The following is a 72,089-nucleotide window of genomic DNA, read 5'->3' on the forward strand; positions in this document are numbered from 1 at the left end:
CTTCTCAGAGATCACTTCCAGTTTTGGTAGTTTCCAATCGCTAGGGAGAACAGTTCACTTAATTAGGAGGGCAGGGATAAAAAGAAAGTGAAGAAATAAATGCATAAAACTAGGTGAGAGCACTTGTCTGCATTTCCAGAAGGAAGTAGCTTGAATTGATATTTTTCTAAAAATGTGTAAGCATTAAAAGTATTCCATAGATCATCAGGCTAATTTTTGGTGGACTATAAAGCCAGACTGAATTGTTATGACCTGTACGGACCAATGATGAGTCTGTGGGAACTAACATAACTTGGCAATTAAAACAGCAACCATGTTGCAAAAGTTCTACCAGCTGCTGAACTGAAAAGCATGAGTATTTTGTATGAAGAAACATGTCCCTATTCCTTGTTTGTGACAAAGGTAGTAGCACAAAGCTTAAACGGTCTTATTTGCTTTATCTTGGTTTCAGTAGAGTTGCATGGCAACCTTCTGCACTAGAGATACTACTGAGCTTCTTATGTTACAAGACAGCTCCACATCCACGCAGAGATGACGACAATTTCTAGTAGCACATGTGGAATATGTTAAATACTTTAATTAACTTCAAATAAAGAAAAGGGTCATATTATTTTTCAGCAACATGAAAATTCTGAGGACCTCCAAGTCCAAGTTTGTATTACCTAATATTTGCTACTTATCAATATTTCGTTTGTTCATGTTAAAGGATGCAAATTTAACCAAATTTAACCAAAATTTCTGATAAATGTCTTTGAAATAGAGTTAACTAAAGCTGGGATAACTAATCCTGTATCACAGAGCAGAACTCCTGATTACTTTTGAAAATGACGGTGATAATCAGGGAATTTTCACTTGAACTTTAAAGAGCTGTAAGCAAAATCTTGCCTTCCTTAGGACTTCAAGTTTTCTGTATTGCTGCTTGTGAAGAATCATTAGAGAAAAAATATTTAACAAAATTACTTAGAAGGCACATAGGCTAAATTCATAGGGATGAATTTGCACTTAAATCCAAATATGTGTTTTTTTCTCCAATTGCCATCATGCTCTGACAGATGGAACTATGTGCTGCATCTACGCAGCCCATGCATGTATGTAATTAGTTTGAATTGTGTGGCCTTATAACAATTATTTGCAGTGTTATGTTGCCAAAGTTTTGTTTGTCAAGAAAGTTGTTCAGCATAATGGAAATAGGACACTTTTTCCTCAGGGGTACATTTTCCATATTTATGGGATTTATGCACTTGTAATGAACTTATACCCCAATGGTCTTCCAAGATTCTAAATATCACATAATTATTTGAATTCCCACATCTATATACAGAGTGGCATTCTCAAAAAAAAAAAAAAATCCCTTTCCCTATTATAGGAACAGGAAAATAGCATCATCTTTTTTTTTTTCCTTTGCAACTAAGAATAATTACTGAGCAGAAATCTAGGAATATTGTCCTGGGTTTACAGCCAAATTCCTTTGTCTATTACTCTGAGCCACATGTTAGCATAGAAAGACTACACAGCCATAAATCTTTAAAGTTGTTCCAAATTGGTATTGTATACATATGACAATTAAGGTTGTGCTTATCTGGCTGCTGCTATGATTGGAAATCTTCTTTTCTTCCATTTCAGAATTAAAAAAGATTAATGCAATAGTCTTGCAGTAAATCCACTGCCTAGAAAGAGTTCATTATTTCAGGAACAAACAAATCAAATGCTTGTAAAATGTCATATTAAAGAAAAACATGGTTGCACATATGAAAAAGACATTCTTCTCCGAAGGTTCCTCCAGTTGAGCATTTGTCAAAAATGTTTACAAAGGCAGTTTTGTGTTACTTCTCAAGGCACCAGTGTCCAATCTCCATGGTGCACACATTTTATTAGTCACTTACAGATACAAATACTACCTTGAATTTGTCAGGCCTTGCAAGTATCTATTTCCTTTATTAAATTAAACATTATGTTCAGAAAAGACACTCTACATTTCAAATCCTAGCATGGTACTTAATTCATTTTTTCTGCTGATTGATAGATTTGTATTAAATTCAAGATTTGATTTATGCTCAACCTCATTGTTCCAAGCAATAGAGTTTATTAGTATGGATATACACAGTACTGCACATAATGAAAATGTAGGAAACAGAAAGCTAAACTCCAAAGCCAACAGTATAGGAAAAAAAAGACTTGCAGTTCTGGGTGACACCATTTTTGAAGGCCACTGTGCTTCCCTGACCTCAATTAAAAAAAAGATCAATGAAATTTCCACAGTGATGAGAAGATTTGTCATCATTTCTTTCTAATCAGACTAAGTCTGAAAAACACACTCTGTACATTTACAGATCTGGTGTTAAGCTCCTTGACTAATTGAAAAAAGAACCCTAAAATCTTTTATTCTCAGAAACGTTGTGGCTTTCTTTTTGTGTTTCTTGAGCTCAGATAAGACAAACCTCCCTACAATTTAAGTTCAGTACCTTTAGGAAACACCTCTCATTAATACAATTCTAATAAAACTTTTAAGACTGTCTTCTAAGTTGTTTGCATGTATTGAGAGATTTTTGCAGTTTGGTATTAAAAATAGGCCTCATCAAGTAGGAAGACAAAGAAAAAATCTTTTAAAATATCCAGAAAGCAGCTCTTTCATTTAGCAGAAAATTAGACTAAAAATGAAATTATTTAATTTTTAAACTAGTCTTTAAAAAGGTGTTGTGTTTTTAAGTACAAATTATGTAACCAGCAGATGCAGATCAGCATTCCTATAAATAAAAGTTAATTTCTCATTTCTAGGTACGTAGCTTAAGATTGACAAGAATTTCTAGCTACCTGTCTTATGCATCAGTAAAATGCACAAGTAAGTAAAACCCACTTAATTATATACATATCTTCATGCATCAGAAAACATTTATTAGCTAGAAGCACAAAATGTGCATAATGGTTGCTTAAAAATATATGTTTACTAGTCATTTCTTAGTCTACTCCCCCAATGCCGCAGTAGTTTTACTAAATCCCAGAATTACAAGTAGTAATAAAATTATTTTCTTGCTCCCCTCTTCTCATCCTCCCCATGATTTAGAGCACTAATTAGACTGAAGTATCTTAAATTAGTTTGCATTAGGAATATTCACTCTTGAAAATCATTCATATGAAATAATTAAACTAAAAAAAAAATCTCTTAAAAAGAACTTTCCTGACTCGTACTCCAAACTCATCTCCACAATTCCTGTTGAAGTTACTTGCCCGTAGATTCAGCCAGGAAGCCATATCGAAATACCCTACGATCACCTGTGCCATTGCATGATGCTATCCCAAGAAACGTGGCCTTCTCAAAGTGAGCTGAGTGTATCTCCGCTCTGGGATTTATACAATGCAATAAAAAATGACAAAAAACACAAATGCAAATCTATTTTAAAATGTAATATTAGCATTGTCAACATGGAAGACTTTATTTACCGCACAGAAAAGAAAATACTCAGAATAGTGTAATTTGTTTCGGGGAATGCACAAAAAAGTTTCAACAACTAACACACAGTGTTTCTTTGCAAAATAGCCCTCTGCATGATGCTGAAGCTGAAATGGCTTTTGCCCACTGGTATCTACATTCTTGTAAAAGAAGGTCATTAGCCTGTTTTGTGGCTGCTCCTTTGGATTACCTGTCTTTGTCTTTACACAAGTCAAACAATAAATAAAGGTAGTCTGTTAATATAGATTAGAGGTTAAACTTATTTATTGTCACATTTTATAGAGACACTCTGTAGAGATTGTTATTGACATTCTCTGCCTACAAAATAAGAGTCATGCATTTATCCCATGCAATCTATTTGCAATGAAAAAGAAACTATGGTCTTCCTGAAGAGGTACAGGCATGCATGCAGAAACTGAGGCACAATTGTAAATCCTGATGAGGAACAGTTGCTAAGTTAAAGTGCATCACAAATTCACATCATGTTATGGCTCTGAACATATTAGATAAGAAATAGTTGAGAAACAACAGATTTTCTCCTGCGATTTTAGAAGTCGTCTTTAAAACATCATCTGGATGATCATCTAGAGTTGAGCATGAGAAAAATATACAGCACATTTTCATTCCTTGTGTTTACATTGTAAAGAAAGCTATAAAAGTAAACAAGAAAAATTAATATTCTCTTTCATGTGTTCCTTTACATAGAAATAGCTGAAGAAAAATGAACATAACAGCCCCCCACTCAGTGTGCCTTGATCATATTAACAGCATATCTTTACATTGCTTTGAGGCAGTACTTCTGCAACATATCCTAAATCAGAACATACGTTAGAAATAGGTCTGTAGGAGTTGCCATAAACTTGAAACCATGAAAGTACTTCCTGCCTATGTATAGTATTAAAGTTTCTTGTTAAATTGAAAAGAAAATCCTTATCTGAATATCCTAAATTTTGAGGATATCAGAAATCCAGACTAAGCCTCCCATAATGGAAAAAATTAAGAGGAAATAAAGTAAGAGAAGATCTCGTTAAAATGTAATTTTCTTTTGTATAAAGCAGCCAAATCTTCTTCCTCATCCAATCTGTCTTTCAGGCCCAGACCTGGCCAAATTATGACCACTAAAAAAAGCTTTAAAAGCCACTTCCTCTCATAGTCCTTCCAGGTTGCCTGGTTGTCACTTCACCTGTGACCACGCCACAGGATCACAGACAGAAGTAAATGAACCATAAAGCCTCTTTGAAGAAGAAATTATATCCATCCAACATGTGGCCTTCTTTTTGAGCCTGACTTGTCAAAGTATATGAAAAAATGCTCAGAAGAGGCAGCAAGGAAGTCTTACAGACACATGGGTAGCTACTGGTAGTATAGCTCTAAATCCTCATAAAAATAGTAGGGAAGGGAGTGCTTGACAGCCAAGTGGGAGATAGGTTAGAAGTGGTGGCAAAGAAGTTAACATTGCTCCTGCTTTATGTCTTTGCAAAGGATTACACAACAGTGTTGTTCCCTTGCTGTCCAGAACTGAATAATCTGCAGGGCACTTCTTGGCTGCTCAGACTAGCCAAGGTAACTGGACAGTCATTTTACTTACCATGTCTTCCTTGCTTCAAAAGCAAAACACTTAGAAAGATTTTAGACACTTGAAGAAGTGAGGTTCATTTCCCAACTGATGTCTGAGCAAGTACCCCAGAAGTCTGTGTTTGACTACTGAAGAAGCACTCTCATTAGTTTATTTATTCTTCAAACTAAACCCCAAATTCTTTAAATAAGACACATAGAGAAGTGAGTCCCTATCCAATGCTTTCTTACAAATATCTTTACAAAAAATATATGAAAAACAGCTAGGCAACATAATAAGGAAAGGAAGAAACTGTCACATAAAAATAAGACATCCACATTTTCTAGAAACTTCTGAAGTTCTCAGGAGGATGTTTATGTGGAAAAAATTATTGCTGTAAAGGCTAAATCTGTAATAGCCCAGAGATAACAGAAGGTAAGGAAAACACTTTCCAATGTCCCCCACAAATTTCTTGGCAGTTCATCCTTTAAATAGTTCATCCTTTATATAGTTCATTCTTTATCCATGCATTTTTGAATAAGTAAATTCCATCTCATTTATCAAAAATATATCTTGATTTAGGCAAACTGCAAGTCCTATACCTGACAAGATATTGATTGAGGAATAAAGTAAGCAGTAAGGCTATAATGGAAGTGGTTACCTTCATTTAAAATTGATAAAAGGTTCAACATTTCTTGTGAGCTGTATGCAGTTCTAGGTTTCATGTCAAAGGGTTGTGTTGCACAACGTTTTTTAAAGGATACGAGCAGAGGTGAGGGATGCTTCAAGAAATAGTGCCCCTTGCTGGGAGTTCTGCGGTATTATTCCTGGTCTGGGGTTTGAAAGCTCACGTGAGCTGTTTTTCATTTTAATGAGTCCATTGCTAGAAGGAATATTAAACACTTTATTGCCAACAGTAAGCACTGCCTTGCTTTTGTCACTGACTTATTTTAGTACTGGCTATAGAAAGAGTTGGGTAAGTTTGGGAAGGAAAGGAAATAATGTTTTCAGTGACAGTTTGATACCCACCCCTTCACAAGCATAAGCATTAGTACTGAGTCTCAAATGGCAGTGTGGGCTTCTGCCCTGCCTGTACCACAGGAATACAGACTGCTTGTCTCACCAGCTCCCAAATGAGCTCATTTTATGCCTGCCAGCTTGAGATTCAGAGCTAACACGATTTCTTATCAGCTTGCAAATCATGAATAATAAAGACACTACAGTACAAATGTTTTCTTGAAATAATCCATCCTAATGGTGATGCACAAGCTGGCACAGAATCCAGCTTACATGTTGGTTTTACAAGGATCAAAAAATAGGAAAAATCTATGTTAATGAACAAAGAGCTGAAGTGATTCTAAATTTAAGCAAGGAGCAATTGTTGGGTGAGGAAGCGTTCTCTTTATGCAGTTCATTTCAGATGGTAGCCCTGCTTTGGAAGAGGTTTCATTTTGTCTTAGGTAGCTTGGATGCATTGATGAAAAGAGATTTAAAAGTATAATTAATTAACTTCTGCTGTCACAAAAGACAATTCCTACCTCTCATTCTTTCGTACTGTCTTTATTCAGGACAGAGGGAATAATCACTATTGTGAGCATGCTTTGTACAGTTCACAATACTGAAATAAATGGATGGCATTTCTTATATAGTAACATAATCCCTGAATAAGTTTAAATCCATAAATCAAATTAACCCCTTTTCTTTCTTGTGTGTGAGCCACAGTGAGCCAGACTGCCATATTTACCGTTTCTCATTGCTTGCATAGCTATCCACATCGCAGTATTAGAGTGAATAGTTTCAGACACAGTCAAGTTAACATCCAAACAATTCAGTTCAAAGTGCTTCCTTTTACTGGTCACACGATTAAGGCTTAGACAAATGAATAGAGTTGCTAATTGTTAATACATCATATATCCTGGCACATGTATTCCTGAGTAATGTGCATTATATTTTATGTGCACCCACATACACAATGAGAACTCCATATTTTTCAAACCCAGCAAATCATTTGAAATATGACCTTAAGACTTGATTGTTCTTGTGTCCATATTGTATTCTTATCATAGTTAAATAGGGGCTTTTTTCCTCAAATACATGTTGTTATTCAGTTATTTCTAATATAGCTCAGCCTTTCTTCGACCTCAGAGTCGCCCCTTACTGGCAGGTTACCTCTACTACTGCAGTTAATCTGATTCCTTCAGAAAACTGTTAAAATGTATTGTTACTAGGCATATTAACCAGTTTACCCTTTACCTCATGAGCTTTTTGCACTGACCAAAATTTTTAGCCTTCTGACAGGTGTGCAGAGCTTACTTTAAAGTGACTGAATGTCACTTGTCCACCTACTGTAGCCTGTAGTCACTATGTCACCAGTGGCACACTTGCTAGGCTCACAAACTCTGCAGAGACGAGGTACAAATGCATTGCTGACTCATGCTTTTACCACAATCAAGTGTCACCTTAGACTGAAGTACGTTGGTAGGTAGAAATTTAAATTTCTTCTGCATCAGCCATAATATTTTATTGCTCATTTTCGGGTTGCTTATTTGCAGCCAAGTAAAATCAAATTTATGGAGCTTTTTAAACCAAGGTTTGAACTTCTGTATTCCAAGAGCTCAGAGCTGCACTACCAGAATGTTAAAGATGCCACATTGCTGCCAATTCTGTTTCCCAGCATCAAGGAAAGAGGGATTTAACTAGATGAGAGTTTCTGGGCATAGTGGTAAATCATGGAACACCTTCCCTGAGTGGACAGTGAAATGATCCTAAAATTTAGTGATCGGTTGCTAGAATAAGCCATGCCAAAAATTCCTGTGCAATTTCCTGAGGGATATGAATCCGACTAATGTAATTATCAAGCAGAGCCCTTTTATGCCCTGATTTCTTTTTTGATTTTGACATGCAGAGATTTAGTAATTGTTCAGTTACTGAAATGACAGAGCACTTTAGCCCTTAATGGTGAATTTTTTCATTGTATTCAAATCTTCACTAACACAAAGCTGAAAAGAAAAACCTTGTACTTCTGTTTGGACACTATTTTTGTGCTCTGGAGGATTTTGTTCCAGTTCTTCCATTCTGTAGCAGAGCCTGGATTCTGAGACAGCTCCTTAGGATCCCTCCAGGTCTCTCATTTTTAGGCAAAGCCCAGAATGGATTCTGGGTCCTGCTGTGGATCCATGGCTCCACATTGAGATAGTAACTAGCTTCCATAGCTTTTCAAGTCAAGAGATTTTGTGGCTTCTTGAACCATTTCTGAATCCAAGCATTGGCTTATTGTATCTCTCACCTGCGCAAAAACACAAGAGGTTTGTTAAAAGTACAGCAACTCTTGGGTCATTTTTAAAAGCATTAGTTATTCTGTGGCAAAAGATGATGTTAATTACCTCACAGCTGCGTCATGTTTACTTGGCTGTTAAATCACCTACTCCTCGTGAAATGGGTGTGTGAATATGCTCTGTGCTCAGAAAATGAGACACAGCAACGGACAAGAGTTAGGAAAGCCAGAGCTCTGTGAAGTCATGCTCAATCACTATCTGTAGTCCTTGGGTAATTCCATTTAGTCAATAAAAACGAACACACACTCCCTGGAATCTGTAGTGTCGCTTTCTGAAGAGGAGAAAGCTGTTGGGCAGGAAATGAATGTCTCAATATCACAGTGAAAGACTGTCATAATGTATGAAGGAACTTAATGTCACAATCTTTATGTCTCGAGTGTGTGGAAAAAAAAAATCTGGTCAATTCAATACTTCAGCCAAAAAACCAAACAAAAAAAAGCCCTTGACATCTCCACCCCAAAAAAGTGGAAAAGTGTTCCTATCAGAATAAAGAAAACATTTGCTTGTCTTACTTTAAAGATGGCACGTTGAGATGGCTTTTGAAATTCAGCTTCACAGGTGTTCATTCAATTTTATGAACAGTTTATACTTTAGTCTAAACTTTTTAACAGAATAAGAAGGAGGAAAGTTTATAAAAATATTCTTGGTTACCTGAGAAGAGAGGTAACTAATTCTTTATTTGTAACTTGCTGTAATTATTTCAACATACTGTGATATCTTGAAACCAAATCTGCTATCAGTAACATGCTTTTGTTTTATCTTCTACTAAACATATGTCCCATTATACACAGTCTGCCCACTAGTAATTGCTTGTGGGGAAGGGTAGCACAGGGTTCCTCAGAAGTGTATCCCAGGAAAGCATTGCAGCTGCAGGGTGTAGAGCAGGCAGAACAGAATACATCGCAGAATATGCTCATGGAAGAATTGCTTGGGAAACCTAAAAGGAGACTAGACATAAAACTGGTAAAATGTGTAAAAAGGCCTGATGGCACTGTCAGGGAGCCCACAAATCTAATCTGATGCAGAGTAACCTCTGCAGTTCTGTAACAAAAATGTGCAGATTCATTACAAGCACGAACGAGGAACCTGACCAGCAGTGAACAGCTTCTTTTGTAGCTGCTTATTTTATTTAATATTTTCTATTGCAAGAGTGTAAATTCACAAGAAAGTATCTTTGTGAAAATTACAGGATGTGAATAAAATATTGAGATAAATTTGCTCAGAAAAAGTAAATGTTTACACAGGCAAACAAGTTTTCCATTTCATAGGTTATTTATTTAGAGTTAGCTCTTGTAATTGACAGAAACAAAAACCATGCAATATTATGCATAAATTGGCAATTAATGTCAGAATATAATTACCATTTCTGCTTTACTTACTTTCAGTATATCTCATTTAACTTTAGAAAGAAATAAGTAGTGATTTACATCTCCCAGAGGTGTCAAAGGAGACATTAAGTGATACTACGTATAAAGAAATAATTCCCTTTTATTCCTTCTGTGGACTGTGCAGAGGAACAGTGTGAACAGATTAGGAAACTGTGGTAATACCTGTCAAGTCATGTTAAGTGTGAATGTCTGTGAACTCCCCAAAGTTAAATTAACCATTTAATAATAACTTCCTCAACTGCTTGAGGAAGAAAGGCACAAAAATAACCTGTTCTTAAATTGGCTTGTAAAGATTCTCTTTCCATTGGCCGTTTTTATTTTCTTGGTGCATAAAGAGCCTAATCCAGTGCTTTGTAAACATGTTGTTCCACCATTCTTTGCTGCAAGAATGTTTCTGCATCTTCTTTAAGAGCCGAGCAGAAAAGGGGGTAGCTTTGAGCATGTAATTTCAGTCTTTGCAGCCGTATCAGAGTGCAAGAACCTGCAAATGTTTGGGGGCACACACCTCTAATGGCAGACCCACTGTTCTGTGACATGTTCTCTGCCGGGCTAAATGACTGACTCTATCCAAGCTTGGAGTTGGGAGACATTGCTGCTACTGTTCATTTACTGGTTGTAAATGAGTGAGAGAAATCCAGGAAGCATGTATTGTCTGGATGCAGTATACATATAGCAAACAGGGCACCCTTTTCATTTCAGTATTATGTCACACTTCTAGAAGGTATATCTATGATGTCAAGGGAGAAAGCCTCACAATGTAGCTTTATGGAGGTTCAGGACAGAAACTTGTCTGCTGATGAGGTGTAACTAAAGGATCTGCCTGGTCTGGAATACAATCTTTTGATTGCAAGCATTCAGATAATATGTGATTCTGCAGAGGAACAAGACATTCTGGAGTTTAGAGTATATGTGATGAAGTATGTAGCTATGAATTCATTCTGGATAGGCTGAATCCCAAGAAAAAGCTTTTCCTGATCCTTTAATTGATATGAGCTCTATGGTGACTTCAGTAGACTGAAGCAGATAACATTTTTTGTGAGTCTACTGGGGTTGTCATCCAGAAGCCATATGTACAGAAAGTAAAGAGGCAGCTGGTATGGTTAAGATGCCATAACTTGTACCTGATGATGTCCGGAATCTTTTTCTTTACCCTCCTGGAATGATACACAGGTCCACCATGTGTAGGGAAAGAGTGAGATGGCTTTGTAAGGATACCTGGATTCATAGGACAAGTAAATTGTCAGCTGTTAATAACTCTTGACAGCTTTATTCCATATTCCACTTTGTTAATTTATATATGGTGTTATTTCTTGTTCATACAATTTTCAAATATTAGGACTGACTTCCTTCATCTAGAGGTAAAGCTGGTTCCTGTGTTATTTGTGGGAACTGGAAGCACCTATCATTTCTCTGTGCTATGATGCTCTTTGTGCGTCTGAAGCACGCATCAGTCTGGTTATCAAATTACACAGTTCCTTTTCAGGAGTTATCTGGCTTCCAAACTTCTTAAGAAATGAGCATAATAAAAAAGGATTGTGAAAAATTTCTGTCGTTAATGTCATTGCAAATATATCAGAATGCACGGAAATGGGGATTATGTACAGTGGACGTCTTGCTGCATTTAAATGGGCCTGATTTGTCATCAATTTATCCTTGGTTCCAAAGAAATCTAGAAATGTCATAAGAGATTTCACCCATTTAAAGTTTACAGGATAAATCATCAACTCTCAGACTTGCTTCCAGTCTTACAAGTTCTCTTTTTTGTGTTTTATTTTTTTAAGAGGAAAAAATGAAAGCAATGGCACTTATATAAAATTAATCTGAACAGAAAAGACACTGAAAAGAAGCATCATTTGTATTGAATTTCTTAACTATGAACCAAGTGTACTGTAGCAATATGGGGAAGGACATTGCTTCCTATTTCTTTGAAACATGATCAATAATATTACAAAGAGATATGTAAGTATTCATTTTACATTTTAGCTCTCATGGGAATCTCAAGAGAAACCTTAACTTTGACAGGCAGAAGGATTTGTTTAACAATATCTGCCTATTAATGCTTATCAGTGGAGTCTGAAATACTGGGAGGATGATATTATCATAATTTAATTGGCCTGTGAGCCAGACAGACTTCTGGGATGTTAATGAGTCTGTTTATCCTTTGCAGGGAGTTGAAGCTTGTTTAGACTTCTAAAGATCTCTTTTGTGTCTTATTCAACTGTTTTTCCTGTTGACATCCTTGTAAAACTAAACAGTGTAAAACTGTACCTCCAGCAGAGAAAACTCAGCTTTCCATCTCTGCTCCCTCCTAGACCGGCCAGGCCTTGTATGTTGTGTGGGAAGCTCCTTCAGTTGGCACCTGCAGTTCGTCACATTAATCATGCAGCAGCTGCACAGTCTCTTGCTCAATGATCCCAGGTACCACTGCAGGAGAGAGACTGGGGTCACTGTTTTTATTTTTTTCCACGTTCCCTCCTCTGTGAGGTAATGTCCATGCAGGTACAACCCTGATGGCATCTGACTCAGCTTAGAGAGTTTCAGACATTGGGCCAGAAAAATACTGAGGTTTGTATTTACTGCATTTGTCCAGGTATGTTGCATTTCCTTCTCCACTTGTCACATATCCAGTTTCTCACTGAAAGTATTTTTAACATAAATATTGACTTTTATTTCTGTTATTAAGTTCTATTTTTATGCTCTGCTCTGCATATTTGTTTTCCAGCTAACATTCCCATCTGTACTTGTCCTAACTCATTTAACACAATGTGGCCATTGTCAGACTGTGAGAAATCTGAGCCGGGACATGCAAATGTGGGAGATGAGGTCTTAGTCTTTAGTTGCCACAAAATTGTCACATCTAATAACTTATTAACTTATGTCATAGTTATTTCAAAGCAGTCTTGTTCATATTTGAAACACTGTTCAACTTCAATTGAAATAACTGATTTCATACATTCTCTCTTGTGATAAAAGAATCTGAACAAAATGCTAGTACTTGGTTTACTTCTCTGTTCAGAACATAATGTGACTTCACAGCATGTCTGCATGTACAGTAAGGCAGCTCGTCCAGGTAGACACATGATTTTTGTGCAGAAATAGACACAGCCAGAATATGTAAACATGAGATTTTCCATGAGATAAAGGCAAAAGCTGGAGTCAAAGATGAGCATCTTGGAGCTTGTTAGAGTCAGTAGTTTTCTAAACTTGATGGTATTTCCTGATTTCAGTAAAGAAAACAACCTGGATGACAGGGGTGGTTTTTCCTATGGGGTTTGTTTGGGGATTTCCTTAGCACTGTAAACACAGATGAAACACAGCAAAGCACATTTTTGTGTGACACAACACCTGGAAGAGTTATTCTTCAAAAGCTTACTTGAGTAAGGGGAGAGGTCCTAGTCTTACAGCTACTACTGTAGGCAACAGAAAGGAAAATGCTTCCTTTTGTGTGATTTCAGTAAGTCTGAACTACTTGCTGTGGGTGGCACTTTGAGGGATGTTCAGTAGAGAGCCAGACAAGCGTGAGTGGCTTTTGTCAGTGTCTTTCTTCCTTTTAGAATCACAGAATCATAGAGTGGTTTGGGTTGGAGGGGACCTTAAAGATCATCAAGTTCCAACCCCCTGCCATGGCAGGGATACCTCTTACCAGACCAGTCTGCTCAAGGCCCCATCCAGCCCAGCCTTGAACACCTCCAGGGAGGGGGCAGCCACAACCTCCTTGGGCAACCTGTGCCAGAGCCTCCCCGCCCTCATAGTGAGGAATTTCTTCCTAATACTGAATCTACATCTACCCCCTTCCAATTTAAACCCATTCCCCTTCATCCTGTCACTCCATGCCCTTCTAAAAAGTCCCTCCACAGCTTTCTTGTAGGTCCCTTGAGGTACTGGAAAGTGCTATATCCCCCTGGAACCTTCCCTTCTCCAAGCTGAACCAGCCCAACTCTCTCAGCCTGTCTTCATAGGAGCGGTGCTCCAGCCCTTGGGTTATCTATGTGGCCTCCTCTGGACCCATTCCAACAGTTACATGTCCTTCTTATGTTGTGGACTCCAGAACTGGACACAGTTCTCTTGCTACACCCTTTCCTGCCAGGATTACAATATCACCTAGTGAGATGCTCATGCAATATATTATTAAGGCATTGGCATTAATTATCTGACACCTGCTGCATACTTGTCATTTTCACATTCGGGCTACATCAGCAGCCTTTTCAGCCAAGAATATTGCTGCCTTCAAGTGTGCGTTTGCCTAATGCATTTAGCTGTGGGAAGGAGGGCCTCTAGTGGCTTCGCTTTTGTTGCTCCGTTGCTGTCCGTTCGGGTTTTCAGAGGTGGTAACGCTCCCTGCAGTGCACTGTGTGGGATTTGTGACACGTTTGGAGTTTTACAGCACGAGCATCACTGCAAAAATTAAGTCTATTGTGGTTTGGTTTGTTTTATTCCAGAAAGTTAATTTATGAAAAGCCTTAGGTACAGGGAAATGTCCCAGTCAAGCAGCTGAGACAGGAATTGTTTCAGGATCTTTTGTCTGCCTTCTCCTGGCTATTTCATGAGTTAAAAAAGAAGTCTTCTGATAAAACAATGAAAGTAATTAAGCCTGTCATTCCAAAATAATAATAGAACTTCCCTCCACAGATTGTTGTTCTTTTGTTCTTTTTAATTCTCATTTCTATGCCTCTAATGCTTATAGGGTATTTCATGTAGTAATGTATGCAAATTGGCAAATGAAAAACGATGTGGATAATTCCAAAAGAAACAGCTAATAGAAGCTGTAATATCTACATTGTGTCTGTAGCCATTACAGTTTATTATATTAAATGAAATTAAGCGAAGAAGGGATAATTTGCAGTGTAGCAATGATAAACCTGACCTAGTGAGATGCTTACTGAGATGCTTCCTTATCTCTCTCTGCAGTATTTCAGGCAGTAAGGTGTTATTGCCTTGAAAATCTAAGCTATCTGTAAAAACCGAGCTATTAAGCAATGCCATCTCAATCAAAAGGGCTCAGCATTTTCCAAAAGCCACTCTGGAATCACTAGTTTCATAGGATCCAGAGACAATTTCACAATTTCTGGCTTTATAAACTTACTTTCCCCAGGTGGGTGAGAAAAATCTTAATGATTGGCATTTGGTATGTGAAAGGATATAGAAAAACACGTGTGTGTGTCTGTATATAAGAACTGGAAGTGGATATGATTTTAATGCTCTAGCTAGCTGCATGCTAATGAGTAAAGGTTCACAGATACTATGAAGTTCTGTGGCATTTTAAATGCTTTTATTATGAATGTGATAATACATGATAACATCAGAAGTCTCTTTATTATGAAATCCAGAAAGCATGAGGAGTTCCTGAGTGCTTCTTGAAAATCTGTATCTGAATTTGGCTTTAAAAAGCCTTGCAAGACTAGTTGTGCTTCCAAATTCCACTGGCAGGCAATAGAATTTGGAAGCACAACCAATCTGACCTTGCATGCCAATCAAGACTTCTGCTGTCCTAGGTAGTTTTCCTCTTCCATGATATATAGACCATAAGAAAGCAAAAATATAGGTGTGAATCTCCCAAAGTTCCATTAAGTATAACATTTATGATTAATTGCCCAACTATCCCACCAGAAACTAATTGTTATTTACCATTGACCTCTTCAAAAATTCACCAGCTAACCACCTGACTCGACTAACACACTGAATAGCACAAATGTCATGTGTGAAGGAGCTTGCAGGAAGTTCACCTTTATTTTTATATGAGCGGTATTCATACCAAGGAAGCAATTTCAACAGACAGTCCTGTCTGTATGAGCATTACACATGCACTTGTCTTCAAGCATTGATTATTCACATTTGTAGCATCCCATATAATTATCTTAAGTCCTACGTTTAAGAAGTATGTAAAAGTTTAAAACCTATCAGTACATAAAAACCTTTCCAGAACTCCAAGCAGAGACCTTCCAGAGTATCTACAAAGCCTGAGCTTATGCTGTTTACTGTTGAAAACTACTGTTATTTCAGAGCAACAGAAGCACTTTGTAGATTTAATGCTAGGATTTACACTGTGCATGCAAACAGGAGACAAGCAACAGAAGGGAGTAGGAATCTGTACAGTGATGTCCACCTTCTACTCTGATGCCACTATGTGTTTTCTTAGTTCTGTGCCCACTGTAGGGAAGGTGTTGTACATAGCTGCTTAGGATTTAGAGAGACCTTTGTGTATTGCCTTCTGTAATCTGTGGCTGTTCAATGTCTCCCTAAATGAAAACTGGTATCTAAAATGGAAGGCAATGATATGTGCCGCTGAGTCTGATAATGATTTGCATACAGCAATCACTTAAGTATGCAGACTTACTAAATTGCGTGCAGGATTTTACTTGATCTGAACAGTTGGTTGGTTTGGATTTTTTTTAATGCATGCATTTAATATAATCAGCTTCTTAAAGCAGCACAGACATAATTGCATTGCTACTGCAAAGGACTGTAATGGTTTTCACTTTGTAAGTGAAAGCTTTTAATGTTTTCTTAACCAAATATTATTAAAACAGTCTAAGAATAGTGTATCCCATCTTGTATAATTGCTTTGTTATTTTCTCAAGCGAAGGTGCTTCACAACCCATTATATTATGTCTCAAATATGTATTTTTGCTCCTTGTGAGCACATATTAAAGTGAGTTAGTTCACTTAGCAGCCTTTTCTACCAGTCACTCTTTGTCGTAACCAACTGGATTGTAAACTTTTCCAGACAAAACCTGTCTTCAGCTTTACTGTTTTGTACCATGATCTGACCATGGTCAGGCATTTTTTGCCCTGAGCATTTACCAGTTTTCATCGATGCAAATGCTGCATGTGTTCTACAGCTTGTGAAATATATTATTTCATCAGAAATAACTGACCTGTGTTGAGGGTACATGGCTCTGTGTGTTGGTTTGGTTTCTGTTTGACTTTCCTTGCAATCTGGATTAACACCTTTTATACTCAGGAAATGGTAAAAAAGCAGTCCCTCTTTTGGTAGAGCTTTTCATGCAAAAGTTTAATAACTTCATTGAAATTTCAGACTCTCTTATTAGATCCACTAGGAATTTTTACAAAAGTTGAAGCTTTCAAAGTAACAGTAAATGGTTATATTTTCAGGAAAAGTTTATTTCCTTAGATGTCTTCTTTTAAGTATTGCAGTCTTTGTAAATGTGATCTACTTAAAAGACAGGCTCTGTTAATGTTTGTTAAATACTCAAACATTGGTTGTCTTTGAAGTGAATAGATTTTTTTCTATTTCCCATTAGAAAAATGCCTTTAAAATACTTCTGTAACCATGAGCTCATGGTCGCTCTCTTTTTATTTCATTTCTAACTGTACAGGAAAAGAAATTTGGATATGCTCTATTTTTAAATCCTCTTGTTCTGTGGTTCTGTATTTAATTATATGTTTGCCTGAAATGATATTCAAAGCAATTTTACTGCAGAGGTAAGGAAGGCAGTTCTGTGAAGTGATCGGCATTGTTTTAGGGGCTTGCTGGCTCGTGTCATAATCCTAAATTCATGACCTGAGATACATTTCTAGTCTTCCTGATTTTTTTCCTCCTTCCAGAACTGTTTGGTGGTAATTCTGTCTACATCTCAGATACATAAAGCTGGCTGGCTGGCTTCACCTTCCCTGATCGAAAGTGTTCTCAGAAAGACTCAGGCAGACAGCTGTTCCATGTGTTAAAGTAGCATACGCAGCCAGCTCAGCCCGTGATTAAAAAGCTTCCACTGCATGTTTCTTTGCACATAGATCTGTAGGCTTATTTCAGGCAAAGCTGAAAATGCAGCTCATAAACTGATACTGTTAGCAACATCTATGAGAATACCTCTCTCACAGAGTTATAACTTAGATGAAGTATTAGTATCAGTTTTTCATTTTTAATTATGACTTTGTAAAGAAATACAGAAGGTATTTCATTCAAGTTCCAAGTGAATTTGATTGTAGAAATTAAAAAAAAAAAAAAAAAAAAACCAAAAACCCTCTAACTCTTTTTCCTTCTTAAAAGAAAATAAATTCCTTGTACAATCAATCTCCTGCACTGTTGGTCATCTTACTTGTTAATTATTGAAGATGTTTTTAGAAAGGCCTTGCCTTCAAGAATGACTCTACTTGCTTTGTCCAATTAGTTCTGGCTACTTATTTTATTGTTCATATTTTGAACCTGATGTTTCTGGTGGTTACAATATTCTATTTTTCTTGCTACAGTTAGTTCACAGATGAATGAATGTAAGTATGATGTGAGAGATTATTTATAGCGTGTGGAAAAAAAAGACAGAGAAAGTAAAAAATGTTTGAACACAGGTCAATGAAGAACTGCCTCCCATGTCTCCAAAAACTCCCCATTACTCAATAATTCACTTCTCTTGAGGTCAGTGATATCTTTCCCTTCTAGGAAAGCCATAATAGGATACTACACACCTGGGGTTTTTTTCCTAGCAGTCTCTACAGTAAAGAAGCTGCCTGTTTATCTTCATAGAGCAGCTTCCCCTGCTAGTGCCATTTCTGGTAGCTATTTAAGCATTCACCTTTACAGGTTATTGAAGAAAATAACTTCTGCAACAAATGTTTTCAAGAACTTGCTAGGCTACTGTTTTACTTTTTTGTATGTATTTTTATATACCCTTTTATATTTTATTTTTTGCCTTTTATATTTTATTTTTTGTATAGGGATAGAAAATATACAACATGTTGGGTTTATTTCTACACACCTATACTGTTTCTGCCAGCAATATCATCAGCTTCTGCAAAGCACAGAAGACTTTTTCCTTAGAGGTGTACAAAAAGGGCACAGCTACCTTGTTTGCACTGGGATCCTTGCAAGACCATATAAAGTGAAAGACCATAGTACAGGAATTAGTGCATGTGTAAAGTGTTTCCTGCTCTGCATTTCTCATCTTCAGAAAGCCCCACAATCTGAGCAGCACATCAGGTTTTCTCTTTGAATCAGAGTTTAGTTGTGCCTTAACAGAAAATGTTACTCTGAGTTGTCACCTGCCCTGACAAGCAATGCATTCGGAAGGCTTTATTTTAAAGAAGCTTTGTGAAAGCCCTGAAGAAGATGGTGAATGTAAGATGAAGTAAGTGACAGGCAGTTGAATTCTCTGTCTGACTGTCCTCCAGTGTACACCCATGTAATTCCACTCTCTCTGAGGTACTGGTACCCTGCCTTCACTGGTGCCAAACCGCAAGCTCAAGATACAGATGAACACTGAGCATCAGGAAAAGTGGTTGCAGCAAATTAAAGGATTCCCTTCTTGGTGTCCCTGGCTTTAAGCACGGGGGGCAGACACTCGGGCAGAAACAAGCTGTTCTCAACTCCAGGTCATTATTTAGCAGGTTTTCTTGATTTAAACTCAAGTCAGACGTGGGCATCTCAGGGCAGCAGTCACAGTTGCAGTCTAAATTGATAAATCAATAGAGTAAAGTGCCTTTCTCATCTTCCTTGATTTCAGGTTTATTTGATCTTTATTCAGCATAAATAACCCTTAGTCTGTGTGAATTTAAATCAATGACAAAAGGAACTGACTGTTTATAAATTAGTTGCTCTAATATGCAATAAGGTCTCGACAGGCAGGGCCTCAAAGGACAAGCGGATGCCACCATTCAGCAGTCCCCCATTGACACCTCACTCCTCTCTTTTCCATTTCTTTTTCAGCTCTTGCACCATATATGGTTACTTTTTACCTCCCACTCCTAAAATCACAACTCCTACAGAGCTCCTGTTACCTGCTGACATTACATGTGCTAGAGCAGGGACACATCATGGGGTTTTCCTTGCTGAGCAAAGCAGAAGGCAGCGAAGCACAAAGCCTGTGGGTGCCCAAGGGTACATGCTTCCTCCTGCCTGCATGGGCAGCTGCCCGCCCCAAGCCGGGGAGCTGCTGGCAATGCCCCAGGGTTGGTGCCTCCCAGGTGTGAACTGGGATGACCAGCTAGTCCTGCTGCCTGTTGGAAGGATGCTGTGGTGCAGCCAGGTGCTGGAAGGGCAGGCCTCTTGCCTCTGGTGGAAAGGGCTGTGTTGCTGACTGCCCATAGGCCCCAGCAGCACCTGTGAGGTGCCGGGCCAGCCCGGCTGCAGTGTCCTGCTTGTCTCCATAACGGCACCGGGGAGGAGCAGCAAATTCACCCTGTGGTATCTGGCATTCTGCAAGTCCTTGGGCCTTCCCATGAGGCTCCGCTTCTGCTGGTTCAGAGCAGCCTCTAGAACCAAGAAGTTCTCAAGCCGTGTGGGGCTCCTCATCTCACACTTCCTGGTGGCCTCTGTGGACATCAGAACTGGCACCCTCCTGGGCAGGCTTCATCCTGAGCAGTGCATGATCCGCCAGGCCTGAAGTGAAGCTTTGCTCTCGCTACAGGCTATTTCTGGGGGGAATAAAAGCTCAGCACGTGCTTTTGGCTGCACTTTTAGCCAAGCACAGGGACTTTTTCATTGCATCTATTCAGAGTACACGCAATACCAAAGGAAAATAAGTCTTTTTCTTTTTCCTTTCCAGGGTTAGAACAGCTTTCCAGTGACATCACACATTTAAACTTGCCTGAGGGTGTCCTAATATATAAGGAGAGAAGAGCAGAGAGAATGGGGGAAGAAAGAGCCCAGGGATCTGGTATTTAATCTCAGCTCTGTTCCTGACTAGCAAACATTCTTTTCTATCAAATGTGATTATATATTTGAGATAGATATAGATATAGATTTACACATGCACACATATATTTTATTTATTTCTCCATAATAATTTGGGGTTTGTCCTTTTAGGGTCTTTGGCCCTGGCTGATGAACTCAATGTAAAGCCACAGTCTGAAGGGAAGAGGGACTTGGAAAAAGAATCTGTGTCAAATGTATGTTCAGGTTTTTGTCATGTTTCTCAGGGTGCAGAGGTGTTCTACATAGTGAGAATTATTTATGAAACACTCGGAGTTTTTCCAGGTTTTACTTTCAAAATTTCTCAGTCATCAATAGAAAGCTTCTAAGTAGCCCAGATAACACGGTGTGCAATTTTGTATTTTTCCTAAGAAAACAAAAATCCTAAAAAAAAAAAATGTAGTATAAAGTTGGAAATTCTAATTAATTTCAAACAGTTTCTAGTCACAATTGTTTCCAGATTTTAATTGTTTGGGTTTGGGTTTGGGTTTTTTTTAAATTATATGTTAAAGGAAGGGAATACAATCTCCAAAACAAGGGAAAAGATGATGATTATAGAATAATTGCCTACTCGGACTGGAACGTTCCCGGGCAGCTATTACAGCTTCATTCATATTCAGTGCTAATAGGGACATTAATTTGTTTTACTCGTGTTGATGTCTCAAGAGCTCCATCTTGCGGTTGACTGAATATTACATGGCAATTAAATTCAGATTCTATCGGAAAATAAGGTTGAAAACAAAAAGTTAAAAAAAAAAACTGGTGAGGAGAGGAAACTTTAGATATGATTAATTTCATTGCAGTTATTTGTAAAAGCAAAACAAAAACAAAAGCAGGAAAAAAATGCCAAAGTGTTTAGTTGCCTTCAGTAGCTGCAATTTAACATGTTTAAGTGGATAAATATAGAAGGGGGTGAGTTTTAATTAAAATAGTATTCAATATAAATTTTTAAATAATAAATAAATACATAATAATTATTCCTAATTTGAGTCATATGTACAGTGCCAGGTATGGTTTGTTTCTATTTCATCCAGGAGTTGAAAAATGCTGCTGCTGATCGGCCGTTTAACCTTGACGCTGCAATTAAAAATGTTGAAAAAATGTCCAGTGAGCTAAAGAAACTAAATGGTAATTCTGAGTTCATCAGCCAGCTGAACACAGAGCTGTGTAAGGCCTTGTATTACAAAGTTTGCAGTTGTGAATGGATACCTATGTCATCCAACTGTTTTTTTTATTTCTAATGAAGCAGTAAAGTTGCTCTTTTCATTTGAAGACTGAATGAAACAGTAGCTATATGGAAGTGGATTCATATTAGCTAACCATGGAAGAAATAGGTTAGGGAGTCATTCCTTTGAAGGAACATAAATATTGCCAACACACTAATTCCAAGCTTTATTTAACCACCTTGAAGTAAACAAAACAATGTAACCACCCAATTTTAGAGAGAGTTAATAGATCAACACTTCCAAAAGTGCTGCATATAAATCACCATTCACTTACCATCTACCATCCAATAAACACCATGGCAATTGCTACTCTTTGTCTTTCAGTGGAAAGCCAGCTACTGCTTTGTGACCTTATTTTGAATTTCAACCATCCTGTGAGGGCCAAAAGTTTAAGAGAAGCTGAAGAGAAAACTTGGAGTTTAACAGATTAAGTAATAATAATATTCATTTTAATGCATTGTCTTCTATTAATGCTGCTTCAGTTTGAACTGTAAAATGATAATATGGTGTTCTGCAGTTAGGTTCTTTTTATTTTAAGCTGCAAATGTGGAGTGGAAAAATGCTGTGAGTAGGTTATTGATTTTAAAAGGGATTTTTTAACCTAGATTTCCCAAATTAAGACCAGTAGGCCTGGAAATACTGATACAATTAACTAGAAAGGTCAGGAAACTGGGCATGAAGTTTTTCCAGGAAACTGGGCGTGAATTTTTTTCACATGTGGTTGCCTCATTTTAAACAGTCATATTGAAACAGCAAAAAATATTTTAGATCAAGTCAAGTCATTGTCCTCTTATTTCAGTGGTGCTCCGGAAAATGGGATAAAAACCAGTCAGTAAAGGAGGAACTGCAACTTGCGATTTGATCTGCCTTCCTCATTCTAAAAATGTTGCTGAGGAAGGGAGGCAAAGAGCAGATCACTTGTGGAAAACCAAAGTACTTTCATCCTAGTTTCTGCAATGACTCTCTAATGCACCTAGCTACGAAAGAGTTTGTGGTCTAAATACTGAGTAGCCAGGATTTTGTGGTGTTCATTACAATTAATAGTCAATCATACTTTACTTGTGGGCATGTTTGAATGTTGAGGTGTGGTTTTATTCATATAAAAATACATTTGGCTGAATAATGAAGATTTACTCTGCTGAAAAAAATATGCTGTGTTATAATCTGTTATGCTGGATTACATTTTGTATCTTCTTCACTAATGAGATGATTTAAAACAAATAAAACACGAGTCAATTGGAGGTATTTCTGGGGCGTCATTTCTTCAGGCAGTGCAACACCATAGAATGACAACCTCCAGCTTACAGTCAGTGGCAATATGGGGGATGTTGGTCTTAATTCTAGCACTTTTTGTAAAAAAGGGGAGTATAGGAAGTTCCGCACCAACATGCGGAAGAACCTTTACCCAGTGAGGGTGAGGGAGCCCTGGGACAGGCTGCCCAGGGGGTGTGGGGTCTCCTTCTCTGGAGAGATTCCAGCCCCGTCTGGACGCCGACCTGTGCAATATGAGCTGGGGAGCTGCTTTGGCAAGGGGGTTGGACCCGATGATCTCTTGAGGTCCCTTCCAACCCCTGTGATTCTATGATTATAACTGACTTTTTTTGCGCAAGATTAGTAATGAGCTTTTCAAAAAATACTGGGCTAGAACAACATTTGTCAGCTGAAAAGTTTTCAAAATTTAATTTTTGATCTTTTTTTTTTTTTTTTGGATTCATAGTTGCATAGCAAGGAAATTCACTGCCTTTGAATTCCAGATCCTAGCTAAATATATTAGAAAGAACAATAAAATTTACAAATGAGATGTATTTAAAGTAAAACTTTTTGCAAATCCTCCTTATCTTATCTGAGAAGCCGTACTGATAACGTGGAAGATGTTTTTCTGTGTTTAATTTGGTTCATGTGATACACACACAAGTGGCTTTAAAGGAGCAAAAGCGTGACAAAGTGTAACATAATCATCAAACCAAGGTCTTGTCAGGAAACAAAGGCCACTAGAAAACCAAGGCAAAAAGTTGGATGCATCCCACTTAACAAAGGAGAAGGAAAACCTCCTGATTTAGTACACTTCAGTGGTCCTTGGTTAGAAATTACGTTTTAGAAATAAGAATGTTATTGTTTTTCTTGAAAAAATGCAGTAAAACCAGAAAGCAGTCACATAAGAGGAACTAACTGATTGTGTGTCACTGCTTTCGAAGAGATTTGGGCATGCTCTGCCAATTAAGGATCACATGATGATAATCTTGCTGATGTGTCTCATAAAAAATGTCAGAAAGACATAGCTGAAGAGAAGAGTTGGTTTCTGAGTGTTTAGGGGATCCTAAGAGATCCTTAATTCCAGTTTGGGGGCTAAAACGTGCAGTTGGTGAATGGCAGAGAGAACATGGTATCTGTAGATATTTTATTTTATTTTTCTAGGAAATGGCAAACAAAGTTTCACAGCTGAATGACAGAGACACAGATCTCAACTGGCAGCCGCATCGTCAGGGTTGGGGGTTTTTTTGTGTCGCTGAAATCTAGGAGTCATCAGGACCCAGGAGGGAGTTCCAATCTTTTCATAGAAGTGGCCATAGTTAGATTTCTTGGGAACAGATTTTAGGGAAAAACTTGGTTTTTACTGTTTTTGCCTATTCCTCAACTTTGATAAGGTTTGGCTCTTCCCTGTGTCACTGTAAGTAAAGTAATTGCTGCTGCAATACTGATATGAAAAATAGCTTCCTTTCCTTTTTCCTCTGATGAAAGCAGAGACTTGTGTTCATATTTACTTCTGGGTCCTCTAATTTGGCGTGGAAATAAATTCAAGAAGATACACATATATTGGAAGATAAATAATTCCCATGTACTGTGTGATTAGTGGACAGTAATAAACACATTGTAGGAAAATCAGATTCACAGAGTACCACATTTAAGGCATAATTTAAAAATTACATTGTCCTTTTTCCTTATAATTAAAAGGATTTTTAATTACTTCATAATTTTAGTTTGCTGAAAAAAGAAATACCGTAGAGTTTACAAACTTCAGCAGGCTTTGATACTATATGCAATCTTCATTAAGATCTCATTTAAATATGTCCTGCAGGGTATTTTAACATGCACTGGTTTCTTGAACCTCTGTCTTTTCCATCAATCAGAAGAAGAGGTGTTCTCTGGAAGTAATCAATGATATCTGCTACAGAAGAAAAATCCTGTGGGATGGAAAAAAGGAGAAGGCTGTGGCAAAACTGTCAGAATTTTTGGTAATTAGTAAAACTAGGGGTATTTTTTAAAAGTCTAAATATTTAGCAGTCTTACAAGCTCCAGTCACTACTACCAGATCAGCTGATTTCATTCCTGCCATGATCTGTTGCTCACTAACCATTAATCTTGTGTGTGTACAACCTACTGCAACATTATAGAATTGATTTATGCCATCTCAGCCTGTTCAATATATGATATCATCATTTTGCTTGACATGAGGATTGTACTTAAAAGTTCAAAAAGTTGACAGATAAATTCAGAGAGTTCTGACAACCAGAACTGCAGGACATGTGCTGACCAGTCTGTCTGGTGCCACTAAATCCAACGCAATGCTACTGGGCATAAGTAAAGCAGCAGCCTGGGAGCAAAGCGGCAGGGGTGGCAGGTGAGGATTTGCTTTCAACTGTTTATTTCCCTTGTCTGGTGTCTTCGTGGCAAACAAACATTTCCTAAGCAGGTATTTGGATCTCTAATAGCTGTCTCAAGCTATCCCCTCATTTCCTGAGTGCAAACAGGAGAATCTTGTTTTACTTCCAGCAGTAACATATTCTATAAGGAATAACTCTAAGACAATAAGCAGAATTCCACTTGAGTGAAACAGCTGCCTGGTTAAATAGCCTGACTCCTTGGAATGAGAGAGGAGATGCCATAAGCTGAAGGGAAGTGGTGTGAAGAACACATAGTACCTCTTTTCCTTTTAAGCCGGTTCCTAACAAATATATGTGATCTTGCTCCTGGTACCGAATCTGGATGTTGTATACCTTATCTCTGTACAGCACCATCAGTACATATGGATGAGTAGCAGTTTTTCTTGAGCTGTCTCTTACCAAAAACGTTCCATCCTGAAAGATGAAAAGAGGAAAGGTGACAAATAAATGTAATTTCTGGGCTTGAACAGCATAACAACCTTAGCTAGCCCACTCATGCTTTTTATGGTTTATCTTCCATTTTGCTACTTGAAACTTTTCTGTCTGATAGAAATGCAGATTTTTAAGGGAGGGAGGAATGGTGTCATATGGGGGAGAGATAATGGAGGAAGTAAAATATCAAAAGCCAAACCTCATTTTGCTTGAACCAGAAGTTAATTTCTGATAAGTGCCAATCAAGGTTCCTACATAATCTATTTACAGACCACCAAAAATAATGATAGTTTCTGTGTAATTCTAGTTAACACGGTGATGTGTGTATATCTTTCTCCTTCACTTCTGAGGTGATTTAACAAGCCTTCCATTGAAACACCCTTTCTTAAAGCCACTGAATGTGGTCTCATCAGCTGGTCCTTAATACAAGCCACTGACGTGCTGTACGTGTCAACTTCAGCTCATTGCGTGTGTTGTGAAGCCTCATGGAGGGAACAGATTTCCCACACTGATGGGATACAGTTTGGTCTCTCTCCACACACACAGTTAAGCCTGGGTTTCACCTCTTCAAATCGGTTTTTCATTTTGCTGGTAAATATGGCCTAGAAAAGGGTGGGATTCATCTCACTGACATCTTCATTGACAGGCTGAGAGACCCTGGCTTGTTCAGCCTGGAGAAGAGAAGGATCTGGGAAGAACTTATAGCAGCCTTCCAGTCCCTAAAGGGGCTGCAGGAAAGAGGTAGACAGACTGTTTAAAAGAGCATGGAGTGATTGGACAAGTGGTAATGGGCCTAAAGCAATAGAGGGTAGAGATTAGGCAGAAATCCTTCCCGGGGAAGGTGGGGAGGCCCTGGCACAGTATGCCCAGAGAAACTGTGGTTGCCCTTGGATCCCTGGCAGGATTGAAGGCCAGGTTGGAGGAAGGGGCTTTGGGCATCTCTGGGCTGGTGGGGGCTGTCCCTGCCCATGGCAGGAGGTGGGACTGGAAGGACGTTCAGGGCTCTTCCAACCCGAACCAGTCTGTGATTTTATTCTATGAACATCTAATTCAAGCTACCTGAAATGGTATTTGAGACACATTCTTCACTGGTGACAGAGAACTACTTCCAGAGAACAAGTGACCCCTCCTAAGAGAGGGGAAACCTCTTTTTGGAGACACAGAATTTATTCTTTGGGACTGTGAAAAACAGCAGCCTTCATGACTGCTTTATGTTAGATGTGTAACTTCTAAATCTATGCAAGGTGAATCCCTTGCACAGGTTTACCCACATAGAAGCTACAGATCTAACTTAAGTCTATATGCTCTTTCCATATGACTGCAAGGACACCTCACTAGGAGATGGTGAGAATTACCAATGATTTAAAAATACCTTGTTTATTTTTCGAAGAGCTGCTTCTGCTTCTGGTCGGCTGACATAAGCAACGTACCATTCCTCATTGAGTGAGTCCTGTGGGGTTTGTGACAGAGGAGAAAGGAGAAAGTAAGCTGTCAGTGACTTAGCTTGTGATGTTAAAACCATAAGAATAAGTAGAGAGAAAATTGAATGTGTGGCATATGTGGGTTTATGTGAAGAATCTCTGCAGGCATGTGCTTCAGGGATTGTACCAGTGCATATAACTGGCACTAAAAGATTTTGAAATTACTGTCTCACTTGGATAAATTTGAAAGTATTACAGACCTAGCTATATGTATTAAATAAGCAAGGAAAACAGAGTTCTCCAAATGTTTTCATTAAAAGATAGATTTTAGTGACGTTTTCTCTTTTTGCCTGCCTTGGACACGCAGCCTTTGCCTTTGTTTCTCTGCGTTTTGGGTTGTTTTTTTTTTAATTCTTATATTTTTTTAGCTATCATCTCAGACAAAAATGCAGACTTCCTGTGGGCATACCACATGTGATTGCCCAGCAGTGTTATCACTAGGAGTGCTTTGCTCTAGAACTGGCATATTCAAAGAAATGTAAAATGAAAATGCACGTAATGGGTATGAACAAGGTTTTGTGGTAGGAGAACTGAATACGTAACGCAAGTTGGAGGCAACTGTGCAAAATACATGATCCAGCAAACAAGTATTTTTCTTATTTTGTTCTACTGGGGGGTTGCTATTGTTTTTCTTGGTGAAGCCAAAATAAGACAGTAAAATGTTACACAGAAAAGGAAACTGAAAGTACTTACTGACATCCTGACAGTGAGCACTAACTAGAAAAACAACTTTGAAAAACATTCTTGAAATCAGAAAATTTGCTGTGTTTGGCAATTATAGTTAATACTGGTAATGTTTTGTACCTCTTCTGCCTCCATGTTCATTTGATGAACAGTCTGTCTGCTAGGAATTGGCAATGGGGGTCTTATGTCGGATGCACCTCTTGAAGGAGATCTGCTGGGGTTGCCTTCAAAGATATGAAAGTAGAAAAAATGTTAAAAACAAGAGAATCATTTAATCTGTGATGGAGATATAGATTGTAAAATCTTGATTTTTATGAGTCGTCAATAATTGATGTCACTGTCTCAGTATGAACCATTTTGAATTGATCTGAAATCAGGTTTAAGCTGCTGTGGGAGAACGAGGTTCTTCAGATAAATTCATCCCTGGTGTACAGGGACTTTAACTGAACTCTTGCAGTTCAGGTGCCCTTAAAATCAGATGGCCTTGAAATAGAAGTTACAGCTTTTGAGCTACTGTACCACAATTACTTGGTTGAAAGCATCTTTGGTTTCTTTGAGACAGAAGTAACGTTCTCTCTTTCCATTCCTTACTTTCTTAGCACGTACAAATGAAAATGTCACTGTAAGACACTGGCAGCTGTTGCTATATGCAAAAAATCATTTGCAAAGCAATTGATTTCTAAGTTCCTTCTTTTTTTGCTTGTTATTACAAGACAAATATGCAGCATATTTCATATGGAAAGTATTTTCTCCCCTTTTCAAGGGTGTCATTGTACAACAGTGCCTTTTGCAGGCAGTGTTGCTCAGATTTCAGTAGTGTTAGCTGTGTGAAGTTCTGATGGTGTTTTAACTAGTGGTAAGCCCAGACTTCACGGGGGAGAAACATCTTGGATTAAGACTAAGCAAGTTCCTTTCAGGAACTTGATAATTTTCTGTTCACAGTCCAGCCAGAAACATCTGTAGAAGTAAAACAAGACCAACCAACCAAAAAAAAGATATTAACTGCAGTGAAACCATCCTTCAACCTTCAAACAGGACTGCAGCATACGAACCTGGGTGTAAGCGTGGTGGTAGTGAGCCACTTGAAGACAGGTTTCTAGCACTGTTTAAAAGAAAAAAAATTAGTGTGAGTAAGTATATATACATATATATATATATATATATATAGCATTGCTATACCACACTTCTGTGGTGTGTATGTATAACACTGATATACCACACTTCTGTGGTGTGTATGTGTAACATCGCTGTACAGCATTTCCGTGTTCTCAAGTATTATCTGCACTTTGTGCCTGTTGTACAGAATGTGACATCCCCCTGAGACCTATGAAGGATGAGAAGAGCCTTCTCTTTCTTCCTTTTGTTTTTCTTCTTTTTATGGAAGTAGCCCTACCATTAAGTTTACTTGAAGCTTAGTAACTGGGAATAAGGTAGAGGGAATCAATAATGGCCCACCAAGATGGCTGTATCAGGATCGATCCCAGAGCTGCTTCAGCTTGTTGAGTTTTCACAGGGAATAACTACTTTATTCCCCTGAAGCAGGAAGCATGGGCAGCAGCTTGCTAGATGCTTCTTTTTGTGGGGTTCCACTTAAAGAATAATGTTGCTTGTTGCTTCTTCAACATTGTTGATGGAAATGCAGTTTCTCATCATTAATGTTGCACCTACAGATGTGGAGCTACTGGAAAGAGCCCACTGAAACGCCACTAACAAGATAAGGGGCTGGAGCATGTCACATATGAGGAAAGGTTACAGGAGATGGGAGTTTTCAGCCTGGAAAAGAGAAATCTGAGGAGGGATCTTATTAATGTACTTAAATATTTGCAGGAAGAGCCAGGCTCTTTTCAGTGGTGCCCAGTGACAGGACCGGAGGCAGTGGACACAAACAGAAACACAGGAGGTTCCCTCTGAACACCAGGAAACACGTTTTACTGTGAGGGTGACTGAGCACTGGCTGAGAAAGGTTGTGGAGTTTTTTAATTTCTTGGAGAAATTCAAAAAAGATCTGGACATGGTGCTGAGCAACCTGCTCTGCGTGACCCTGCTTGAACAGAGTGGTTGGACCAGGTGAGGTTCCTGCCAGCCTTAACCATTCTGTGATTCTGTGAGCTGACAGGGCACAGAGCTCGTACCTGCAGCACTGTAACATTTACCTGTGCCTGTGCTTTCCCTCCTGTGTTCATTGCTGTGCTTTTTGTTTTAAAATCTACAATTTCCTTTTATGGCCTGATCCCAGACCCCACATCCAAAACTTCTTAAAAATGAGGAGTCCTGAACTTCAGTTTATTTATTTATGTTTTATAATTTCTTCACCTAATTGAGAACAAACTGCCTGCAGGCTTTTCCTTTACAGTTCATATTTTCTTTTTCTTAAATGAACTGTACAAAAAGTTCTGGGATGAATATGTTAATTATATTTGTAGAGCAAAACCACCCTATCACGATTCGTGATTCATGGGAGAGAATCAGCCAAATGGGGGCCTCTGCTACAGCAAAATTTCACAGTGCTGCTTGAATATAAGCAGAAGTGTTCATTATAGGAATAGTTCATATTTGCATTTGACCTTGCTATTGCTACTGCAACATTTGCTCTACTGGAGTGTCAGCAGTTCCAGAGGATGATGGTACATGGGACGAATTCATCAAAGAGCAATTAAAATAATACAGAAATTAGAAAATGTGCTTGAGACTTAGACTCAAGGAGGCCACTCTAACTCATCAAAGGCTAAGTCTATTGAACACTACATCAGAAATCAAAATTTAATTAAGGGTTCTTTCATCTAGTAAATGAAGACATAACAATCAAATGTTGGGAAATTGAAGCAAGGTTCACAATTTTAGGTAGGAATTATTACCCATTAGAATAAAATTTAGTGAAGGGGTGCTAAAGTTCTTTCACATTCAACTCCAGAAAACTAAGGTTGAAGGTGAGGGGAGAGGTTAGTTTAGAAGCAATTGGTAGTCATAGCTCTAGAACTTAGGCTCCTAGAGCATGCAGGATCCTTTTAAAGAAAGACCTCTTTGACCTACATCCTGCACAGTTTTGCAGGAGATGTGTGGGTGTGTGATTCTTAGGGATCCTGCAGGCACTGGAAGAGGTGTCTCAAGAGTAGAAGCACTGAACCGCAAAGGCCCTGAAATACTTCTTTGACATAAAGCTAAGAAATGTGCATTTTTTTCTTGGTTGCCTGATGCACACCATCTGCTTCTCTGAACATAGAGCTTCAATTATATGAAGGATTCTCCTTGATAGTAGAAATTACATGAATTAGCATGTAGTGGAGGCAAGGGTGTAGCCTGAAAAATAATGGTCTGCTACAAGTAGTTACCTTGTGTTGGCCTGAGAACCCTGTAGCTGCATACAGACCATTATTTGCTCAGTGGCAAAGAGACTGAGATCCAAAAGGAAGGACATAATAATGGGTCAAACAAACCTTTCTGCACCAAGCATACTGTTGGGTCCTGGCTTAGGCGGAGGCTTGACAGATTTGGCTGGGAATGTGTTGGAGCTGTATGGGGGCAAAGATAGCTGTGGCACTGGTCTTTGGGGCATGGCTGGAGAGAGAAAGAAAAGGAAATGAACACCACTTATGAGAGACATTCTTACATGGGGCAGAATGGAGAAACACTCACATTACTGCTGTTTAATGAGAGAAACCTAATGGAGCAAAATGTATATAAAAAGTCCTTGATGTGGTAGTTGCAGATTGTAAACTCATATGGTTAACTGAGTACTTAATATTAAGTATTAAAATTAAAAATACCCTGGAACAGGCTTGAGCAGCACTTACATTTTCTGACTCCTGTTTGGGATAAGGCACAGTTCAGGTACCTTAACTGCAGTAGAGCTGACTGGTATGGAATAATGTGTTCTGTTATGCTGCTTCTAAATGGGGGATTTCAGGTTAACTTCATTCCTTTGTGATATTTCTCATCTTATGATCATAAACACCAGCCTAAAATAAAACTCCTCAACTACTGGTGAAAGTGGAACAGATTAACTGCCCTCTGCACAGAGTAGCCTTAATCTTTAGGGAATCTCAGAGGCAACGATAACCTATAGAGACTTGGCCAAATGTTCTGCTGCTGTTATGACACCACTCGATTTTAGGAACCAGGATTCTGAAATAATTTATAAATACTGTTATTATGTGACAGAAGATCTGGTTTTCTTTATTATCATTAATAGCATTGTGCAGAAGACTAGTGCCAGCAGGGTTTGACTGAACATGTTGGTGAAAACAGGGAGGAGAGCCTGGTTGCAAGGGTTGCATGCCTCCCTGTTTGGTGGTGTGTGCAGACCATAAATCTCTAAAATGTAATGTGTTTCAAAATAAGAAACCCTGCTTCTTGTAACTGGCTGTCTGAAGGAAACTATTAGCTATTGATTTCCTGTGCTTTGCGGCTTTGATACATAAATCTGCATGAGGTACTACATAAGCATTCTACAACTTGTCAAGATGCAACCTGACCTTTTGAAATGGCTGTAAACAAACAGCTCTCTTTTTTTTTTTTTTAGTTTTTTTTTTAAGAACTAAGAAAAAGAAAGACTCTTAAGTTTTAAAAATCACTGCAGAAATACAATACTTACCATCTTCTTCTTCCTGGGGTGCCAAAAGGAAAAAAGCAACAAAAAACAACAAACTATATTAGAAACTTATTATAGCATAATTCTTAGAAATATATTACAGAACAAAAATCTAGAAGTTTTTTACTTTGAGCTTAGAACTCTAATATCTCTACTGTCACTTTCTTCTGAAATGCCAGTTTCTATTTTCATGCAATACCAAATAATTTTTAAAGGTCCTGTGATAAGGTGCAGCTAATTTTTACAAGTAAGCCATGAGGTAGATGTCCCATAAAGGATATGACCCAAAGCAGTTAGAAACTCTCAGCAGATGTAAACTTTTCTCAGTCCCTATGTGTGTGTAGGCTCTCAGAACTATCTGAAAGTGAAATTCTTAGGTCAGCTTAAATTGAAAAAAAAGCAAACAACCCCAAACCTGTCGTATGCAAAATCACTTTTCCCATGTCATAAAAAACATCTGGCTTTATTCTTCCTGTTATCTAAAATAAAGTACTCAGGGAATAAAATGAGTCTGACATAGAGGAACTGGTTAAGAAAAAAACACATGCTATGAAAAATCCCTCAGTATTCATTACGAGTGATAAAAAACCAAGTTCACCTTTTCCAGAATTCTTAGGTTATACAGATATTTCTTGTTACTGTCCCTATACCTTTAAATATTTGCTTTGAGAATACACTTACTTCATTTTTTTTATGTGGTGTCCAGCCCTGCCTGAAATGAAACAAAGAAAACAGAGCATGAGTCCTAGATGGAATGGTACTCATTCCCTTGTTGTGCATTAGGCCATATTTGCAACTAAGACATGATTTAGTATTGTTTTACAGATACAGTAAATGCAGAAACATTTTTTCCTCACAGAAATATCTAAGATTCTAATTTTCAGCCAAAATCTAAGCCATTGTGCTCATCCTTAGCCCATCCTGATTCTATCAACAACAAAATTGTCTAATGAATTGATTATACGATTAGAGCTTAAAAAGAGTTTTTACAATGATGAAACATCAGACTTCAAGGGTTGAGCTCATTTGTAGTACTTAGCAACTCTGCTGCAGCACGTGACAAGCCTTCCAGTCTTTGTTTCTCTGATAAATTATCCTGGCTGATTAGTAGATCTCAATTACTTTCTTATTTTGTTTTAAGATCAGTCAAACTGTTCAGCCCACACGTTACCTAGAAAAGGCTAGAGAATGATCTCGTGCTGCTAGAGAATGCTAGGTGCCATTAAGAAGCAGTTTTGCAGACTAATAAAATCAGTGGTAGGAAATGAAACCTTTCTTTTTCTAACATCCTAAAAACATAGTGATAGGACTCATGAAAGAGTGTTCCCTAGAGCAAGATCTTGATCTGGCAGTGAAAAGATGGAGCATATATCTCTCTGTGCTACCTGGAAGTGAATCATGCCCTGTGTAATGGCTGTTTGAGATAGGACTGGCGAGAGAGCTCTTTGTGCAGTCACACTTCCCCTAGCTCACAGCACCCCCATGCATATGCATATTCATAAAGCAAAACTGTGATACACACTGCAGTAGCAGTAAATTATACTATCCTGTGTTGCTTATCCATAGTTTTCTTATATTTAATTTACCCTTTATTAAATTTCAATTAAATGAGCACTCACTTTACAGGGGCTGGCTTCCTTAGAGGAGAGGGATTGCCTCTTTCGTATCTGTCACTTGGCGGGACAGGAGGTTTCGGCATCATTGCTAGCTGTTCCCCCAGGGATCTAAGGAATGAGCAGGATGATGAAATAAAGGCAAAAACCTGTTTACTGTGAAATAACTGGGTAATACTGGCATTGAGAGTCTCATTTCCAGGGGCAAAACTCTTACCTTAGCTGTGAAGTCAGGTGCTGTAAAACAACAAGGAATAATTAAGAGAATGTGTGGTTGTATCAAAATAGGCAAAAAACATCAATAAGCACCAAACACAAAGCAAGACCTTACCTTTTCAGGGAAGCCTGGCTTCCTCCCTGAAAATAAAATGTAAAAGCTTACATTTAGAAAAAAATCACAGAATGAAATTTAAGATAATCAATTAAGCTTTCTATGAAACATACAAGTTTTGAATATCATTGAAAGTGAATTTTGCAGATTGAAGCACTTAGACTCCTGGGGTGTAAGCCAGAAAAATATTTTGGCTTTGCAAGAGATGGCAGAACTGCAATATCTCTTATTAAAGGAAAATATAAAAACATTCAAAGTGGCATGCTTTCCAATCCTATTTTCTATGGTTTGGTTTTGAATTGCTGGATACTCTTATGCTGTAGTCAGTTAGATAATAAATGAAAATCATAGATTAGTCTTGTCAGAGTCTCTGTAAAATATGGTTTTCAGGCCTGAAACAAATTATTTTTTTTAATGTTGTTTGAGTCCTTGGAATTCTTACAAGCCTGGGTGCCAAAGTACATATAGTATGTGGGTGTTAGTTGGATTTGTATGTTAAAGTTTTCTCCTCTTTTAACCTCCTAACTATTCCCTTGTTGATTCACTTATATATTACATCAAACCTGTAGTGCACAGGGACTTCATAGTGTCTTTCCATTCAACTAGACCTGTGGTAAGGCTGCTACTTTCTAGATACAATTTCTCTCACTTTATATGTATTGATCATATTATTTAGTCAGAAACAGATCACCTAGTATGTGACAGGATTATGGTACGCTTGGTTGAGCCTTGCTCTTTTGCATGGATGATATTCAAACTGACAATTTTGAATAATTAGAAAAACCCCAACCACCTGCTTTTAGCATAACCAAATACTGACCGGGCACTGGGCTTTCTCTTTCAAACGGTGGAGCAAGGCGATCCAGGGGGGGCTTTGTGCTTCTGTCTATAGAAGGTGCTGGGGCTAAACACAAAAGCTGTGTGAGAGATCTTGCTGGTATAGGTCAATATATCTTTATTTTGCATAGCCATGAACTGGCATTACTTCTTAGAATAACAAGTGAGGCATCTGTATAAATAGCAGAAGAGAGTGGAACTGAGGAGATAGAAGCAAAAGTGAAATGCTGTATAGACTGTGGGAAGAGCTTTATAAAGAGCAAAAAGTTTTATAAAGAGAAAACCAGCGGTACTTACGTTTCAAAGGCTTGATATTTCTGTCTCTACTCAAGTCATTGTTGCTTGGTGGAGGAGGAAAAGCTGGCAACTAAAACAAATATTTTTCTAGTGGTTAAAGTGTGTCTTCACCTTTCTGTTTTAATTTCAGTGTACTACCCCCACCACTGCACATCTGCCTATCTTTGTCTCTGGTGCAGCAGAAGGAATAGGTCTCTGGTCAGTGCAAGAAGGATAGGAGCCATTCACACCCTTGAAGAATTCCTACATACATGGGGTTTTGTTAGATGTAGAATTGCCTCCATCTATTTTGTCTCAGAAGGAATAGGCTAGTGGAATGTTATCTTTGGGAAGGGCCTGAGTTTTGTCAAAGGCAGGAAAAAGGAGCTTTAGCAATGCTGTTGTACTTTGCCCTTCAGTGCAGCAGGTGTTAGTTTTGAAAACTGCTACTGAAATTAGTGGATGTAAATTTGAAGTTGAGAAATGTGTATTAAATCTGGCTGGCTGCCTGAGGCAGGAGGAGAAAGGACTGGTTTTTGTTACTGGGAAGTCTGGGGCCAAACAGCATTGTGTTCTCAGCAGCTGCAAATTGTGTTCACATCCAAACCTACATTTCTCCAGGCAAATGCTTTCCAGTGTTTGTTCTTATTAAAAAAAAAAAAACAAACCTGGAGACACAATTTCAGACAGCAGTCTTGAGAACTCATGACACCTAAGAGTCCTGTGTGTTCTGTGTGGTTTTTATATATATGTATATATGAACCATGACAGAGCAAATGTCCCACTATCCTAATACTACTTTTACTTGTGTACGTGGGTGGGTCTAATGTACATCTGTTCTAGCATGGAGTGAACCTATAGTGCTAGTTGTAGACAGCACAGTTGGTTTCAGTTTTGAAGTATCACAGACCCAAAAAAAGGAAAAAAATCAAGGTCATTCAGGGTCTCATTATACAGCCCTTGTACTTCTATGTCATCTTAATTCAACTGCACAGTCACAGTTGCTAAAAGTATAGCTTGGAAAGATGTAGCCTTTTTTCCTTCTACAAATATCACTGAAGAAACAGAGAGGCATCTATCATAAATCCATGGGAAAGGCACTCAGAAATGGCTACAAATTCCAAGTGTTAGAAATAGCCAAGTCATGTGAAATGCTGTAATATATTTGTCCCATGAAATGTAATTGTTCCATGAAAAGATGGACAGCCTGTAACAGAGCTCAAGTCTGCTTCAATGGCTGAAATTCTTCCTCTATGGACACTTTCTGTATAAAAGTGGCATTACACTTGGACTACTAAAGAAGGTACTGGCAGGGGAAACAGGGGAAATATTAAGAAAGTAACATACAGAAGCACCTCGTCCCCCAAATGAGGCTGGTACTGGGGATGGGCCAGGTCGCTGGGGTGGTACTGGAGGCTGTTGTGATGATCTGGTTGTTGATGGTCTGTCTAAAGAAAACAAAAATCCAAAACTAAACAACTTCACAAACAGTTTGACTGTTCTGTTCTCATTAGATCTTTATGAAAAAGAACCCTTGCAATAACTTGCATGCTTGTTATATCAGAAAGATGTCATTTTAGTACTTAATGGACAGTTGCTTCATGATCAGCATTGGCTTGGGACTTAGAGGCTTTTTGTTTTCACGCAGTTCGTTTTCATTCAGTGCCCTACAGTGTGTGTGAACACCAGCCAGTCTAAATGGCAGTGCTGTACTGCTGCATTTGAGTCCACAACAGCAGGCTGCTGAAGAATCAGACAGAGAAAGCTGATCTCTTCCCTTCCCAGTTTTCATTAGTTTTCTGCCACTGTTGTGACAACTTGCTGTGTTCAAGTTTGCGCTATTAAATCTAATACACTATGTACATCTGTTTAACTTCATGGAGATTCAAGCCAAAGGCCAATCAATACATACATGACAGGAAACTAACCTTTAATCCAGCAGACCTCACCTGAGGTAGAAAATTTAGCTTTAAAAGTCACAAAGACACCAACATGCAGTAATTCTGTGTCATTAAATCTTGTTTGTCAACTACACTGTCAACTTCATTATTCCATTTCCAGCCACTTAAAATGCAGCTGATAGTGTGTGAAAACATGATTTAAGAATTATCAATGGTACTTAATTTTTAGTAATTACCTATATAATCTGTGTTGTTTGCAAGTGACTTGGCAGGAAATATGACATTGTGGTGTGCTTCATCATTATTGGATGGAGGTGGCTCATAACCATCACTGTCATGTTCTGCTTCCTCAGGTTCTTCTGTTGGTGATTCATAGTCAGCTTCATCGTCCTTTTCCTGGTCATCATCAGGACTTTCATAGTCATCATCCTCATCCTGGCAAATGCATGTAAAAGACAGATGTTGTAACAGGATGCAGCGCAATTTCCTTGTGGCTTTCCCTGTGGTCTTTTTACTCTGGAGGATATCAGGGTTTTAAAAACAGTTTGAGTGAAAAAGTTCTCTGTTGTAATAAAATGAGGAAAGGCAGCAGGATTTTATTAATGCACACAACACTCAGCAGCCCAAGAAAGGAAACGAGTATCATTTTGTAACAGTAACTGCAGTGCAAAGGCAAGACAAGGTGATAGCTTATTGAGATGCACAGTTTTAGGTGATAGATAAGGCACCAGCAAACAGCTCAGTGCTTCCTAGAAACACATTGGAGCAGGAGATAATGCCTGTTGATATTTATTCTTAGTTAATAGCATGTGCTCTACAGTTGCAACTCAACTATTTAAAAAAATTCTCCAGAAATAATAAGGTCTTTGATATGGGTCTTGGTACCCTGAACTGACCAGACCCAAACCAGCTTCATACAGATTGCAGGGCTGTGTGCAACTCAAGACCACAGTGAAAATATGGTAGTGGTCATGGCACACATCTTCTGTGCAGTCTGCCAGGAAAAGAATATTCAATTTGTCATCGGTATCCTGGCTGAAAGTTCCAGACTAGCTCTGTATTTACAGAGAGCCCAGGTGCCTTTTCCTTTACCTGCACCACTTTTACCTTTTGTGCTCCTAAAATACCAGCAAATCTCCTGCATATATAGTAGCAATTGGTTCTTAAAAATCCCTCTCTGAGTTCTGCAGAAAAATCATTGGCACTGGTCAGTGGAAGACACCTTTATACACCTGGACTGTGCATCAGTCAGCTCATTCCTTTAGCTGCCTAAGTTGTCTATGCTTCTCCTAATGATGTTTACCAGTCCATTTTCTTTGCTGAAATGCAAAAGGAAGTTTTGCAGTCTAGGTGGCTTCAAAAAATTAGATTCATCAACAAATTAACTCTAAAGAATAAAATGGTAAGAATTTACAATTGAATAACGTATCAAGCTTGAGATAGGTATATGAAACTCAGGTAATATTTCATGGAGACCTAGTCATCAGTTGTGAGCTTCTGGCTTGAGCCACTGACCTAGGAATGCCATTCTGAAGCTCTGCCTTCCATTACTAGAAGAGACCCTTTTCTCAGTGAAAAAATTTGTATGTAGCTACTCCAGTCATTCAAGCTTCTGCTTCCTTTTCACCTCATCCTAACAGCATTGTGATTGCTTGCTCCATGCGTGCTGCCCAAAGTAGGGAAAGCCAGAAATGATGGACCTTAGAGAACATCCACCCAGTAGGTATGGTTAATTGTGATACTCACAAATGAAGACCAGTCACCATCTTCTTGATTATATCCTGTGTAAGGAAGCACAACCACAGGCTTTTTAGCATGTACAAATTTAAACTAGCAAAACATCACTTGGCAAGGACACCACAAATCCCAGGTGAGCTCTGAACCACAATGCTGTGTCACAGGAACAAGGAAGGTCTTTCGCAGGCAGGCAAGCGTGAAAGGTGCTGCGACTCGTATGCTGGTTCATAACTAAGAGTGCAGCTATCCTTACATGAGGTGAGAGACATGCTGCGACTTCAAGACTGCCCTACACAGCTTCAAATATAATTTGAAGTAGAACACTTTCAGAATGACCACAGGCTTCTGAACTATTTGTTTAACACTATTGTATCTTGCATACCAAAAGTTTCTGGCTTATTTTTAATTTCAGTAGGTCTGGGGAACATGGCAGCATGCTGAAACTTCAAGTGCTCGTGGCTTGTAAGAAAATGACTGAAATAAAAAATCAGAGAATAGCAGACATCCAGAAGCTTACCTCTCTAAGATAAGATGCTGCTAGGAGTAGGGGCAGGAGCCAGAGGTGTTGGAACAGAAATATGTAAGGGCTGATAATTTTGCATTGGGTTAAGGAAGTCAGTTTGGGAATGCTCATGTAAATGTCTCTGCTTGTGCCTTTCTTCAACATTTTATTCTATTTTTAAAATATCTTTCTTACTTGTTCTCCTGTAAATATTCTTTATTCTATTTTGCAACTTCATGGTCTTGTCTTTTCCTGTTTATTGTTTTGGCTTCTCTCCTGCCCCCCATTTACTCTGCCCTGCAAGAATTAACTTAATGGTTTAATATTTTTGAACCCTTTTTGTTGTTAGAGACCACCTGCCAGTACACACTTACCTGGGTTTTCAGGACATTTTTGTGTTTGGTTCCTAAAGAAAAGATACAAACAAATAAATTCCTTCCATTGCAATTCTTAAATATTTTAAACATACTAAATTCTATTTCAAATAAAGATAATGGTTGGCTTTATCAGTAGGATTAAGTTTATATAGGTGAGTTTAACTCCACCCAAAATGCCAAAAGGACACTACTTGTACTTCACATACAGGTTTCTAATAAAAACTGAATTGTCCTGAAAAACATTCATGTCAGTGAGGTTGAGTGTTCAGAAACAAAGGGGCTCAGTAAATAACAACCAGGTGCCCCACTCCTGAAAATAGGAACTTTCTTACTAATTCCATTCAAGAAAATTCAAGTTCATAAATATTTGTAGGGTTCATAAATATTTTTATGGGTTTTGGTTCTAATTTTGAACTCTAGTTAATGCAAAGGTGTAAAATCACATTATCAGATGATATAAAACCATGTTATACAGACAAGACTTGGAGTTTTATTGTATATGAACATAAAATGTTCTTTTCTCATGCAATGTTCTTGCATTTTTGTTCTTTGGCTGTTGCACTAACATTAAATTCAATCGTAAGTCATAAAATATTAAAAATCGTAAGGATGTATAGGTCTGTGAAATGCATGAATGATGATTTATTAGTGCAATAATACATGCCTCAGCTTTGAAACATTCCTAACGATTCATTTACCCCCAGTGGAAAATTCTATGAAATTTATATGTTACTTGGTTCCAGGTGTGGCAGAAGGATCTAGGGTGTTCCTGGGCTCAGGCTTTACTGTTCTTAATGGATAACATTACAAACCAGAGTTTTATTTTATATCATTTCCAGGCTGTCCCTCTGGCACAGGTATTACTGAACAAACGGGAAACAGTACAGAAAAGATCACAGAATTGTAGGGTTTGGGAGGGACCTCGAGAGATTGTGTAGTCCAACCCCCCTGCCAAAGCAGGTTCCTGAGGACAGAAGATATATCTGAAAGCTTTACTTACCATTTTGGAAAGAAGGATAGCCTCCCTTCGTTTCTGTTTATTTCTTGACTTAGTTTACTTACGATTCTATTTAAAAGAAACATAAAAACAGTTCTAAAAAATGCTCCTTGGAACTTGTCAGTCATTGTCTTAGCTGGGTTTCCTCAGTATTTGCTAAACTAAATCTTGTAATTCAGAATTATTATTTACTTTGTGGTAAGAGTATTGAATTGTTTCAGCAATTGAATTCAAGCTAGTGTTTTTTGACAGATAAAACCCCATATTGTTGCAACAAGTTTTAAAATAAACATTAAACCCATCAAGCCTTAGAAACCTTGGGTGTGGTAGACATCCCTCACTAGAACACTTTTTAAACTAATGGCAATTTCATTTGTATTATTTTTCATGGAAAATGCAGATAAGGCTTCAGGAAAGAGCTTCTACCATGGTTATGGCTGCAAATGCAGGGATTGAATGTACCCTGTGTCTACTGGCTATTCTTTTTGTCACCCTCCCTCTGCAAACAAGATATTCCTAACCCACAATCCCTCCACTCAAGAAGTTCCATGTTATAACACATTTGCAGGGCAGAAATAGTTACAGAACATATGAAGACCAGAGCTCTATGTCTAGAGGTTTTTCCAAGTAGATGCATTTGTCATCACTCAGGCACAGTTTGTATACAGCAGTAGAGAGAATAACAACCAATGAAATGCAGTTTTGAGTAAAAGTTCAATCAGGAGCATGCATTTATGCTGCTGTTATTGCATATTGCCCAGACATCTGGGACTGAGAGTTTTATATTCACTGACACCCTGAGAACAACTCTGAGGTTACAGGTCAGTCATTACTGATCAACAGAATCAAATCCACTGAGAAGAAGAGAATTCTCCTCTTCTAGTAATGCAGTTTGCCTCTACGATTATTTTGTTTCAAATTAAGCTTTTGTTTCAAAGAAAGCTTATAATGAGTCATGCTCCAAATCTTAATTCTCAGTATTTCTTTTTGAGGAAAGTCCCACCAAGAAAGTCCTGTGACAACCAAAGCAAATTGGTTACATACATGTGGTTAAAAATATCCCATTTTACTTCTAGTTTATATTATTTAGGTCCATCAGAGATGGTAATTGTGGAAATAAAAGTAGCGTGAAAATCAAGAATTCAACATGTCAGTTTATCTCAAATTCCCAATTCAGTAAAATATCAACTCAGTGGTTTGTTAGTGCAGAATGCTTTTGTTTACATATTAGATCTGGTCAATCATACTTTACAGCAGTATTATAAATCCTTTCTTTGTGGCCAGGCAGTCACCACTCTATTTTGTTTTTCCAGAAACAATAGTCCCCTATTTTTTATTTTTTTTTCAAACGGCCTCATTTGTGCATCTCTTTGGTGTCTGCTTGTCTGGGCTGGGACTTGAGGAATACAACCTTTCAAGTAATCTTGCCCCTTTTGAAACAAGCACATGCCACAGGCATTATTAATTTCAGAAGAATTACAGCTGTTTAACTCTGGCATCGTTACCCAAGGGAATTGTATAAAGCCAGAGGAATGCCAAGGTGTAGGCATAGGACTCTTCTGATTTCCTGTGCAATCAACACTCCTCTGCACAAGAAATTTCCTTCTGCTACATGTGATAAGGAAGTTGCTGTGTGAATACTAAATTCCATGTGAAACATCAGGAAACATTCCCAGGTGAACAGCATACTGTGTGTCCTGTTTCTGCTGCAGAAGAGGTAGAGGTAAGATCTCTCATAGTATTGTGTTCATTTTCAGCTAAAGAAGTAAAATGAAGAGCTCTGTGTTTAGAAGTAGTAATTCTTTTAGTTCAGACTTCCATGAGTGTGAATGAGACCTGATGGTTTGGGAGCTTTCTAGACTGAACCTGGGCTGGCTGCTACACCAACAGTTATTGAGGAAAAACTGCCTGGAAGAACTTGGCTCTTCTTATCTTACTGTCCAAAAAAGACTATGCTGCTGCTTAAAATCCAGTGTCTCATCTTTCCTTCACGTTTATTGGAAATGCTTTGTAATAATGGCTCGTAGAGGTTGTTAGAAGAAGGCAAAGTGAGACCTTACAAGCAGCATTCTTACAGAAGAAGGGTGCACTGAGCAGCTGAGTCTGTAGCCAGTGAGGAAGGAAGTATGAAAACCACACTGCTTTCTGAGTTGTGGGAGTGGATGATAGGAGAGGATAAGGCAACAGCACTTGCAGAAATGTTACTCAGACTTCTCTTTCTACCTCCTTCACCAGAGACTTAGCTTAAAACTTGCAGGAAGTTGAAAATAAATAAATAAAAAACCCCAACACAGAACCAGCCCCCGAAGAGACACTCCAAAACTGCCTTTTGTTCACTTAACGGCAGAAATTGTTGCTGTGAGTAGAATCCATTCTATCTGTAATGGGGTAAAGGACTCAACATCAGTGCAAGAGATGGCAGGCAAAGTCCTTTTAGGGCCAGGAAGTTGCATAGTTACCTATTGAGCGCTGCCAAGAGCATGGTTTGTGATGAACTCTTTGCTTCAGCCCTTAAAAATATCTGTCTGTTGGCCAGATGAAGAACCATCGACTTCAAAATAACTGAATATCAGTTCTGTTCTAAACCTTTCAACAACCTTTGTGATCTCCTCTGAGACAGCATGTGTGAACACATGTTCACCTCCACCCAAGGCATATATTTTTAAAATAGAAGGCCACCAGAGGTTTCTTAACTTTTAGGTTTGCACTTCGACTCTCCTGAAAGTAGAATGACTTTCACATTGTGCCCTGTTTGTAGTCTCTGAATGTGTCCATTCAGCACTCAGCACACATACCCTGTTTGAACTGGCAGATGCAATTATATACATTTGCCCTTATGACAGGAAATTTTCACAAATGCTATGGGATGTGCCAGAAGCTTTCTGACCAAGGTTGAAAATTTCAAATCTCAGGTTGGCCAGAAACCTGCCACTGAGGATAGCCCAAGGGATCAACAGCCTGTGTTAGTACCTTGACTTACTGAAAACTTGGAAAAGTTTTATCTTGAGATAGCAAACAAGAGGAGGGACGAAGACTAACTTCAGTGTTCAGATCATGGGTCAGGTACTGACAAACCACCACTGTTCTTTTGAGTGAGATCTTTGCTTTTTCTTGTTCATTAATTCTGACCACCTTAAGTGGGGCACATTCTTTTGAATGTGCTTTTAAGTAATTTGCAAGATTCACATTTGTTATCCACAAGCCTATGGCCTTCTGTGACTACCAGTAGTGATAATGAGTCCCCTAAGCTGTATATTAGCCTTTTGTTTCATTAGATTTATTATCACAATTACACCCTCATGATTAAGTCTGAGTTACATTTAGTGCTCTTGATATTCAATGAAGATATTTACTGTCTGTTCTGTGTAAAGTAGATCACATCCCTGTTTCACTAATGTACCGTTTTTCAGGGATGCAGTGTGTTTGTGAAGCATCAGGTGCATATGGTAACCTAACCTGGTGGTAGAAATATTAATTGAAATGGCTCTTTCATAAGATACAGAGGGTACAAGAGTAATATGAATGAGCTGAACAAAAAAAAACAACACTGGTTTTTAACAGTTTTTCTTATTGTTACAAAAATGCCAACTGTTAAGCATAGTGTATGTCTGAAGAAAACAGGTTGCAGTGGAGCTAAGCTATTAATAACTGAACAAGTTATTGGGTTAACTGTGATGCTATCTCTTACTTAGGATGACAGCTATTTTCAAGATAACCCAATATCTGAAACTGATGGTCATGCCACAGTTAGTTATTTTCATTTCTATGTGGGAAAAGGGAGAAAATGTACAATTTGGGTGCTCCTGTCAATAGATTACTTGGCCCAACTGTTGCTGCTCCTTGTCTGTGGCAATCTAGTAACTTTGGGATAATGGCTGAATGTCTCCTGAGCAGAGATTTCCACTAAATCTGTCATCAAGTGAAGTAGGGAAAACCTTTTGGGGTCTGGAATCTGGAGGCTGGGCTCTGCCACATGAAATCACACAGGATCAGGTCTTCAAAGATCATCCATCAGTGCCATACATAGCTGATCTGTGTAGGTCACTGGAACAGATAGGCAGGTATCTTTCCCTAGAATGGCATCTATCATTAAATTCTTAACGTATGGTTAGTATTATTAAAGGTAAGTTTTTACCAAGTGATGTAAAGTTGATACACTATCTTCAAGTAGAATTGTATATATTTAAGTAGAAATACTCTGTGGTGGCATTTTCTGTTTAACTTGAAGTGCCCTAGGCTCAGTATGTGTCCAAGTACTGCTTTTTGAACTGAAGCTATTAACCAGTCAAAGACTCTCTCTTCACTCCCTTTTGCCTATGTCCACCCAGAGCAGGTCAACTACACCACAGTCTGGCAAAGACCAAGTGGCTTTTTCCACCTCCCACATGTCGAACAGGTGAAAAGGAAGTGATGAGTGGAGCTGTATGCTGCCTTTTGCTTTGGGACCTTGTCCCTGAGCTAAACACAAGATTCTGCTGTGCACGTAAGTAGGAATGAAAGGAAGGCTTCCATGTTAAATCAAAATATAGCATTAAGCAAAGTTGATTTCTAAACTTCTCCCTAAGATTGTTTTAATAACAGGACAAGAGTAAAAGGTATCAGGGTTCCACAAAAAAAAAAAAATGATAGCATCATCAGTGTGAATATTCTGAATGGGAGAAAAAACTTAATATTTATCAGAGAAACCCCAAATGGAATAATAGTTTCAAATTGGCAAGTTTATTTAAATGCCTAGATATTGCAAGGAAAGGAGGACGCAGGTTTTAAGTCATCTAATGCTCTGCTTGGCACAGCTTTATGCATAACTGATAGATGAGGACAACTTTTGGATATGATCCTCTGTGATAAAGTTGGTCTTTGTTCAGTCCTCATGTTCCATCCTCCACAAGATACCCTGTCCCAACAGACCTGTGGGATACATTTCCCTAACCAGGCCAGTGAAGATCCACTCGTGTACAAGACCTCAGTATCTCTGGCAGGCGCACAAGAACGTTAGGCAGTGACTGCAAACAGGGGTGGGAATCCCTCCTGAGGTAAATGGTCTGTGGAGTTTCTCATGATCCCTCACAAAATCTATGTGAGGTCGATGCCTCTGCAGGTGCAGCGACTCATGGGCAGACTTATTGTCCATTTATGCTTTTGCTGTAAAAGGGTTGCTGGAATCAGACTTGTAGGACTGTCTGAATGCATCTTAAAGATACTCATAAAAGCCATCCCAAAAGTAATGACACAGTTATATTTAAAACTTGATTGGTACATTTTCTCAAACATATATATTTAGTAAAACCACATCCCCAGCTCAGGAGCTCTGTATGGATGTAGGCTGTGGTTTGCAAACCTTGTATAACTGCAAGAGCTGGGTTCCGTTCTTGGTACATGTAGGTCAGCATAGCTCTGCTAAAGGTGCTGGAGAACAATCTCTCTTAGATATGTACTTATTATTCTTTCTGCTGGCCAATTCTGTAAGCATGATACTTTCTATTTATATTAAGTATTTTTACAGAATATCCTCCAGATTTTAGCACTTTTGCTAAGTATCAGGTACTATACATATGCTAATTGTGTATTTCAGCTTGTAGGAAAACCCTGCTAGGTGACTAGGTGAGATTTGCATTATGTTTTAAAAGTAAGGTGTGAATGAGTTCTATCAGAAGTCTAGTGAAGCTTCCAAAGTAATGAAATTAATGTTTAAAAAAAAAAAAGAAAGACAGGTTCTTCTACCAATTAATTTTATTCTGTAGGGTTGGTTTTTTGTTTGTTTTTAAATGGCAACCAGTTTTCTTTCCTACTAAAGCTCTAAATTTTTGGTTTAGACAGAGGCATTACATGCAGGAGCCCAGATCATGCCCACATTTTTCCATGTATATTCGCAATATCAGTTTTATTTATCGAGTTCTTAAAGTTGTGCACCAAGCTTCACTCTTCTTTAAAAGCTCTTGATTCCAAGTTCCCTTCTTGAGAAACCCAAAACATCTGACTAGAGAAGGCTGTTCACTTTCTGCTAGAGTGTTATAAGGCAAGTGGAATGTTCAAAACTGTTTTGAGATATCAGTAGATTAGACAAGGAGACAGGAGCAACTCCACATTGTTGGATTTAATTTTAACTATTTGCCTCTGACACCACTATCTTTTGTACATGTGTCTTAGATGTCCCACTGACTGGTTTGATTCACAAATTTGCAAGGAAATCACCAAAAGTTCTCAAAGTTAGAAGTTCAAGCAAGGAGAACATAAGGCAATTTTGCCAAAGGACTTTAGGGGTGACAAATGAGAGAACTGCAAGCAGTGTGTTTTACAATACAGTAAGGTGAGTATTTCACACACAGTCAGGTGTAACTCTGGTCCCTCAGTCTTAGTAACCAGAGTTAAAGGTTGCTTTTGATTTACTGTAGATTCAAAAATACTGAGCCATGGGGGCATCTTTTTTTAATAGCATCTGGGCCCCCTTAATGGCACATATACTGTCCCCACCCCTATTATCAGGAAATTAATTGTGTGAAAATATAGATATGATCTTAAGAGACATGTCATGGCTGAAGCTTTCAAGTTCAAGTCCTTGCATATCTGATCCGAACAGAGGTATCCGCCTGCCCTCAGATCTAGCCACCAGCTTACCCATAAGCACATGAATGTGACAGACCACACAGGTATTTAAAAATTATTCAGTATTCTTAGCTTCACCAAAACATCTTACACAAGCTCTGCTCCTTCAGAAAAGCAGTAGCAGACTGTAATCTCCCTTAGCAAAAGCAAGATAGGCACAGCAGGAGAGAGATCTTGGGATCCTGGTTTTGCCTCTGTGCTTTGTTTAGAAGACCACGAATAGCTCCCTGTGTCTCGTGGTTAGCAAACTCCTAACTTCCAGCTTCAGCCCATACCAGATAACTCGCAGCAAAATAAGATTCTGCTTTTTTCTCTGTTGCTCAGCATTAACTTAATGTGATTCTGGTTCTCCATTTAGTAATTTCTACGTAATTAGGAAAGCTCTTTAGATAAATTCAGAACTTTTCCAAGGCCTAATCCACAGGAGCTAAGAAAGCTTTTTAACACTGAATCAGATGTTCCAGACTGATTTGTTCATAACACTCACCTAAAGGAAAAGCACATGATAGAAATCTCTTGACCTCAACTGTCCTGGACATACCTGACGTTCTTTTTCCTTTGAGTTAAACAGTTAAATCATACTTGGAAGATGATACTTGCAAAAAACTTTAACCTTTGTGTAGCAGCTGTGAGTCAAATAATTTATGGATGAGATCTTTCAAACACCCCCCAGACAGTTGTTCTTAATGTATCGTTGTGCTTAAGCAGTCATGAAAACCTTCCTTTTATTTTGGAACATTCTTCTTTTTCTCTCAGTACACTGCAATAAACAGGTCTAACTAATCACTTCCAAATCATTTGCCCAATATTTACTCTGAGCTTTCACTGCAGACCAGCTAAGATAATTTTTAACATTGATGGTTTGGTTTTACTTACGGCACTCTGAGTTTGGGAAATTTCTGAATATCATTTTCAGACATGTTCTGAAAGGAAACACATGGTATAGATCACAGAATTGTCCATGGTACACCCACTGACTTACAGAAGTTTGCATATTCAAAAACGTGGCCTGAAGTTTCAACTGCTGGGAATATAAAGTACCTGGAAAAGCAATGCAAGGTAACAGCCTGCCCATCCCATGGCTCCCAAGAAAAGTGAACCCATTTTCATTCAAAATCCTCTCTATTTTCTCTGTTTTGCTGGATGTTGGTTTTTACTTTGTGTTGCTGCCAGTTGTATTAAACTAGCTAGGAGGTTAATAAACATCATGTGTATCTGTTTACACACAAATGACTTCAAGAAAATAATCACATCTAGCTTCAAAGAGAAGTATTTCTGTAACTAGAATGTTTTAATGATAGCTTGTTAGAAAGATCTGTAAGAAGTAAAATCTTAAACTAGTTCTTACCAGTTGGATAAATTTGTTTGTTTACCATCAGATGAGCCGTTATTGCAGGATTAATTTCAAATTAATGGGACTCTGTGCACAGTTAACTTCCTTGTCTGGTTTAGATTCTAATCCAGGTCTCTGTTGGTGTTACACTGTCACCAACAGTGACTTACAGGCAAGGTTAAAATGCATCCCTGCTCTGCTCCTGGAAAGAACTGGAAATTAAACCCTTTTCTGCAATGTCTTTATCCCTAGAGATTGTCAGAGATACTTGAGCTACAGCAAGGCAACAGATAGCAGATCTTTCCTTCTTTTCTTTTCCCCTTCCCTCTTCTCACTTTCTCATTCTCTTACTTCCTGCACATTGCCTCTTATTGTACACTGCCATCACCTAGCATACAGGAAAACACAGCCACCATGTATTCATTATTAAAGAAGCCTTGAGATACTATAATTTGTCTCAGTGGACAGTGTCAAACAATAAATAGAGAGCTACAACCTGGTAACATCCTCTGCTTCTGATTACAGGAGTGAGCCCAACAGAACACACATGCTCTAGGGGCAGTCATCATCAGTGACATTCTTCCTGGCAATTTTGGAATGGTGCTTCTCACAGTAAACATAAATGGGCAGAATATTTCAAATGTTTTTTTAAACACTGTAGTTCCAAGGCAATGTGCAATGAAATGCCTTTGGTAACATACCCTTCTGGTGGGGATGGCAAACTTCTACCATCAGTTCTGATTTGATGCTGTTTTGCTTCACCTCTTTTTCATACAGCTCAAAAATACAATGTTTAAGTGATTTCAGAAGCAAAATCTATTGAATTCCTTCATTGCTGCATAGCATAAGCAGGCAAAGTTTCCAAGACTGCAAAATTTTAGGGTGAAACTAAGTTTTAAAATAGAGAATCATTTGCTGGAGTATCGTCCTACGAACCTTCTCTGTAACATCACAGCGCACGTAAAATCATGTGTTCTGCTGGAGACATAGCTGGAAAATTCCTTGAACTTCAGAGCAGCCTTGGCAACCTAACAAAAATCTTTCTATAATCTGGGGAGAGTCTTTCTTCCCCCTTCAACCATAATATAGCAATTAAATCACAGATTTCTCCTGACCTGATATGACATTTTCTAAGTCTTGAGAGCTATACTGATGCTCCTGAAGAGTGAGTAACCCCTCTCTTTTTCCATCACTGAGTCACTGAATGCTTTGGGTTGGAAGGGACCTCAAATATCATCTAGTTCATGTGCAACTCCAACTTTGAAAACTCTTTGGAACATGGATAACAGTCTGGTTCTTTCTGTCTTTCTTACTGCCAAGAGCAAGTAGTTTCTAATTAAACATTGGTTCAGAATGCTACCAATGGTTTTCAGGATAGAGCAAATCCTACCTGTGTTTTCCAGCACTGTTACTCTGAGTACTGGGAGTACCCTCAGACCTAAAACCACTGGAAAAATGTACTCACATTCTGGAAATGTCCTGCAGGATTTACTGAAAAATTTTATTTTTTCTAAAGACTTTTTAAGCTTCTCTCAGGAATTCTGTTCTGGCAATAAATCTGATGAGTATTACGGCTTTAAACTCTCATAAAAGAGTCATGTTGCCATTTTAAATATTAAAGAATTTTAATTCAACAAGTTATATGGAATCCCTCTGATTTTATTCCTACTACCTCTCAGCTGGCCTTCCCTTGTGGTAGTTAGTAGGTACAGAAATGTGACTGAAACTAGGATGTTATTCTGATGAATAACAGTACTTTGGAGTCAGGTTTACTGTACAGATACAAATCCTGCAAACACTCAATCTTTACAGTTTCTTATGTACAAATGTAATTTGGAAGTTTCCAGTAAGCTACAAAATGTAATAAGATATTTCTTAGGAAAAAACATCCATGGAGAGAAGCTTTTTTTTCTCCAATATTGAATTCTAGAATATTCTAGAACTCTAGAATATCCCACTTACAGTCTCCTTTTGTTGTTCCATTTAACAAGTGAACCTTGAACCTTTTTTGCATTATGTAATTGAAAAGTAGGTCAAAAGCTTTAAAAAAAGTCTCAGCAGACGTGAGCAGCTGCTTCCTTAATAGAAAAACATCCTTTGAATCTACCTGGGTGCTTCTACAGAAATGCTGCAGTCTGAGCAGCATACTTACAGAAACACTCTGGAAATAATAAAAAATGGCAAAAAAAATCCCTTAGGAATGACACAGTTCTTACTCTTGTTATTTGTACCTCACAGTCTTCCAGAATTTCATAATGGTTCCAGAGCCAGAACTCCCAGTCCAGGTATAGATCCTTAGTGCTGGAGCTAAGGAGAATCTCTTGGGGTTAGTAGGATAAATCCTATGACATAACTCTGAATAACTGTGACTCCACCCAGTAGGAGGGAGGTGTGAGGACCTGTGCCTTCAAAAGGTGCTTGAAAATGTTTATGTTGCATTTCAATTAAATGCCAAAAAGCTGGATACAGCAGGACAAGTAGAAGAGGTATGCATAGATTTCTCCACTAAGACTAAGTATACAGATGATCCAAATGACTACTTTTGGCAAAAATAGAGTAGGTAATATTTGGAAATTAAACAGAAGTAAAACGAAGCAATGGTAAAAGCCTCACACTTTTTCATGTGTCTGTATTTAAGACCTGAAACCAGCAGCTCTGTCAGTGGAAGTTGTTAGCTTTTCTAAAATTAAGTAAAGATGCTGGTAAAGCATAGAGCAGTGTTGATTGGGAATTTGCTTACTAGTTTTTGGTGCTCTTAAAGTTCACTGATTTGTGTATGGCTGCAGAAGAAATCTGATGTTATCTAGAGAGTCATGAATAGGAATTCAGTCGTTGTGACCAGGTCCCTGTCTTCTTCAGTAGGAGAGGACAATTAATAAATGTGAGTTTTCTTTGGTTAATATTTGAAAGCAAGTATTTCCTATAAAGGGAGAGATGAATTCAAGACAAGATTGTGGTTTTATAACTTCTCTGTCACTTAAGAAAACACTAAATTACTTGCATATTGAACAACATGCTCGAGTCCCCAGTGTTCTATTTAAAGCAAAATATCTGGCTGGTGTTACCAAAGGCACTTCTCATATTTATACCCCAGTGACCATCTGCAAGCTAAGTGCTTTGCATCTCCCAATGCAAAGTAAGGAGGAGTCAAAACAGACACTCAACTGGGATTTTACAGGAAGGAATTTTACACCTCTACTTACCAGAAACCTTTGTCCATTTATGCTGTGCTTTCTCACAACTTTCTCACAGTCTTTGTATTTCAACTGTCAATGAAAAGAGGATGATTATTGCACCCTTAATTATAAGAATGGATTAAGACACAGATGCACAGATAGCTTTGAGTAGAAGTTTCAAGTTACCTTTTTGTATGCTAGAAGTATTTGGAAAATGGAAAGCTGTGGTACTGATTGGGATGATCTGGTGCAGAAAACATGAAATACAGAAAAAACCCCTTGTGTCTTGGAACAATGAAGCCCTGAAAGCTAAGGTTGTGATTGAAAAGCTTCATCTTCTGGATAGAAATATTGCTTTTCAATTCTGGAAATTACCTATAATATTTGGAAAGCATTTCCACAGTATTACCTTGTACAGTAACATCTAAGACATTTTAGAAGTTGGTCATACCTAAGGAAAGAAAGGTCCTGGTCCCACCAGGCAAAGAAGGAACAGTAACGGGGGGGGGCTTCGGAAAAAAAATTTAAAAAAGAAAAGAAAGACCAAAACTTAACCACATTGAGCATGACAGGACTTTTAAATATTTCCAATGGATGACTTAAAGGGTTTTTTATTTGAACAGTAATAGCATAATGTGAGAACACAGCTTACACTGTTGTTCTGGCTAGAATGCTTTTTTTCTGTTTCAAGTTGATTAAGTCCATAGCAGGAGAAACCCAGAGAGCAGGCAGACAAATTACTTTTGGGGGCCTTCAAGACAAAAGAACAGCTCTGGTCCTGCCTGCAATTTTAGTTAGTGAAAGTTATGCAGGTGAACCTGTGCTGCTGGGATAGCTCCCTTAAAGCAGAGAACATCCTAGAGGAAGTATTGTGTCCTTTGTTTGTTCTATCCTATTTATTCATTTTAAGGAGTAATCTTGCAACTGGGCGTTACATGAGAACAGGTCCAGAAAACTTCTGAACAGCTGAGAGAATGTTGTTAGGAGCCACCTTCAGTTACTCCTATGCAGAAACAGACCTACTCTGCTAAATATTTTAGCAAACAGATGATGACTTCTGTGCCACTAAGGACTTGAACCTTTAAATAATGTCTCTTTCATATAGTGAGTGCTGTCAGGATGTTACCAGCACAAGTCTGTATGCAGCAGTGAGCAACAGCTGTACTTGGTAGAGCCATTAGTGTGACTGAGACCTAATTGCATTCTTAGAGTAATTGATGAAAAATCCTCTTTAGCTGTTAAAATAACCCCTGGTCTACTACAGACATGAACGTCTTTGTGTTTTCTAAAATGAAGTCTTTAGAAATGATTTGAAGGTTTAGCTCTTTATTGGTCCTTCCCTATTTTGAATACATGGTTTAAATTCACCCAGGCTTTAAGTTAACAGGCATAAATTCCATGTTACTGCAGTTACATACCAAGAATTCTTATTTGACAGAAAGTGATGACTTTATTCAGGCCAGTAGCATATCATCGTATCCTTACATAATTTACTGATGTGGAAACTGGCTGAATTTTGCTAATCTGCCCTCTGTCATGACCAATAACTTCAGGTAGGACAAGATTTGAAAGTGATTGTCCTTTGGAAATCATCCTGCAATTATCTCAGTTTAGGAGGAGGAAAAATGTTTATCCCTCTTGGGCTTGAATCCTGGACTTTGAACATACAGCTGCAGGCAAAATGTATCATTTGGATGCAAATACAGCAGTCCTAAGGCATAACATTTGGCCCCTTAATGGTCTGTGTGAGGGAAAATGTGTGAGTTTATCTGGAGAAAAGGTCTGGTCACTTGTGGCAGTTGCCCAGAGCTTGCTGGCTTAAGCTGATGTTAGAGTTTTACACAGATTTCATAGGTGACTTGAAGCAAGTTTTGCCCTAATTCACCTCCCCAGAAATGGAATGCAAGATTTTTGCTATTCTGGGGGTATCTGGTTCAGTAAATGGGAGATACTCAAAAATGAATGTAACTGGGCCTAGTCAGTTATGAAAGAACTTAGAGTTAATCCTTTTCTCACTGTTGAGAATATTGTTATCAACCCTTTTAGGAAGCCATTTCCCTTCTCAGTCTCTTGGAAATGGTGTTCCAAACCACATGCACCAGGGTTACCATGGGTTTTTTGTATTTTTCTGAAGTTGCCTGTTGATAATGATCTCATCTGTTCCATCTCCGACTCTTCGTTTCATTTTCCTGTGCCACTAAGCCCTGTACCCTCCAATTAGAGGTTTGCAAGTAGTTGGCAGTTTCACTTCTCTGGGGATTTGGTAGACATAGACTTTGTGTTTGATCTGCTTGTCTTGAGTAGCTAGCTTTGCATTCTGGTATCAAACTTGCCTCAACTCCCCAAAGAAAACCCTCATCGTGTTATAGGAGCTGTTGAAACAATAAATTTCACATGATTGCAAAATGAAGCCCAAATTGCTCCAGGTTTTACAAATCTGGTCTGACAGCTCGCTTGAAAATTAAACTGCTACGCTGGCACTACTTGAAAATCTTCCCAAATCTTCTGATTGATCTGAATATTAAAGTCCAGGCTGATGGTTTCAAACTCTGATGGTAGGAAGGTATTCACTTGCAAGGGAGATGGGGCAGGCACTCTCTCTGATGTGAATTGAAAAAGGAGCAATTTACAGAGAACACACAGACACAAAACTGCAGTGAAACTGGCTCAGTCACACATTCCTGAGCAGTTACAATATGCCAGCATTGCTGTGCAGGGGCTGTGTACTGGCAGTAAATTCCTGTTTTGCCTTTCAAAGTATTTCTTCAGTGTGGAATCTCCTCTGCATTGTAAAATGAAATTTATAGATGGTCACAGGTAAAGGAGTCAAAAGAAACAGAAAATCCTAGCTGCTTACACAAGGTGACATCAGAAAAAGCATCCATGACAGGAAAATTGGGCTAGCTAGTAAACTTGAGCCATGAGTCTTGTCCAAGAATTTTTAGAATGGGGAAGTCAAAAAGGTGAACAGGTTTTTTCAACTTCTCAACAGTCCGTGTATCCACAGCTGTTAAGTTCCTGCCTGGGTTCTCATGGATGTTATTAGCAAAGACATTCAAAGCCTCATTTGTGAACACTGAGCAATTTGGAAGAAAAAAGAAAAAAAGTCTTCTGAAAATGATTAAAGACCTAGAAAACTTTTACTCTTCACAGACTAATGCCTTCTACAGCTGTTAATATGTATCAACACTTAGTAGTAAAGTGTATATTTCCTCTGAAAAGCCATGAGATTCTCTTGTACCCAATTTAAAACACACTTTCAGGATTCATTGATAGATTTCACTGGCAGGTTTAGCCCAGCTTCTTAATTGTCAGCAGTTTTGCTTTTAGCTTTGCATCAAGCTTTGTACTGTGCAAGAATACACCCTCTTAGCACAAGCAGTGTTGGGGGAGTTGGCTCCGCCATCACACGAAGAGGAAACACAGTGAACTTACCGTCCTGAAATACTCTGCTAACTCATCCGGGTTCCACGTAACCACGTCCGAGCGGTAGGGAATGTTTCGCAAATCCATGGTAAGTTTTCTCCTCTGGGCAGTCAGAGAACGTTCATAGCAGCACTATGGATGGAACGGACGTATATTCCCTCTGGGTGAACCTCTCCAGCGTGTCCAGTAATTCCTTGCCCAGCCCCAGCTGCTTCTGTTTCAGACTGTCTTGTTTGTTGGCTGGGTCTTTGTTTTTTTAATTTAGAAGGAGTTGTTAGGACATCCAGGAGAGATACTGCTTCCTCTCACACAAAATGGTCTCTTCTCAGAAAAGTTGTCAGCTAGTCAGCCTCACCACTTCCTTTGTCTGCATATAAATAAGTAAACAAGGAAGCACAGCAGTGTGTTGAAAGTGTTCTGCCTACTGCATCTGCGTGGGCTCCTGTGCACCCTGTTTGCCTGTGGAGCACACAGCAATATCTAGGTATATACCTGTTCCATACAGCAGAGAGAGTTTTGTATATTAGCTCTGTGGACATTGGTTACTGCTTCTGTACAAGCCCAGCCCAGGCAAGCGCCCCTCCAAAGAGGAGAAACTTGTTCAATTCACCTCACTACCTGAAGTGTCACATTATCTTCTTTAATTTGTACAACAAGAAAAGGTTCTGGTTGGCTCTGTGCATAAGGAGGTGTGTGTGAATGAGGGATGGAATCACAGTCAGCATTCCTTCAAATAAGGAATCTCTCAGTGAAACTAAAAAATGGACAAGGTTAAATGAAAGATTGCTACACTGTCCTTGTTTCTGTGCTCTGTTTTTCAGCTACCTCTAGTGAGGATTCTCCCTTTTCTTGATGTGGAGTGTCCTCCCAGAGCTGTGCTGGTATGAATGCTGGAGGTCACTCTTCACGTCTGCTCCAGAGGCCTGCACAAAAGGTGGTGTTTTCTGAGCTTGCTGTATTAGTCAGACCAGACACACGTTCTGAAGCACTGGAAAGTTTCTATTCTTTCTAATGAAATGCATCACTGTCGTTATTTCTGGTCATTGAAGACCTTCTAACCTTGGGTCTGTCATATGAGTGCGTGTATCAGAGATCCTATCTACAGGCTCTGTGTCTTTTCTATTGAAAGTCCCAGGCTGGTTCAGAGCAGCTTAATCTTTCAGGAGAAATGTTGGTAAGTGGTGGAAGCATGGTGTTTAAAACTGTAAAACTAAACTTCTGTAACAGCTGTTCTAAACAGCATAACAGTTATCAAATACATGCTGTAGCTGTGTTTTGTGGGTTCTTATTTGAAATGACCTGTATGAATCATCTGAGGCATGTACTGACAGTATCACAGAAATACCATCACCTCTTCAGCCTGAAGAAGAGAAGGCTCAGGGGAGACCTTGTAGCAGCCTTCCGGTACCTGAGGGGGTGTATAGGAAAGCTGGGGAGGGACTCTTAAAAGTGTGTGTAACGATAGGACAAGGGGCAATGGCTATAAATGGGAAGAGGGTAGATTTGGACTGGATGTAAGGAAGAAGTTTTTCACTGTGGGGGTGGTGAGACACTGGAACAGGTTGCCCAGGGAGGCTGTGGATGCCCCCTCCCTGGCAGTGTTCAAGGCTGGGTTGGATGGGGCTTTGGGTGACCTGTGCTTGTGGGAGGTGTCCCTGCCCACAGTAGGGGGTGGAAATAGATGATCTTTGAGCTCTCTTCCAACCCAAAGCGTTCTATGGTTTTATGAATCTATGATTCTTCATTTTAAATCTAGGTCTGGGGATGAAATGGGATTAAATTAGCTTGTGACAAACAGTCCTCAAAGGAGAAGTTGTTTGGATGGCACATTACTGGCAGCAGTGCAGGAGCTATTACACAGCATACATCTCAGCACCCAATCCCACACCATGTCTTGCAACAGAGAAACAAGTTTCCTACAGTACAGAGACATGAAGAAGCCTGTGCTGTAATTTCCAGTTGTTCATTCTATTACAGGATTTCATTCCCTTCTAATCTAATTTCTATCCCAAATCCAGCGTAGCAGCTCCGATTTCAGTTGTGTTATTACTTATTTGTACTGATATAAAACCAATTAGTCTGGTCAAAGTTTATTCTGTGATGCCACAGAAGAATCATAGCATTACATTTATTCTGATGCTGAGATAGGAGAAAAGCAATCACCTTTCAAATCAATTCCCTAGTCTGGAGAGCAACTACGCAGAAATTCGAACCCATCTAAGCATTATTATTTGCTTGCATCCTGGCTGTGTCCCTGTGAGCACATTGTAGCCACATGTACATTTCATGCATTTTGCAAAACCCAGCTGCTGGTGTACTTGAGCTTTGTCTTTGTCTAGAGCTTTTCTAATGTGATAAACACATAGGATGTGGTGGCCCAATGAGGCTTGCTGAGGAAACATCGCTTTGTGTTTTCTACATTTGAATTTTCAGATATACTGCTAGATTCTTCTTAACAACTTTAAATTGCGTTTCCAAGGTATGTTTGCATTTGAAAACATCAGTGGAAAATGTTCAATCCATGAGTCGTGGCCCCAGTCCCAACCAGACTGCAGAGAGCTGTTTTGAAGATACTTTAAAATGTCTGTGTGGCCAGAAATGCCGTGTAGCAAATCCCCTGCTCCACAAAAGGAACCATACAAGGTGCATCTGTTCCATAAGATAAGTTGTTATACACTTCAGTTGGCAATCCTCTTTGAAATGGATTTTAACCTTTTAGCTTCTCAAATCCTGAGAAATATTGACATTACAACTACTAGCACATGCATACCTTTTCTCTTGTGACCTTTTTTTTTCTTCTTCTTTTTAAAGCATTAGATCTTTTATAGTTGATGCCTGCAGTGATACAACCTTCACATTTAAAAAAGCGTCTCTTCAAATAACTGCTGCCAGTGGCTCAGTTCTTTCAGATGTAGTGGTGGTCTGGTGACTGATCTTTGAAAATGTGAGAGTCTACCAATTTCAGCCACCGCAGGAGGGAAACTGACGCTGCCCACATCCTGCTGCCTTCCGCGGGCCTCAGTATTTTCCATTTTCTCTCATCTCTTTCTGGTGGTCTGTCCCACAGCACCCTGTTTTCAGTGGAGTCAAGGGCTTGCTTTGAACAGCTCTCAGGCTGGCTTCTTTTTCTAGAATAACTCTGTTTATGTGTGAGTTTTTCTAGTGCGAAGAGAAGTTCTTCAGCCTTCTTGAGAATTTAGTTTTCATGTTCGTCCCCATCCCAAAGCAAAGTGGATCTTTGTGACATCTTTTGTGACCTATTCCTGGCTGCCTGGACTGCTCAGCGAGCCACGCTTCCTTCTCAAACGTCCTCAGGCATTATTGCCTCAAGTGCTGCAGTCGAATGTTAACCTGGCCTTTGCAGTGTCCGTGTTGGACCAGATGACCTTTAACGGGCCTCTCCAGCCTACCACATCCCGTGGTGATTAATGCGAGACCCACACTGAGTCCTCCTGAGCCCCGCCGAGCTCCTCTGTAGGGACGGGACTACGGGGCTCCCCCGCCACCTACTGGCCACGTCTGCGGCCGACACAAGCAGCTGCTGGTGACCGACCGACCCCGGGTCCCCCCAGCCGGGTGGGCGCTGAGTCGCCGACTGCCCTTAGGTACTGGGGTGTATGTGACGTGTCAGCGGCACCAGCACTCCAAGGAGGTGCCAACCGACCTGTCTGCATCTGAAATACACCCTTTGAGTAAAACTCTGCCCGGGATTCTGCCTTCAGATCCACTCTGGCACACGCAGCCCAGCTCAGCAGTGTACTGTCTGAACTCTCCTCAGCTGTGGGTTTCCTGTGGGGAAGGTGGACACTCCTTGCAGAAGCTGTTACCTGGGTAGGTGGGAGTCTGGAATCTGGGCAGTTACAAAATGCCCGGAATCCCGACTCAACACAGGCACTGGAGTGCAGCTGAGCTCTGTCTGAGGGAAAAAGAAGAGAGAATCAAAAAACTACTGAGGTGCTGGGGGGGGGGGGGGGGGGGTGGGAAGGCAGGAGCGCTGTTTTCTGGACATGTTTTGTCCCACTCCTCTAGGGAGGTGAGTTGCAGTGCTTTCGAAGTCAAGTGGTCTTAAGCTGCAAAGAGAAACTTTCACTGCAGTTGGGTAAAATACATGCTGTTGGGTTCGTGGTTTGGAGGGTTTGGGCTGGGTTTTTTTCTGGCAGGTGGGGGTTTTGGGGGGCTTTTTAGGTTAGGGGTTTTTTTTTCGTTGAGACTATGGCTTTGAAAGGAGCTTCCAGGAATGCAACTACGAGAGAAGATTCTCTGCAAACCGTGACACGGGGTTGTCATCAGCGCTCGCTCACCTTTGGGCCGTGGGAGCTGTTATCCCTAGATGGCGCCGAAGGCCGAGGCATCCCCTCCAGCGCTGCCCGGTGCCTCCCTCTGCTTGACTTTTCTGTACGTGTTTATTTAAAAAAAAAAAAAAAAAACAAACAAAAAGCACCAAAAGCAAAACCCAACCCAAAAACTGTTCAGCAAAGGCAACTGAACAGTAAGAAAAAAACCCTGATTAATCCGTTTTTTAAACAATGGCATTTCAATGTGATCCAACTGTCCTGAGGGCTGGATCAACTCACCCTCTTTTGTTATTTTTATCAAGAACTATTGACACCAATAAAAGCTCATTGGCTCTGACCTTCAGATTATAAACTGCCCCTTTTATTTCGGCAAACAGTTGTTTTCTTAAGCTAAGCAAAGCTAACTTCACAGAACTTGCAGAGTTTATCCTGCTTTCAGCTCAGCTGGTTAACAGCATGGAGTGCTGGTCATTGTGCCCGTCCCCAGGAAGGTTTGACAAGCCAATAAACAAGAAAATAATTGCTGTTACATTTGAATTCAAACTCTGGAGTGAATGTTGCAATTGCAGAGCATCCTGTCCATACACAAACGCAGGATTGGATTTGATCCTGGTGTATTTCAGGTTCTCTAAATATTTAAACAAGAAGAAAACCACTAGTGAGTTTGGGATGCTGAGAAGGAAGAAAGCTGCAGCAGCTTATCTGCTGGTATTTGTGTTCATTTCAGACCTTCATGGGAAATGTTGTCAATCCTGAAAGTTCATGAGAGTGAGTTTCATGCCAGATGGGAAAACATGTTGCTTGTGAGACGGTGTTGATGAAAATAACGCTGTTTCTGCTGCTTAGTTACACTTGCAGCCCAGTGATGCAATTGGCTCTTCGTTTTATTCCTGCAGACAGAGCAAGAAGCTGGGATTGAGCAGGAGCACTTTGTATTCTCATCTCTGCAGCACACGTTCCTTCTTGCAGGCAGAGAAGACACCATCCCATGAATGCCAGAACATTTCTTCCTCTACAGATTTCCTGACAGCTTCTGGACGGGTGGTTTAAATGCAGCTCAACCAGCATGGTGGGAAGCCACAGAAGTTGAGGAGAAAGTAAGAGCTGCTGCTAACCAACATAGTCTTGGGGATTGTTTTGGGTTTAGTGTGAGTTTTGTTTTCAGTATTTATACTCCTCTTTATGACTGGCTCAGAGTTTCCAAGGAGCTGAATTCTTGAACACCCCATGCTTTTCAAATTTTACCTGGTGTTCAAAATAAAGTACATTCATGAGATTATTTTTTCCTCACAAACAAATATTTCACATATATTTTAACCTGTATATTTGTGTAGTACTAGAAACTAGTACTTAGAAACTATTCTTTTTAATTCTCTGCCTTATTATGATAGAGGGCCAGCACTGATCAAAAGTAATTATCCAGTTGGGGCAGTCCTAATCAGTTAGGTGTCTCATCCAAGAGGTAGGTAAAATCTCAGCAGTGTCAGAGCAGGATCTGACCTTGCTGCTTGCTCCTAAGTGACACAACACATTCTGCCCCTGGGGCCAGGAGTCCCATTGCCCAGAGCAGTGCAGGGATGGGATTTGGGCCACCTTCATTTGCTACAGTGGTATAAAAGCTCAAAACCTCAGAAGGAATACCTTGTGCACAGACTTAAAAGGCAGCTGAAACTTCAAGACATGATCCTTTCCCAGGCTCTGCATTAGTGCTGCTCCTGCTTGTGCCAGGATAAGCAGTATTGTGACCACAAGAGGAAACAGGATCAAGGATTTGGCTGTATTAGCTAATCTAACAAAAAATCATGATGAAATGGTTAGTTTCAGACTGTAGCTCCTCTCTGATATGGCTTTGCTGTATGACTATGCAAGTGAGCATGCCTTCACAGAGTACAGCAGAGCAAGAAAAAGTTTTGACACTGGGTGTATGGAGAAGTCTGAGCTGTTTCATTTGGCAGCAATGCCACTTCAGACTGTACATGACATTCTAAAACAGGCAAACTGGATCGTCCAGAAAAAAATGGGAACCACTTTTATTGCGTAGTTAATTTCATTTCACCCCCTTGTTGTGGCTCATGGGGGATGTGCTACTTCTTGTTTAGAATTTAAACTTTCAGAATTAAAATCCTATTTCCCAGAGGAAGTTGATCATTCTTTCACATGCTTCTTACTTTTTGACTGTTATCCTCTGTATAATTTAATCCTTTACAGATTTTAGACTTTTAGTTCCAGGTAGTTTTATTAAAAGTCACTTATAAACTTATAAATAACAAGCTCTAACAGTAACAGAAAGCTAAAGGCAAATACTGAAGTATCTGAACAGTCTGCTACTTAATTCAGCACAGTAAGTGTTGAAAGTTTCCTACAACTGTCTATTTTTAACTATTCTGAAAACTCCCACTTGTTTCTCATCCTGTATCACTTCTAAGTTACTCAGGTTCAATCAAGAAGGTTCTGCATTAAGATCCTAAATGTTTGTGTGCACTGGATGTGTGATACCAAGCCTGTGAAGAACTAGAACTGTTCCTTACTACACTTACTTGGTTTTGGGTTGCTTTTTTCTTTTTGTTGTAGTTTTTTTGTTTTGCTGGGGTTTTTTTGCTACAGAAAGGTACAGTTTGCCACTGACATTAGATTCTGTGAACAGATTTTCTTTCTTAGTGACGATACACTATCCTACTGGGCACCTCTGCTCACCACACCAGATTGCTACGAAGTTCTGGTGGTTAGAAAAGTCCCTTCCAACTCCTAACGCTCCGTGATTCTGTGTATCAGGGTCCTGAGGGGCTTAGTGGCCCTGATGAGCTTCACCTGCAGCCTCCACCCACCCCTGCCAATGGTCTGGGCCTGTACTTAAGCTCAGCTCAGGACTCTACCAAGATATTTGTCACTGAAAACTTCAGTGGGCAGAGCAGGGGCTCCTCTTATATGATAATATTTGCATTCCAGTAAAAATTTTGCTATCTGGCAAAAGCTTCTTTCTGTTCTTTGTTGCTGAAGTCAGAGGCTTGACAGAGTACATAAGTGGGGAGGATGAAATGTCTGGATTGCTCTTTTGAAGCTGTTTCAAGACATGGGCTGCTCAGTGCTCTTATTTAGGTCATTATGTTACATTGGGATCATCTTGAAAATTAATCATTTCCTAATGTTGGTAGTTCCTGGAGTATGAACTTGAGGTTAAGTTCCCTGTTACTAAGTGTGTGGTGGGGGCTTGTTGGGTGTTTTCTCTCTTTCACAGCATTTGCTCTGATTTAACAGTACTGGGGAGCTGAACTAGTTTGCTTGTATGTAAAAGGGACTGTAAGTAAGGAGTTGTATGAATCTGGGTCCTTGCTGGGTAAGGTACATAACAGTATATGGAAGCAAGATGACAGATACACAGCTGGGTGCACACAAGCTGTGTGCTTGTGCTACAACTCCTCTGACAGCTGTTTTAGCCAGCAGTCAAGCATAGACTAGTAATTGCTGGTGTGGAGTGGGACTCTCTATTCCCTGTGTCGTTATTTTGCACTACAGCTGCTTTCTGATTGTAGTTTCCACCCTTCTGCAGGCTGTGGACATGTCTACTGTTACACCTGCAAGGCCAGTCTTGCAGAATTTCTTATGTACATCCAGTCTGACTAACCCAGGCTGCCTGAATGTTTGTGCCAAGCCCTGTACAGCTTGGCTATACACACTCGTGTCTCTGTACATCACCTATGGAGAGGTTTTCTGCAGTGCCTTGATGAAGTTCCTTCTGAAGTTCAACTGTTTTACTTTTCCATGTGGTCCATTGTTGCTGCTGCAGTTCTTAAGACCAGTCCAAACGAGAATGAATGTGATCACAACCAGAACCAGGTCAGCCAACTTGTTCTTGCTTGTCTGAGAGTTTAAAAGTTAGAAGTAAGTTAAGGGATTCTTGCAAAATGAGACACTGACATCTCTAGTGAAAAGGGTAAGTAAAATTGAAATCCTTCCTAAAACTGTGACCAAAATTCCTTCAATGCAGGCTGAGACACATACCTCCATTAGACCTTTGTCCCAAAGCCGATTCCCCCTAAGTACAATTTGGAGCAGATTTGGGGCCATTTTCCCCTTCTCTATCCAGGCAATATACAGAAACTATCTCTTTTCATCTTTGTGTTCTTCTGCAGGAACAGACTTACCTTTGTGCTTTAATGGGTTCTGTGGCATGGATGCAGCACTCTAGAGAATATCTGTTCAATTGATGGAGTTTTTTTGTCTTAATCCAACTGAAACAGAATCATTATTGATCAGCATGAAGTTCTGTAGAGAGAATGGGTCTGCAGTCAAATCTTGAGTCTACTTGGCCTTTTCTCAGATGCCATTTCAACAATAAAATTGTTCCAATTTATATGGAGCTAAATATCTATCAATAGGAACAAAGAGGGAATATCTTCCATGGCACCTATCCCATGTAAACAGCTTGCTAAGCTAAGTGCTTCTGCTGCTCAGTTGCAGACTGCTTTTGGATGATGAGGAGACTCAGCCTAGCTCCAGTCCATGCTGTGGCTGCCTGTGTTCGTGGGTGGACAGGCTACCAAGAGAAGCTGTTTGTACAAAGGGAGCCCAGGTTCCCATTTGTGCTGCACACCAGTCAGTGCTGTGCTAGCACAACTTCAGTCAGGGTGCAACTGGTACTTATAATCCTGTTTGCTTTGCAGGAGAGAATTATATACAATAAAATTCAGTTATTTCAAGGTATTCCTTGCCTCAGGCTCCGGGTTCTGAAATAACATTTATTGAGACAATTTTCTGTAAGTGCAGAGTTTCATTCAAAATAAATAAGGTGTGCTGCTGTCTGTGAAGCAAATCAAAGCTCTATTACCCTGGGCTGGTTACAGAGCTCAGGTTAATGTCATTAAGGTCTATATGGAGGTGGAGCTGGGGTGTGTGTGGCAGAAGCAATGTGGTGATGTTGGTAGAGAAAACAGGTATGTGCTGAGTACAGGTCTTGAGCAGATGAGGGCAGCAAGGACACCCTGTCTGCTTGCTCAGTGTTTGTAGAGTTACTGAGGAGAAAGCTTACAGGCATAGTTCTTTCACAAGGAAGTGACACTGGATTGTGAGGGGTGGAACTGGAGGTGGAAAGCTTGGGGCCAGACCTGTTATTTTTTTCTGGAAAGCAGTAAGTCACGTTCTCTGAGTCTTGTAACAGAGAAAGCTAACTTGCTGAATAAGCTACTGGTAAGAAATCAGATGATGGGGAATCTAGCCTGGAGAATGTAAATGTCTGGATAACTGATGTTTTTCATTACACTTGTTTTTCCCTGCAAGCTCTGCATCTAAAAAGGACACACATCAGAAGTGGAGCAAGAAAGAAAATAGAATGTTTCCTCCTAGGCCACAGTGATACTTTAAATATCTCCTTTACAACTTTCTCTTACAGTACTGCTCTGCTGCAGTTGAGTTATGGCCCTCAGAGTAGCAGCTACTTCCTCAAGGTACCCCAGGTAACTTACTTATGGAAAGATCCTTCAGGAGTTAGAAACTGTTGAGATCCCAAAATCCACAAAGCCCACCTCTTAATATTTAGGCATCCCAGCCTGCTTAGACACGTTATATTTTCACCAAAGTACCCTGCATATGTAGGAAGCACTGCTGTTCTTGTGCTGGCTGGGATGGCATAAATTTACCTTTCTCACAACTGCTTAGTGTGAAGGGTTGTGAGACTGAGTGCACAATGTGATACCCTTTGTAAACCCTGCAATATGTATGACTGTCTAGTTGAGAAGAGAAAGGAGGTTAATCTACATATTACACTGAGGGACTGACAACTGCTCCAGAACAATTTAATTTTTAGGAATGACTCATTGTCATCATAAGCAACATCTTCCTGTGGGGGTGTAAGATCCCCCTTTAACCTTTCCTTTTTGCTAATGCAAATGTGGATGAGCTGGAAGGTGGTTGGATGTGAGAGGGATGAGCATGGCATAAGAACCTGCATGGCCTAGGATATCACCAAGGTCACACAGAAAGCATACAGCAGAGCAGCAGTTTCAGTCCATGTACTCTGAGTTCCAGTCCAGTGCATTATCACCCTTCCACAAGTTTGGCATAAGTGGAACAATATTTTTTGAATTTGCAATTTTTCAATAGAGATCTTAGTTATTAGTATTTCCTGCACTGTGGTATAAATATATGTGCATATTTATGATATGCATAAATATATGTAAAGGTACATTTAGTCAGGAAGCTATTTTGCTATTTCTTTTCCTTAGTAAGAAAGGATTTGTGTGGGCAAGGTGTTGCTGTGCATCGATTTACAGTGCCTGTAACATGCTTATGAGACCACAGGTAGCAGTGTGGCTAGTTTGATTTGTGTGAAGATAATGCCATGCCCAGTGCAACTAGGAGAGAGGGAGAGTGTAGAGATGACTTAGTCACCTTTGTATAGTCACGCTTCTCTTTGGCTTGAGCTGGGAGAACCAGTCACTCTCTTCCCCCATTCATGTCCTATTCTGCTGTTTTTGCCCTGTGTTATGAACCCTGCAGTAATTTTCAACCTGCTTATAGGTAGCTTCTCATGAGCTGTGTTTAAAAGGAGTTGCAAGTGACACATAATTGATCTAAATGTAACTTCACCCTTCACAAAAGAACAATTCTGAAAAGGAAAATATGGCAAGAAATTGAATTATAATTCCCACTGTTGAAAGCTTATGAACAGCAGCTTCATGCAGGAAGCCTAATAATGAGGCTGGACTGTGGTGTTAGTGAGGCCTTGACATTAAAGGGAAAAAACCCAGGTGATTGTATGGGACCGCAGTGTTGTGAACAAATGATCTGTATTCAAAGGAAAGAATAGAGAAAACATTAAACTTTAATGGAATAATCTCAGGGGGAAGATTATTTTCATGCAGCTGAACATTTTTCTTATTAGCATAACACATGGTCACTTTTGCAACAAGCATAATAATGTTGTTCATCATCCACTTGTTCTGTGTAAAGGTTAAGTCTCCTTGGAAGTACAGTCACATGCACTGGCTCACTCTCTGCTTTGGAACACAATTCTCCTGTGATGAGTATATATTTATGTTCTAGGCACTACCCAGTGCAGTCTTTGATTATTTGAAAGAATATAATATATTTATGATATATATAATGCTTTGCATTAGCCACCTTTAGAGAACAGACTCCCTCATGAAAGGTCTGTATGTACTCATCCCGATGTGGCCCATGTGTGATAAACAGGGTGCTTACCCGACATGGAAATTGTGTACCAAGCTGGGTACATAAAGTGAGCACCTGATTTCTTCACAAGGAATACTTACTTTCTGAAGAGATCAGTAGTGGTGGGCACTGACTTATCCAAACTGCCTAGGAGTTGATGCTGTTCTGAAAATTTTTGGGCCCCAGTGGCTGCCAAGGTTGGTTATAACTCCAGCAGTAGTGTAGGGGTGCATAACTCTGGTGGTAGACCATGGATTGCACTGGGAGTCAGATTGATACCATCAATACAGCAAACTGTAGTAAGCCTGTAAAGCCAATCACAGACAGAAAAAAAATATTCTGAAGTAGAAAGTTTAATAAGCAATCACTGAGCAATGAAGCTGTAATTACTGGAGGCTGAAAATCACTTAAGATCAATAATATATGCGAGCTGGTACCTTGACCCCAGAAGAAACCACTCTCTGAAAGTTAAGTACTTGTTACAGTGAAGTTCGTTCTAGGAGTATTCCTTGCCCACTCCATGATCCCCATCTGCTACCTTCAGGAGTCTTTTAAGAGCTTCAGATGACAGCTGGAGGCAGTCAGTTGTTGCAGTCCATGCTTTGTACTGGGTCCAGTGTTAGCTTATCTCTTCTCAAAAGTACTGTGTGCTGCTTTTCACGCTACCCTTTTCATCCCGGATTTCTGCCTAACTCTACTCTTTCCTTATTCCCTCCTGCACCAGCTCTTAAACCTAAACCCAGTTCTACAACGATGCATTTATACACAGCATAAACACAAACTATGCAAGCTTAAGCTTGGCTTCCCATCTGCTTTCTTTATGCAAATACTTTAGTTTCTTTAAAAACCAAGTACTTTAAAGCGATGTTAGGTTTGCAGGGAGAAGGCTGTGCTTGCTCACCTCAGGACCTGTCATTCAAGCCTGCCATTGGCCTCTTCCAAAAAAGTTAAACTTATTAGAACAGGAAGCTGGGTAATCTAGTGCTAAGAGCAGGAGGCTAAACATGGATGAAATCAGATAAATGCCTTGAGCCTTTGATCACTCATCTGTGAAATAGTTCTACCAATGTCCTCATCATGGGAGGATTGAATTTCCAGGACTGAGCCTGCTAGGATGTGAGCTCCCCAGCTCCTGCTGAATTTCCTTGCTGAAATACTGAGTAACTTGTAGAGATGCCTGGGACCTTGTTGGCTCTGGCTATAATCAGCAGAAGGCATATGTAAAGAACACTCCATTAATACTCATTTTGGGAACACTAACACATAAATATGTATTTGTTGCAAATGTAGCCTGTGTGTAATTAATTTATGAATTGCTTGAACTATGGCTGGTCACGTTGTATCAGGAGTTCAATTTTTGCCTGTAGAAAGGAACCCACTGTGATTTCAAATGTAAATCAGCAGGATTTATGCTGCTGACTTGGGAGCTTTCATAAATCCTGGGCAGGAAGGCTATTTCCCATTCTCCTCTCTTAATACTGTAAATCACAGTTAAACTCTTCCAGTGTGCGGGCTTGTGTCCTGAAGTGATAAAAACCTTACAATACTGATTATTATCAACCTTAGAATACTGATTTTTCTCCTTGAAAACTCTACTATTTTCAATGTCTAGATTTTTACAAAAAATATTTCTGACCTGTGCAGTAGAGCTGAGCATCCAAAGACCTCAGATAAGAGAACCTGAATGCACACTTCAAATGTACCTACAGAAGTGAGATTTTACATATTTAGCTTGCTGTTTGCTAGACTAAAGTCTTACGAGTAACACTCAGTTGCTGCACTGAGAAATCTATCTTGATATGTATGATCCATGTTAAGCATTGCAAGTACAGTGTGCTTGCTGTCTGGAACAGCAAAGTGCTTCATTCTGTGTTTAAAACAAAAATAATCAAAACAGAGACATGCTTCAGGCTTTAAGCACTGTAAATACTAAGTAATGTCATTGTTCGGGGGCTTTGACAGTTATTATGGTATTTCTCTCTTTGGTAGGTATTAACTGAAGCTGTTAAAAACTACAGAATATTTTATAATCAGTTTAATTAACACATTCAAAACAGTGGTAAAAGAATGAGGAATAATGGCTATACATTTCTGAAGTGTGAACCCTTTAGTTTGTTGCTCCTGGAGAGGTTATACAATCTTAGACTCATTCCATCTTCAGTTATAAATATTTTTTGTGATGAGCCAAATCTTTTCCTAGGTTAAAATCAGATGTTTCTAATAGTGATCAGACACTATATACAGCTACTACGTGAACTGGTTCTAAACCCAGTGATGATTAACTAGGCCTTTGTCCCTTGCTTAGTTTACTTGTGCTCTGTTATTCTACTTGGGGACTTAGAATATTGTTTATCATGTCATTCAAAATCAGCTGGATGATGACAGAAGGCACAATTTAAAGTGAGGTTAAAGAAAAAAAAAAAAAAGGAAAACAAAAAATCCCTAACAGCTCTAGGGGAGATGAGTAACAATGCTCTAGGGCTTTGATTTAAAACTGGAGACGATGCCAAACTTCACTTGAACCGTGAAGCCAAGTGCATATTTTTTCATGAACACCGACCAGCATAAAAGAAGAATTTAAAACATCTACCAGCAGTAAGGGTGTCATAAAAAACTGCCAAATCTATCAAGTGTGTAGTGGGAAAAAGTGAACGTGTCAGCGAGGCCTGACTTCTAAGGTTTGTTTTTTCTGGCAGTTTTTAAATGGCTGGAATATTTTCCTGATGGAAACAGTTGAAACTTTACAGTTGGTCTCTGTAAAATTAAGATGGGCAATGCTTTTATGCAATCCTACCCTGATTAGTGTGTTCTGAGATTGAGAGAGACTACGTGGTTTTGCAGGAGACTTTCCTAGTTCGACTCACACACTGATCCTCCCAATCACTAATTTGTCTCAGAACAGCAGAAGTAACTACAGTGACTGTTACCTATGTAGCCTGTGGGAAGTGTGAGTGGCAACAGTTTGTTTTTGTTTTATATAAGTATCAACATTCTCACAGTGAAGCGAATAACCTCTGCAGGGTCGTGCTGTGTATTGTATGAACAGATCAGCTGAAACAAAATGTTAAGGTTGCTGCCTAGGTCCCTTTCTGATTACTGCAGTTATCTGTCTGTAAATATATAAAAACGTAGCTATGAAGAAGGTGGTGTTTGAAATTAGGCACATGGTTCAAGATGCCAGATCTAAAAGAACCAGCCTTCCATAGAGGCTCTGCACATCAGCACCCAGATCACAGAGTCATAGGGGTTGGAAGGGACCTTGAGAGATCATCAGGTCCCAGATCCTTGGGAACAATACTGATTTCTAATAGCTGTCATGCTTTTCCAGAATAACCCTAGCTAGCAAAGGTGTCTCATCAGCAAGGGTTATTTATAATGACATGAGACTGAAAGCAGACCTGCAGTAGGGATTCTCTGAGGAATATGATCAGACAAATACTCTGTTCTACTAATAGCAGGAAAAGGGACTTCTAATTTTTCTCCTTTTAAAAGTCAAAGGTTTTTAGAAGACTCCAGACTCCTCTGTCTACTTTATGTGATTGATATATGAGTAAGCACACAGTGATCTTACAGCACCTTATGCTTGCATAATACCTTATCTGTAATAGCAGCCTGTTGTCACCAAGACAAAATAATGCACTGGAAATTTGCAAGTGAAATACTGAAATCAAGTGAATTTGTGTAAGAAGCAATGAGCCTTTCCTTGTCAAATTCACTCACTCCTAATTATAATCCCAGCAAGACAGTAACAGGCTAGACTCAGCAGGTATATTTTAGCTAATGGAAATTATTAGTCTACACTTCCAGGAAAGGGAAGAACTTACATTGGGTGCTTTATAAAGCCAGTAATACTTTGGAGTTGCTTGTTCGTCTCAGGGACTGAAGTCACTTAGTAGTCTCTGGTTCCCCCCACCCCCATGTTGTAGCTGTGTTCATCTACCCTAGAATTAAGGGTTTACAAATTGTAGCATGTTTAAATGAGTTTTCCTGGATCATAATACCGAGTTCCCTTAGGAGGATGCAAATGAGCCACATCTCAGCACTGTGGTAGCAGGAATCTTGACTATTCTGTCCCCCCACTAAACACTTAAGGAGCACTCCTTGTTACTAGCATGTTCTGTAAGCTGTAAATGAGCAATGATTTATCTTGTGATGAATCCTTTGAAAAGGCTGTCAGGATTCTGATTGGAAATTAAAGCAATAATACGATGTTCAGCCTTTCTTTTAGTTCCTTAACGTTAGTGTCTTGCACTAGTTAGATACTCTGTGTACCATGACTACTATTGGTGACATTTCTCATTTATTTGTTCCCAGCAGCTCTTATCACTATATGTTCAATTTAACTTCATCTATTTCGAAACTGAAAATGCTGATTAAAAAAAGAGAAAAATCAATCTCTCTGTGTATGGCTTTGGGTACTGGGTACTGCTACCTTTGTCCTGGTTCTTACAAAAATCAATAGAAAGGCCTGAGAACACTTAATTCCAAATGGGACTGAGCCTGTGTACATTTGGCCTTTAATAATCTAAATTCTTGCTATTTATAACAAGCTGAAATTACATAATCCTTTTATTTATTCAAGTATTACTAATGAAATTTCATACATTTTGGCATTTGAAATGGTAGGCAAGTTTGTTCAATTTATGCTTTTATTGGAGCAGGGGAAGGTAAAGAAAATGAGCCGTTGTTTTTATTTGCTGAAAATATAGATTAAATGTTACATATTTTTTTTTCCAGGAATTACCCAGCATTGTCTAAATATGTGCTATGGAGTAAAAGATGCCTTTTACTTTGCATGAAATACTTGTTTTCACAGGTGAATATTTTAATTTCTTCTAATTGGAGGTATGAACCAGTTTTGAAGTCAACCATAAACCTCCAGTTAATTTGAAAGGGTTTCTGAGACAAACATCTGCATGTCTGCCTGGCTGGCTGATCTGTGGTTCTCTCTGGCCTGTAAGCCTGTTATGTCATTATGACATAATGAATGAAGACCCACAGCACTTGTGGGGCAGGCAGCGATAGTATTTTGCCTGCATTGCACATTCTAAAGCAGTATGTGGTTTCTCCTTATCTG

The 72,089-nt window shown here is 39.2% G+C and overlaps 1 protein-coding gene across 1 annotated transcript; it reads right to left on the minus strand.

Annotated features, from left to right (window-relative positions):
• Window positions 1-23,996: 23,996 nt before the first annotated feature.
• LCP2 (lymphocyte cytosolic protein 2) lies at window positions 23,997-55,637 on the minus strand (the record flags this gene model as incomplete). Its single annotated transcript, XM_084268506.1, has 21 exons — window positions 23,997-24,776; window positions 25,515-25,670; window positions 27,061-27,138; window positions 27,974-28,077; window positions 28,906-28,955; window positions 31,288-31,408; window positions 32,445-32,457; window positions 33,123-33,153; window positions 34,061-34,165; window positions 34,272-34,291; window positions 34,386-34,411; window positions 35,206-35,289; window positions 35,520-35,589; window positions 36,846-36,946; window positions 37,636-37,834; window positions 39,146-39,180; window positions 40,013-40,044; window positions 41,016-41,081; window positions 48,492-48,538; window positions 52,152-52,214; window positions 55,560-55,637. 21 exons carry the CDS (start codon window positions 55,635-55,637, stop codon window positions 24,654-24,656), a joined length of 1,602 nt encoding a protein of 533 aa, XP_084124632.1. The 3' UTR covers window positions 23,997-24,653.
• Window positions 55,638-72,089: the final 16,452 nt, after the last annotated feature.

Source organism: Gallinula chloropus, assembly GCF_964237585.1.
Source record: "Gallinula chloropus genome assembly, chromosome: 10".
NCBI lineage: Eukaryota > Metazoa > Chordata > Aves > Gruiformes > Rallidae > Gallinula > Gallinula chloropus.